General features: G+C 52.0%; 1 protein-coding gene across 1 annotated transcript; it reads left to right on the top strand.

The window, feature by feature from the left end:
• The first annotated feature begins 15,000 nt into the window (after positions 1-15,000).
• Positions 15,001-45,920, top strand: RSPO4 (R-spondin 4). Its single transcript, XM_059707561.1, has 5 exons — positions 15,001-15,174; positions 40,035-40,223; positions 40,903-41,043; positions 43,595-43,780; positions 45,817-45,920. Exons 1-5 carry the CDS (start codon positions 15,096-15,098, stop codon positions 45,918-45,920), a joined length of 699 nt encoding a protein of 232 aa, XP_059563544.1. The 5' UTR covers positions 15,001-15,095.
• The last annotated feature ends 23,429 nt before the right edge of the window (positions 45,921-69,349 follow it).

Here is a 69,349-nt window from a genome sequence, read left to right on the forward strand (position 1 = left end):
CTGCCTCCCACAACCAGAATGTGAGCTGTATGAGGCAGGACTGTGTCCAGCTTAACGTCGCATCTCAGTCTCCTGGAATAGTAATTGGTAGATGGTAGGCTCTCAGCTACTGAATATATGGGTAGGTGAGTGCTTGGGTGGACAGATGGGTGGGAGGATAGGAGCATAGATGGATCGGAATGGATGAACCGGAGTGTGGGAGGTTGGGTGATTATAGTTGGTGGATGGAATGATGGGTCATTGGGTCAACAGGTTGATGGGTGGATGGTGGATAGAAGGACGACGGAGGGAAGATGATGGGTGGGTTGATGGGACAATAGATGGATGGGAGGATGGGTCCATGGACTGATGAGCCAATGGGTTGATAGGTCAATGGGTAGAGTAGAAAGAGCACTGGATTTGGAATCAGACAGACCTAGGCTTTTGCCGGATGGACCTGAAGTCGAGCCCTAGTTCTGTCCCTGACTTGGGCAAGTTGCTTCCTTCTCTCTGAGATCTGGTTTCCTCAGTTGAGAAATGTAGATAATCATATCTGTCCCTTAAGGGTGTTGTAAGGATTACACAAAGCTTTATATAAAGGGATTATCATGGTACTGTCACTGAGATGCCATGTTGTAAGGAGACTCAAGCAGCCCAGGGAGAGGCACATGTGGAAAGGAACTGAGATCCCCAGCCAACAGCCAGCTTGAGCCTGCTGGCCATGTGAGTGGGGACATATCTTCCAGACCCATACAAATCTTCGGATGTATACAGTCCCTGACAGCTGACATCTGCATTGCCATGTTCAGAGAGACCCCAACCAGAGACATCCAGCTTCCTGGCCCTCAGAAACTGTGTGAACTAATAAATAATTAGTGGTGTTTTTAGCTTGAGGCCAGTGAACTTTTTCTGTAAAAGTTCAGAGAGTGAACACTGCTCTCTTTGCAAGTCATGTGGTCTCTCTCACAACTGCTCTGCCATTGTTGTGCAAACCAGCCAAAGACAGTGCATACGTAAAGGTGGCTGTGTTTCAGTAAAACTTTTTTTTTTAAAAAACAAGTGGCAGGCCTGACTTGGTCTCTGGTCCGAAGTTTGCCAACCCAGTTTTAAGCCACTAGAATAAACGATTCATGCATGTCTCCCAGTGTATAAAAATGGCCCCTTTCTCCATGGACTCGATGGTCTTGCCTGGAATGCTAACTCCATCTCCTGTGCATCTCCCCCATTGAACTGCTCAGACCTCAGGGCAGGGTGTGTGTTGAGGCACCTCCATGTTTTAGCTCTCCCAGCTCTCAGAGCCACGCACAGAGAGAACGCTCACCTGACTACATGCTGGAGGAACAAACCAAGGAAAGCTCAAGATATTATTTGTGCCCCAAGTGGGGAGCAGATCCTTAGGGCTGTGGGGAAAACTGCCAAGGGTTAATATGACCTGGAAGGCTTCCTGGAGGCAATGAACTTGAGCTGAGTCTTGAAAGGTAAGTGCACTCAGGTGAGCATTAAGCAAAGGGACAATCATTCCAGACCAGAGGCAGCAACATGAGCAAAAGGTGGAAGGGCAGATGCCTGGTGATGGAGTCAGCGTGCTGAGAGCCTCCATGTCAGCCGAGGGGCTTGGACAGCTGGGCTTCCCAAACAGAGGCCAAGGGCTTCACAGGTGAGCTCTTGGGAGAGCGGCTGTGACCGAGAGACAGGGAAGGCACTGGGGTAAGCAGGGCTGAATATCGAAGTCCATGGGCCTTCCAATGCCGCTCTCTGATGCCTCTAGTAACTGATGTTTGCTTTAGCCTCCGGCAGTGAGCCACTGATGCCACTCAAATTTGTGCTTTATTTTAAACAGAAGAAGAAAGTGTCTTGGTTCAGGTTCGCCACAAAGTAGACACTGAGATGAGGAATCAAGCAAATGGCTAATGTAGGAGGTGATTCCAGGAAAGGGGGGGAAGTGGGGCGTGGGAGGAAAGGCTGTCAGATGATGTGTAATCAAGCTCTGGCCGTATTGCTCAGCAGTTAGAGCGTGGGCTGAACACTGAAGGGTCGCAAGTTCCATGTCCAATCAAGGACATGCACCTGGGTTATAGGTTTGATCCCAGGCCCCAGTTGGGGTGGGGGGGGTGGTGCAGGAAGCAACCAATTGAGATGTGTCTCTCTCACATTGATGTCTCTCTCTCTCTTTTCTCCCTCCTCTCTCCCTCCCTCTGATCTCTCTAAGGATTAATGGAAAAAATATCCTCAGGTGAGGACTGAAAATAAAGGCGTGTAGTCAAGCGAACTGCTGAGGTGGAGAGAAGAGCTCCGTCCCAACTGGATCCCAACGGGCGACTTCTGGGCGACAGTGGAGACCACACCCCAGAGGCCTCCCAGCTGCGGGCAAGGAGCTGGGACTCATCCACCAACTCCCATCAGTCATTGCAAAGGGCTGTTTACTTTGCAGTTCTCCAGCTCCTCTGGCCTCAGGCAGAGAGTTGCAGGTGTTTGGGGGGAAGATGAGTGCCGAGGGGACTTAGTCAGGACAGTGACCATGTGTGCTACAGGTGGGGTGACACGTATAAGAGAGTACGCTAGGAAGAGTAATTGATCAGCTGTGGGGCAGGATGGGCATGGGCAGGAAGGTGAGAAGTCAGAGTCTAAGACCCAGGGAAGTGGCTGCTGCAGATTGAGGCCAGACCGGCTGGGGCCAGGGCATAAAGAAGGGGTCCTGAGGGACAGCCTGGCTCCACAGACCCAGGGAGTCGAGGGCTGGGTCTTTCCCAAGGTCGGAAGCCAGGAGGAGAAAAGTTCTAGTGAAGTTCTAGAAAAGTTCAGTTCTAGTCACCCTGGGTTTGAGATGCCCGGCGGACGCCAAGCGGAGCTGTGCAGCCCGGTAGATAGAGGATGAGTCAGGGCAGAGCTGGGAAATGGTCCGGAGAGCTGCGGAGATGGAGAGGGGAGAGCTGGGCTGAAACTGGCTCAGGAACGCAGCCAGGACTGAGACGGAGGAGCGAGAGGCGCTGGCGAAGGAGGAAAGAGGGCAGTGGAAGGGGCAGCATTTCTGAGCTGATGTGTGTGAAGAGCTTAGCACGCTTGGTGGCAGTATTATTGGCTTGGTTACCAGCCTTTCAAACGCATTTATACGGGTGTATTTAAATGTTGGATATATCGTGACCGCAAATAAAAATTTGTTTAATGAGTTCATGGATGCTCTTATGCCCATTTTATAGATGAGGCCACTGAGGCTCAGAGAGGTGAAGCAACCTTGCTCCTGGTCTGCCTGACTGCAAAGCCCATGCTCGTTGTTTCCAGTGGGTGGGGAAGGGTCACAGCGGGCGTCAGGAAGGGTGTCCAGCAGGACAGAGGGCCACTGGGAGGCGGCAGAGGAAAAGTAGATCTCATGACAAGGCCTGTGCGCCCCATCCACACAACCCTGTTACTGCTCTGCTCCCCTTCTCACAACTCTCCCCCGCTTCCTCCACTCTAGCCCCTCGACCTTGCCACAACCCCAAGTTCATTACTAGCTCCAGGCCTTTGCATTTGCTGTGCCCTCTGCCTGACATGCTCGCCCCTGATCTCCACTCCACTTGCTCCCTCGGGTCTCTGTTCAGCGTCACCTTTCATAGAAGCCTTCCCTGACCACCCTCTTCACTCTCTGTCCCCTCACCCAACTCTCGTTCTCCTCATAGAACTCCCCATCACCAGTGTCATCGTCTAAGGGCACGTGTCTCTTTGTTCCTTGTCTCCCCTGCGGGACCATACGCCCCAGGAGGACCAGACCGGAACCTGCTGTGTTGCTGGTTGAGTCCTCAGTGTGTAAACCAGAGCTTCATAAATATTTGTTGAATGAATGAATGAATGAATGTTTAGCTCCCATGAGCCCTTCAGGACTCAGCTCAGACATCAGCTCCTGTGGGCCTCTCTCCAGCAACTCCCCTGGGCTCCTACAAACCTCCCTAAAAGCCTGGATTTCATCATTTATCTGATTATGTTGTGATCTCCTGCTTTCCTTCTGTCTCCTCCAGGTCGTTAACTCTCACCACTCCCTGCCACACAGCTGGTGATTGGTAATGAATGAATCAATGGACCAAGCAGTTAGTCAACTGCTAGTAGCCAGAATTGGGGAGGCCGGGGGGGGGGGGCAAGAAAATTTGGGGGCCTAGGGATCCTTACTGCACCTCAGGTGAAGTACTTTTCCTCTCCTGCAACCTGCACATAGTAGAGATGCATGAAATATTTTTTTGAACAAGAATAGCTAACACTTATTAGGGCCTACTATGAGCCAGGCACAGTTCTAAGTGCTTTGCATGTATTAACTCATTCGATCTTCACAATAGCCTGATTCCCATTCCCATTTTACAGATGAGGAAATTGAGGCTCAGAGGGGTTCAGCAACTTGCCTGAGGTCACATAGTTAGTTAGTAAATGGAAAAACCAGGGTAGTAGGTGGTAGAACCAGGGCTTGTACCCAGGCAGTCTGGCTCTGGCCTCCAGGTACCAGCAAACTCTGCTGCCTCTCAGATGACAAACATGGATACAAAGAACAACAATGGCAGCAACTACTAGTACTTGCACCTGCTCAGTGTCAGGCCTTGTGCTGGGTGCTTCGCAGCCCCTTTGTCTTTTGATCCTCCTTAGGCAGGTGCTGTTGTCTCCATTTGACAGATGAGAAAAGTGAGGCTCCAAGTTAAAGGCACACAGCACGTAAGAGGCTCCAGGTCTCAGCTCCTTCCTGAGCAGAAACCTTTAGAGATCTTAACCTTGGCTTTTCTCCTCCACCTTCCGGCACTCAATTCTCCTCCATCTCCCCAATTCCATTGCCACCCAGAGCCCAGGCTGGTCCCCACCCCCACACCCCCAGCCACCTGGCGTCCTCTCACTATGGTAACCTCTTTTGGTCCTTCCCTTCTCTCCCGGCCAATTACCGAGAGATCAACGCGATGGTGAACATATTTTGGAAATATTTTTACTGCTGTTTTTAAAATTTTTCCTTTGTTTGAAAGAATGTTACAAGTTCAGTCACATAGGGGGAAAAACCCTACACCAGTCAGTCGGGGCTGCGAATGTAAAACCAGAAACGACTCTATTACATTATCAAGGTCACGTTTCAGTGTGACGAAGGAGCAGGGCTCCATCTATGATGAGTTAGGGTTCAGTGTGTTACCACGCTCAGGACTCATTCTGGATCTTCACAGGACTAAAAGGGAGTCTACCATTTCCTGAGAGAGACCCGGTCACCTTCGAGGCCTCAGTTTCTCTTCTGGGAGCTGGGGATGATCATAGTCCTTGTCCTGAGTCCTTCCATGGTTAAATATCAGGCCAGAGAAATAGCGATGTCAGCAAGCTTTGCAAACTGTAAAGTGTTAGACAGATGTTTATATAAACACTCCACGGAAACCCCAAAGAAGGCTCACTGTGGAGAAGTCCAAATGTCACCAAGCTCCTACTCCATCTTCTACCCTAGTTTCTCCTCCGCTGTAAAGCTAATAACAGCTGACAGTTACACAGCATGGCCTTGTGCCAGGCACTGTCTAAGAGCTTCATGTAAATTTAATTTCATCCCCAAACAACCTCATGAAGTAAGTGCTAATATTACCCCTGTTTTCAGAGGGGGAAACTGAGGCACAGGTTGGTTAGTAATTTGTTTACAGTCACACTCGATGAGTAGGAAATCTCTGATTCAAATCCAGGCAGTTTGGCTCCCAAGTCTATGCTGAGTGTAGGACCTGGGCTAGGGGATTCTTCATGGAGCAGACAAATGGGGTGAGAGGAGCAAGCCAGCGATGGGCCCAGCAGCCCACCTTGCCCAGGAGGCTGAGTCTCTCAGTGGACCCCACTCCCACCCGGGGATGGGCATAAAAGGCTGCGGGAGGAGTTGGCGGGTGGCATTAAGGCATCTCTTTAAACTTGTTTGTTTATGGAAAGAAATCTCAGGCCAGCTGCTGAAAACCTGTATTTTATGGGTAATTTTTCAATTTATTTCACACTGGTATTAAAAACAATAACCCAACCCACCATGGAGGCTGTGATTCCACTGTGGTTGGCAAGGGAGGGGTGGCTGGCTTGAGGCAGCTTCTTTGTTTGCCGGAGCACCCCAGGGACAAGGCTGCTGGTCTTCCCTTGGGAAAAACCAGACCAAGCAAAGAGCTGCGAGGGTGGCAGAGGCTGTGATTTAAGAGGAGAGTAAGATGAAGCCCAGTGGAGAACGGTGGGGAGTTCAATTCCTCCCTTTTATAGACGCTGAAAATGCAGCACAGATGATGAAAACTACTCGTGAGAACTTACTCTGGCTTAAGCATTGTTTTTACCTGCCCAACCTCATAGGGGGTTATGAGAACTAACAAAATACTCTCTTTGTTTGAGGCTGCCAAGAAGCAGACTCTGAGACAAAGATTTAATTTCAAGAAGGTTATCTGAGAATTGATCCTGGGGAACATGGGGCTGAGAATATGGAGTGAAACGGGATGCGAAGGCAGCCACCGAGGGTGGGTCTTTGGGACAGTTACCAATGGGGACACTGAAGCTCACCCCTGCCGGGGAGTCCTGGGAGACAGAGTAGAACCTGCCTCCGACTCGCCCACTGGTTGAAGGAGGGAGTCGGGGTATTTGTCCATCATTGAATATCTTCACTCTACTACTGAGTCCATCAGTAAGCTGTTTTCTTAATGATTGTATTATTCAGTTTTATAATTCTATTTGGGATTTTATAACTTGTATTTCCTTGCTGAGATGTTCTGTTTTCATTTGTTTTTAAGAGAATTTATAATTTCTGGTCAAGGCATTTTTATGATGGCTGCTTTAACAGCCTTGTCAGATCATTTCAACATCTGAATCACCTTGATATTAACAGCAGCATTGGTTGAGTGTCTCTTCCCATCAAAATTATGGTTTTATGGTTCTTGGTACAACAGGTGATTTTCTATATATTCTCTACATTTGGGCCATTTTATTAGGAAACTCCAGGTCCTATTTAAAGCTTTGTTTTAGCAGGTAGTATCACTGTTTAGGTGTAGCATGTAGGTTCTCACCTACTTTGGGTGGCTATAGTTGCAATGACAGTTTAGTTTTCAGAGCCCTTGCAATGCTAATTTGGTCTCCTTTGTTCTTCTAGTGCTATTAGGGGTCTTTTTTATCATTATACCTAAACCAGACAAAGGCAGTACAAAAAACATAGGGAGCCCAATATATTTCATGAATTTAGATGCAAAACACTTAACAGAATATTAGCAAGTAAAATTCAAAATATACAAAAAGAATTATACACCATGGCAAAATGGCCCTTATTCCATGGAGGGAACTCTAGCTCAATATTTGAAAATCAATCAATGGAATGCATTATATAAATAGGCTAAAGAAGAAAAATTGGCATGATTATATCAATAGATGTAGGTTGGGGGGGAGATATGACAAAACTCAACACTTGTTCATGATTTTAAAAAACCAACTCAGAAAAATCCAGTAGAGAGGAACTTCTTCCACTTGATCAAGGGCAAGACACCTTCAGCTAACATTCTTCTTAATGACAAAAGAATGGATGCTTTCCCACTAAAACTGAGAACAAGGTAAGGGTATCTGCTTTCATCATTCTTATCCAGCAAAGTGCTGGAAGTTCTAACCACTCTAAAAGGGCAGGAAAAGGAAACAAAACACATACAAATCAGGAGAAAGAAATAAAACTGTCCCTATCTTCAGACATATGATTGGCTATATTGAAAAACCTTCGAAATCTATAAAAATACTCCTTGAACAAATAAGTTGATTCAGCAAGATGGCAGGATATAAGATCAATATAGAAAGTTACTTATATCCCTACATATTAGGAATAAACATATGGACAGCAAAATTAAAAATACAATACAATTTACAATTGCTCAAGAAAATAATACTAGGTGTAAATATAATAAGACATACACAGAACTTACATGCTGAAAATAACAAAACACTGATTTTAAAAAAATCAAACAAGATCTAAATAAATAGAGAGGCATACCATGTTTATGGATTGGAAGCTCTCAATATAGAGGGTACCCCCCAAAAATGTATATACACTTTAACAGCTGATAGCTCAATTTTGAAAATGAAATGTATTTTAATATGCACTGACTTTATAATTATTCAAAGTATGTGTATACATTTTTTAGGACATCCTATAGTTAATATGTAATTTTTCCCCAAATTGATATACACATTTAATGTAATTCTGATCAAATTCCCAGCACGATTTGTTTAGATATAGACAAAATTATTATAAAATTTATATTAAAAGGCAAAGAAACTAGAATAGCTAAAACAATTTTGAAAAGAATAAATGAGTAGGATCACTCTTCCCAATTTCAAGATTGATTATAAAGCTACAGTAATTAAGACCATGTGGTATTAGCAGACAGAACAGCACATAGTCTATGGAGCAGAATAGATAACCCAGAAATAGATGCACACAAATATGACCAATTAATATTTGACAAAAGAGCAAAATCTATTTCACAGAGGTAGGACAGCTTTTTCAACAAATCATAGGACATCCATAAGCAAAAAACAAACCTTGACCTAAACCAGGGCCTTTATATAAAATTAATACAAAAATAGATTATGGACTTGAATATAAAGCTATATTACTTCCAGAAAAAAAAATAAAAGAAAATCTTTGATACTTAGGTCTAGGCAAATATTCTCAAACTTGACACCCAAAACATTATCCATAAAAGGAAAACTTATAAAGTGGACATCATGAAAATTAAAAACATTTGCTCTGTGAAAGATGCTGATAAGAGGCTGAAAGGACAAATTATGGACTAGGAGACAATATTAGAAAATAACATATGCAATAAAAGACTTCTGTATAGAATAAACAACTCCTAAAGTGCAACAATAGGACAAAAATATCCAATTAACAATGTGCAAAAGACATGGCAGACACTTTGCCAACCAAGATATATAGAATTTGTACACAAATGTCCATAGTAGTTTTATTCTTAATGGCTGAAAGCTAGAAGTTATCCAAATGTCTTTCAATGGATGAATGGCTAGACAAATTATTGTACATCCATACCATGGAATATTATTCAGCAGTGGAAAGCACCTGTTACTACATACAACAACTTGGACGAATCTTGAGGAAATTGTGCTGAGTAAAGAAAGATAATTTCAAAAGTATACATACTGCACGATTCCATTATATAATGTTTGTGTAACAACATAATTATGGAGATGGAGAACAGATTAGCGCTTGCAGGGGTTAGGGTGGAGGAGAAGGTGTGGGTGAAATCATAAAGGGGCAGTATGAGGGAGTCTTGCGATGGGTCCGTTAGGTGTTTTAATGTAGCGTTGGTTACACAAAATTATATATGAGATAAAAATTGCATCCCAGCCTAGCTGGTGTGGCTCAGTGGTTGAGCGTTGACCTACGCACCAGATGGTCACTGGTTCAATTCCTGGTCAGGGCCAGTTGGGGCTTGATTCCCAGTAGGGGGCGTACAGGAGGCAGCCGATCAATGATTCACTCTCATCACTGATGTTTCTATCTCCCCCTTCCTCTCTCAAATTAATAAAAATATATATTTAAAAAACACTGCATCCCAGAAAACTCTTTAATCCTTGGCAAATCAGGACAGTTGGTCACTCTAACAGGGACCACCTTGCAACACTTACAACTCTGAGGAGTTTGGGCTTCACCTAGAAAAGATGTAGGTCCTCAGCTGAGATTTTGTGTTCTCTCAGAGCCCTTAGGAAGAGCTGCTTAGAAAGAAGAGCTTGCAGGTGCCAGAGCCAACACAGGTAGGAGCTGCTGCCTCACTGGAGCTACTGCAAGAGCAACCCAATGTGGCAGGCTGGCCAGATGTCCACCAAACTCATTGGTTTTCCTCTGGAGCACATGGCTAGACGATATTACTCAGCAGCCCCTTTAGATGGGTGAGCCACGTGTCTGCGTTCTGACCAATGGGATGTGGGGGAACATGCTTCGCCCTTCTATTTGTAGGTGGTCCTCCATGCCCTGACCCATCCACAGTGAGCATTTTTTTTTAATTATATCTTTATTGTTCAGATTATTACATTTGTTCCTTTTTTTCCCCCCCCATAACTCCCCTCCTCCCAGTTCCCGCCCCACCCTCCGCCCTCACTCCCTACCCACTGTCCTCATCCATAGGTGCACGATTTTTGTCCAGTCTCTTCCCACATCTCCCACACCCCTTTCCCCCCCAAGAATAGTCAGTCCATTCCCTTTCTATGTCCCTGATTCTATTATAATCAACAGTTCATTCTGTTCATCAGATTATTTATTCACTTGATTCTTAGATTCACTTGTTGATAGATGCATATTTGTTGTTCATAATTTGTATCTTTACCTTTTTCTTCCTCTTCCTCTTCTTAAAGGATACCTTTCAGCATTTCATATAATCCTGGTTTGGTGGTGATGAACTCCTTTAGCTTTTCCTTATCTGTGAAGCTCTTTATCTGACCTTCAATTCTGAATGATAGCTTTGCTGGATAAAGTAATCTTGGTTGTAGGTTCTTGGTATTCATCACTTTGAATATTTCTTGCCACTCCCTTCTGGCCTGCAAAGTTTCGGTTGAGAAATCAGCTGACAGTCGTATGGGTATTCCCTTGTAGGTAACTGAGTTTCTTTCTCTTGCTGTTTTTAAGATTCTCTCTTTATCTTTTGCTCTTGGCATTTTAATGATGATGTGTCTTGGTGTGGTCCTCTTTGGATTCCTTTTGTTTGGGGTTCTCCGCACTTCTTGGACCTGTAAGTCCATTTCTTTCACCAGGTGGGGGAAGTTTTCTGTCATTATTTCTTCAAATAGGTTTTCAATATCTTGCTCTCTCTCATCTTCTGGCACCCCTATAATTCTGATGTTGGTACGCTTGAAGCTGTCCCAGAGGCTCCTTACACTATCCTCGCATTTTTGGATTCTTTTTTCATTTTGCTTTTCCGGTTGGATGTTTTTTGCTTCCTAGCATTTCAAATCATTGACTTGATTCTTGCGCTCCTCTGGTCTGCTGTCGGGCGTCTGTATAATATTCGTTATTTCAGTCCGTGTGTGCTTAATTTCTAGTTGGTTCCCCAATATAAGATCGAGGGTCTTATTAGTTTTCGTGTAGAGCTCATTAAGTTTATCGGCAGCTTCTAAACAGTTCTTGAGAGACCTTAAAAGTGTGGTTCTGAACTCTATTTCTTCCATTGACAATTTTGTCCTGTTTCTTTGTCTCCGCATTTTGTTATGCTTCCTTGGTGCACCCCCTAGTGATCTTTGTTCGCAGTCTTATAGATAAATCTTGATTGTTGTAGCTAATTCCAGGGAGGGTTTGACCTCCAGGCCAAGTGGCTATGAGAATCAGCTGTGTCAGCAGTGAGAGAACTTCTGTCCTCTAGGGAGGTGCTAATCTAGCCTTTGCCTGAGGCTATCCGGCAAATGCCTCTGTGCAGGGCTTGGGCGGGGCAGGTCGCACAGGATCAACAGGGTGGGCTGGAGAGAGCAGTTATGGCGGCTCTCAGTCCTGTCCCAAGGGGCTCTGCCTCTCTGAGTCCCAGCACCCGCTGCAAAGCTCGGAGAGAAAGCTGCACTCGCTCTGACCGAAGCCAGACAGTCCCGCTTCTCCCGTTTGAGTCTGGGTCCCTAAAGACTCGCCCGATCTGGTGCTCAGAGTCTGCGACTCCCTCCCGATTGAAAACAACAACCGCGCCCTCCGCCGCCAGCCCGCTCCACGCACTCCGCACCTCAGAATTTGACTTCAGCACTGAGCCTCCTCTGAGTGTCCGTATGCGTTTCTCTTTCCTCCTAGTTGTAGGACTTCCACTCAGCCAGCGTTCCTGTGGTTCTGGGTGATGTCCCTTCCGTTTTTTGGTTTCACTTTTGAAGTAGTTGTTCAAAGCAGCAAACTCCGGCGTTAACCTATGCCGCCATCTTGGTTCTCCTCCGCATTTTTTTTTTTTTAAGTTTAGAGAGGAAGGGAGAGGGAAAGGGAGATAGAAACATCAATGATGAGAGAGAATCATTAATCAGCTGCCTCCTGCATGCCCCCTACTGGGGATCGAGCCCACAACCTGGGCATGTATCCTTGACCAGGATTGAACCCAGGACCCTTCAGTCCACAGGCTGATGCTCTATCCACTGAGCCAAACTGGCTAGAGCCACAGTGAGCTTTAATCCATGTACTGAAGAACTCAGAGTATCCGCTGCAAGGGACCCAAGTCCCCGCTATCCCACTGAGAAGGATTTGCTGTCAGGAACACGAACTGTAACCATAATGTGTTTCAGCCATTATACCCATTTTCATCTATTTATAACCGTTTCCGATGGTTCCTTAACTGATGCCTCTGGTGTGTTCACACCCCCTGGGGATGTCAATAGCACCACTGGCCTCAATGTCTTTCCTTGGTGCCTATATTCAGGGAGGATGATCGGAACAAACTGGGATTCTCAGACAGTCCCCTAAAAGCTAGAGAACCCAAGATCCTCTGAGTAGCTCAGGGTGACGTGGGGCCCTGAGTTTTGGGTATTAGAATCCTAGAAATATTGAGTTCTGAAAAGTCTGGAAAAGCTTTGAGAGAACACAAAATCTCAGCTGAGCTATTGAACACGTGGAGAAATTGAGCCCACGAGAGCAGGAGGTAGTTGAAGTGCCACAAAGAATTGAGGAATGAGTGAATGCTCATTTATTCATTCTACAAATATTTAAGCGCTTTGTGTGTTGGCACAGGATAAAATAGAAGATTTCTGCAGTCGATCCCCAGTACGGGGTGTGCAGGAGGCAGCTGATCATTTTATTTTATTTGGAGTGGTTTATTCTATTTTATCTGGAGTGGTCAGAGAGCCCTCTGAGAAGGTAGCCTTGAGCGAAGACAGGCCCTGAGGGTATCTGACGAAGACTTTTCCAGATGGAGGGATAAGAGGCTACAGCCTGCAGTCATGCTGAAGGGTATGACTCCTGTGCACACTGACCTCTGCTTACCTGGGGGCTGTTCTGTTCTGGACTTTGGAGACTTCAGGACTGGGAGTGGTTGGGTAGAAACTGACTTTCCAACTTTCTAACGCTTGATCTTCTAGGGTCACTTCATTTCTCCAGGTACCTGAATTTCATATATAAGCATGGAGAATTCTGCATCTGAAGAACTCATCCATTCATTCATTCATTCTACAAACATGCCAAGCCCCTATGTCTGGCATGTGCTGGGCTCCAGGGACCCAGATATGACCTCATCTCTGATCTGAGGGAGTTGAGAATTTAGAGGATGGGATCCCACTTGGTGTGATCAAAGCTGTGATAAAGAGGCACTGAGCCTGAACTGAGAATCAGGGAAGGCTTCCTGGATTAGGGCATGTCCAGGGCTGGGTCCCGAACGAGTCAGTGGAGCAGGGGGAGGGGATGCAGGCTAGCATTCCATGGAGAGGCCACACATGAAAGGCTCAGAGGTATGAGAGGCCTGGAGACGTCTGTGAAAAACTAGAGTTGGGTTCTCTAGGATTAAAGGGGTGAGGGGTGGAGGTAGTGGGGGAAACTGAGATCAGAAACGTCAGAACATGAGGGCCTTGGCGGGCATGGTGGAGGGGGCCCTGCTGGGACACCTGGTTGCACGTCCCAGCTCTGTTCTAGTGTCACTGAGCTACTTAAGATAGGCTGCCCAGTCCAGAGGCCTCAGTGGCCCCATCTGTGAAATGGAGCCGTTTGGGTCGGATGACTTTGACAGTCCACCAAGATCCTTAGAATGTTGTCTGCCAGTGTTCATGGAATCCCACAGAAGGATGGTCAGGCCAGAGCTGCCTCACTCCCTGTGTGTTTCCCTCCCCCTGACATGTCTTCAAATGCCCTCACTGCCCTGGGGGGCCCCCTAAGGAGGGGGAAAAGGGGCTACAGAGGAGACATCAGCGTTTGCCTTCCTTTTCTTTCAGATCAAACCACATACATAAGAAAAAGAAAGGACAATTGTTCAGCAAGAACATGTCAAAGGTAAGTGTCCCAAGTAGTTGCTAAGAAGACAGGCGCTGAGCTGTGTGGCTTTAGGCAACTCACTAGGCCTCTCTGAACTTCCCTTTCCTCCCTGTAACATGTGCTAATCAGAATAGAGCCTTGCTGGTTTGTTTGGAAGATTATATTATGTGTAAAGTCCTTAGCACAACGACCTCAAAAATGACAGTTAGCATTATTATTGTTGTTATTGTTTTTAGTGGGTAAGGCAACAGGGGGCAAAAGTGTGCTGTTTGTTTGGGTAGGAGAAGGGATTTGGCCCTGAGAGGGTTAAAATTCAAACCAGCTGCTCCCAGTCCCACAGATAAGGGTGGAGAAACACAGTCCAGGTCCCCAGCCCCTTCACTGCAGAATTTATGAGGTGCTGGTTGCTTTGAGTCAAAGATTAGGGGCAGGAGAAATTCAGGGTCAGTGGCCAGAAAGGACTTAGGACTCTTGTAAGAAACAGAGCAGGGAGAAACAGAGGCAGGCGGCAGGGCGTAGGGCATGCACCCCACCTGCAGGCGGAGAGCAGAGAGGTGGGCGCCAAGAAAGAGAGAAAAGGCAGGGCCAGGGGCCAGCCAGGTGGGGGCACAGAGACAGGGACCCAGTGCGAAGGAGAAATTAAGAAGCTGCAGTGGGGGTCGGGGGAAGAGACAGCAGAGGAGGACCACAGACAGAAAGAGAAAATCAGAGGCAGGAGGCGGGTAGCGGGAGGTGCTGGGAACCGCGGGATGGGGTCACTGGCGTGTGTGTGTGTGTGTGTGTGTGTGTGTGTGTGTGTGTGTGTGTGTACCTGCGTCTGGCTGACAGTAGATATGCGAGTAGGACACAGTAGGGGGCGGAAACGACGCCAGACCCCGGGGAAGGCGGGACCGTCGGGCCACTTGGTCCCTGGCCGGGCGACCCCCTCGCCCCACCTCCGACCTCGCGCACCGCCCAGAGTGGGTAACGCGCCGCCCCGCCGGCCGGCCGGCTCCTCCCCGCCGCGGGCAGTGTCCCCGCTCCGCCGACGCCCTCACTCGACCCTGTGGCGGGTCCTCTGGCGGACGGACGGCGGGTCCGGAGAGCCCGGAGCAACCCCCGCGCCCGCTGCGCCGCCCCGCCGTCGGGTTGCCGCCCGGCTATTGGGCCTCCCCGGAGTCCCCGCTGGCGCCGCCTGGGTGCCAGGAGACCGCACACCCGCCCGGACCAGGCTGCCCAGATGCGGGTGCCACTCTGCCTGTTGCTGCTCGTTGCCCACGCCACAGACATGCTCCCCCTGAACCGAAGGAGAAAGCAAGGTACGAGGGGCAGCCGGGCAGGGTGGCCAGGCGGGCACAGCAGGGCCCACGGGGGTGGCCCTCGGGGGCATCTGCCCGGTGCCCTGGGCTATTGACTCCTCCAGGAAGGTGTCAGTCCCACTTTACAGATGGGGAGACTGAGGCCCATGGCACCCGCTTCACAAGCTGGACCCAGGAGGCTCTGGGAGGAGAGGAAGGGACGGGCAGGGCTCAGTGCCCCCGCTCCCTAGGGTGGCATCAGTGCCAGGAGGAAGGAAGGTGGCTCTGCCCAGACAGGAAGCCTCGGGTGCAAAGCTGCAGGGCCCTGGGACTAGGGCACGGAGTTGTGGCCTAGAAGGCATCCTAAACATCCATGATAGGCCAGGAGGTGACACAAGGAGCTGTGGGCTGCCCAATCCCGTCACCTACCTGACTCAAGGTGTCACTCCAAGAAGTCACCGATCTTCAGTGCCCGCCCCCCTTGGGGTGAGGGCATGAGCTGCAGGAGCTCAGGGAGACCTGAGACCTGCGTTTGGGTCTGTTTTTTCTGGGAATGACCTGGAATGTCCAGCCCCTCCAAGAGCCTCTGTTTTTTTCATCTTGACCTCCTGGGGCCACTAGGAAGATGACCCAGGGTTCAGACTATAACCCGGGGCACCAAACCAGGGGCCCTTGCACCCTCACCTCAGAGTCCTATGCCACTGCCCCTGGCTGGGGGAGTCAGCATCCTCAAGAAGGGCGCGTGAGGCGGTCCCCACAGAACTGGAGTTGGCAGAGCCCGTGGGCGCAGGAGGAACAAGTTTCCACCTACGCCAGGCAGCCCTTCAACCTCTGGGTGCCAAGCTGGGAATCGACAGTCGAATGCCCGCCGCTGTATCAAGGGGTTTTCACATACGAAGGGAATCCCCACTACATCCTCGCGACATAGCTGGATGCCAAGTCTCAGACAGGTTAAGTGACTTTGCAAGTGGTCCAGCAGGTGCATGGAAGACTGATTGGTGGCTTCTTTCTTCCCAGGTGTGGCGTTAGGGCTGAGCAAGGCTACACGGGAATGAGAACCAGAGTCTGCCTTCTGGGGACTTCTAGTCCATTTGAATGGACAGCCCTACATATGGGCACAGGAGTGGAGCAGGAAGCAGAAAGGGTGGGCTTTCAGTAAGCCTGGGGGGGGGGGGCACTCCTCGGTGAATGGCCCTGACATAGTGGTTAAGTGCGTAGGCTCTGGAATCAGCCTGCCTGGGCTCGAGCCCTCTCTTCCTCAGTTACTAGCTGAGTTCCCTTGGGGAAGTCACTTTGCCTCTACGAGCCTTAGATTACCCTTCTGGGGACCTTTTAGAGGATCTCTAAACTCTATCCGTTCTAGAAAAGACCAAAACAACTTTCTCCTCATTGACTCCTCTATAAAATAAGAATAATCGTCTTAAGTGTGAATAAGTCTGAATGAGTTCATGGGTATGTCAAGTGAGTAGCCGAGTGCACCCGCTCCTAGTGGGCACTTGTATTAGTCACTCTTGTTTCCTGTCCATGGTGTTCTTGGCTGCTCTCAACAGCCGAGCCGGGTTGCTCATTATCCGCATGAGGAACCGGAATCTCAGGGAGGGAACTGGTTGTCCAAGGTTGCACAGCCGGTAAGCAGCAAAGCAGGCTGGCATCCCCAGGCCTCCGACAGGACACAGGTGCCTCCCTCCATGCTGGGTTGGTCTTCCCTCTCAGAGCTTCCGTTTCCCCATCGGAAGAAGAGCTGTTTTAAAAGAGGTTTAAGATGTTTTTTCTAAGTTCTAAAAAGACACACACAGAGAGACACACACACAGACAGAAGAAAGGAGAAAAATCCCATTCCCAGCTGCTCAGTGAGGAGGCCAGGCATGGCTGCCCGGTTTGGTGGGGGCTCTCGGCACCCCTCGCCGTGGTAGTTGACCTGTTGCAGTTGGACGCATGCATGTCCACCCACCCAGCATCTTCAGAGAAAGGTGTGGCTCCACTCATCAGCCAGGTGCGATAGAGACAGCTTTGGGCTTCAGTCCCACTCCCGACACCTTTGTACGGGGTGATCTTGAGTAAGTGGATTGTCCCCTCTTCCCACCCACAGCCTTGGTTTCCCCATTGGTACTGGGGGGGGGGTGGTGTTGGAGGGGGTGTAGGAAAACTCTTCCTATAGCATCTTCTGCAACGTAGTCATAGGATCCCTGGCCACATAGGTTTGGGAAATGCTGGGTTTAGTAGGTTTATTGACTGCATGACTTACCAGAGCATTCATGGTGAAGAGGTGAGGATGGAGAGGGACCTTTCCCAAACTAATTACACCTCAGAGACCATTTTTTCATAAGACAGCTGTTTGGAAAATTCCATATGAGATTTCTGAGGGTCTTACTAGCGTTGACATTCTGGTCTTACTTTGGCAGGAGAATGTGTCCTGAAGGCACCTGGGTATTGGCAGTGCTTCATTCACTCATTCATTCATCCATCCATCCACCCATCCATTCATTCATTTGGGTGTTCATTCAGCAAATGTTACAGGGAAGTGCCTGTGCCAGGCTCTGTGTTTGGAACCTCGAGGATGCCAAGGTGAACAGACCTGGGGCCTGCCCTTGAGGAGCTGCCAGTATGGAGGCATGCCCCTCCTCTGACCTGCCCCAGCCTCCCCTCCATGCCCAGTCCTTGGCCCCAGCCTTCGGCCTACTCTGCGAGATCAGGAGGAATGACTCTGACCAGCAGCCGCCCCGTCTGACCCATCACCCCCGGGGCCTGGCTCCCACAGACCTGGGCTTCCTCGGGCTTCAGCGTCATTGCTTCTTGATTAAACTTAATTTTTCTGTTTCTAAGACAAGAAAGAACGAAAGAACAAGCTTGAGAAAGGTTTTTGGATCTCGTGTCTATTACAAAACAACATTTTGATTAATTAAATATAAATGAATCAGAACCAGATGGGGACATTTCTCTTAAAACACACTGGGGCGTCCTGGCAGTGGGACACTTGGACAAAGTGAGGGGGCTCTGGTCTGCACCCCCCCACCCTGACACAGAGGTTCATTAGGCAGTGAGGAGAAGACAGGCTGGGACCGACTCTCCCTGCTGTCCAAGGACGCTGGGGGGGTGGGTGGGGACTCGGTGGAGGCCAGAGTCCCCCACATTCTTATGGTGCTTTTCCATCCTTCTAGACCTGAGGCAGTAAGGGGCCGAGGGAGGAGCTCTGGAATTCTGACAGCCCTGGGTTCAAACCCTAAGGCTTCTCCTGCCCTAATGTGACATCTTGGACAGGCCACGTGCCTTCTCTGATGTAGGGCTTCACATCTGTGAAATGGGAACAATTGTACCCACCACCGTCCCAGAGGGAAGGTGCCCAAAGGCATACAGCAGGGTGAATTCAACCACTTCCTCCTCCCACTTGACAGCAGAGTGGAATACTCTGGGATTGGGGGAGGTGAGACTCACGTGGGTTGAATCTCACCTTTGCCTCTTTTCCTTTGTTTGTAAAAGGACTGTGCCAGCGCACCCTCCAAAGGCTTGTTAGGTGGACTGAATATAATAATAATTCTCTGTAAACAGGAAAGCCCTGTGGGCAGCCGGCAGGCAGCACTGCCCTGTGCACAGACAGAGAAGCTGAGACCCGCAAGCAGGTGCCCAAGGCCTGATGGGGGAGGACCCGGATTTCTCTTCTCCAGTTCAGGGCCTCGATTAGGCACAGAACAAGGTGCAGCCCCCTAAACGCTAGCGTCCAGGTGAAAGCAGGTGAAGATGCATGTCAGGGGCGGAGCTGGAGGGGAAACAGGACTCCTGAAGGGCAGGGGGGGGGGGCAGGGTGATACCTACATGGGGAGCCTTCGGGGAGTGGCCCTGTGGGTCAGTAGAATGCTATCTTGGGCAAGTCCTTCTGCCCCTCCAGATCATGGTTTTCCTCATAACACAGGGGCTGGTTGGGAAAAGGGAAGCAGGATACTCAGCGTGGAGTAGGTGCTCAATAAAACAGGCCCTGCTCACCCGCCCTCCTCCTCTGAAACCAGTTTTGAAGCCAACTTGGGGCTCAAATGAGATGCTGTTTTCACCTCACATGGCTCTCATTCCCCAGGGAACCCACTTCCTCTTCAGTGGATGGGAGCCACCCAACCTCCACCCAGACTCAGAAGGAGGCCCTTGAGACTTAGTGAGGGCTGGCCACGTGCAGGAGCTGTGCATACGGGCCGTGAGTCCTCACTATGGCTCTGCCATCTCTCAGACAAGGGAGCTGAGGCTCAGAAAGGGACAGTGACCTGTCTAGGACCTTCCAACAGCTGAGCTGGGATGCGGAGCTTCGGAGGCTCCAAAGCCTGTGCATAGAAATAGAAGTGAATCCTGTTCGTGACTTGCCAAGGACTGCCTGGCAGAGGCATCTGAGAGGAGCCTCGTCAGGGGGGTAGGTTTAGGATTTTGTCAGGCAGGCATGGCAGCGGGGTAGGGGCTGGGGACTTTGGCAAGAGGAGAGAAGGTTGTATCTAGGTGGAAAGGGTCCGAGGAAGTGAAGGTCAGATTGCAGACAGGGCCAGACTCAGTCATGGATGGCCTCGGATGCCACTCGCCTGTCACCATAGTCACAAAGAAATGTTGATTGAGCCCTTCCTCGGGGCCAGGCCCTGGACTAGGTGTTGACAAGGACAGCAGAGATGCGCTCGACTGTCTCTGCTGTCAGAGGCCCAGCATCTCCTTGAGATGCTAGGAACAGGTCCCTCGGAAGGATGACATAGACAGGATCCCGCTGCTCCTCAGCCCGCCTGGGGAGGGGAGGCAGGTCGGTGGTGGTCCCACGCTCAGCTGAGGGGTCTGAGACTCTAAGATGGGACTTTGCTTGCTTTAGACGTCACATGGATTAGGTGACCCTGTTCATTGTATTCCCCTCCCTGTTCTTGTCTCTCAGTCCACTGTTTGTTCATCCACCTTTTTGTCCTTCCATCTAGTGAAAAAAAAAACCGAAGCTCACATTAATTAAAAGTTTTTCACACTGAGGTTTGCAACTCAACAGCAGGTCAGGCAAATGCATTTAGTAAAGCACAGCCAGCATTTTTAATGAAATGGAGTGGAACGGAATAGAATAAAATAAAATATGTGGGGTCGGCAAGTATGTTTGTAGAGGGCCAGATACTTAATATTGTCAGCTTTGCAGCCATATGTGATCTGCCGCATTCTCTCCTTTGTTGTTGCCGTGGGGTTTCCTTACATTGCTTTAAAAATATGAAACCATTCTTAGCTTACAGGCCATACAGAAAACAAGCTGTAGGCCAGATTTGGCCCATGGGCTAGAGTTTGCCAACCTCCTTTTTAGAAAATATTGGAGTGCATTGCACGTGTTAACATGAATTATTATTTTGGAAATGTGTTAGAGTTCTCATATACATGTGAATGTGTGTGCAAGTGGTGAGTGTGCATGCACATGTGTGGCAAGTGTGGGTGTGTGTGCACATGGGTGTTGGCATGTGTGAATGAGTGTGTGTGTGTATTCTGTGCACTGTGTGAATTTACATAAAAGTGCAATTTCACCATTGTCAAAAAGCATGGGTCAGCCCGGCTGGTGTGGCTTAGTGGTTGCGCGTCGACCCATGAACCAGGAGGTCACTGGTTTGATTCCTGGTCAGGGCACATGCCTGGGCTTGATCCCCAGTAGGGGGCCTGCGGGAGGCAGCTGATCAATGATTCTCTCTCATCATTGAGGTTTCTATCCCTCTCTCCTTCTCCCTTCCTCTCTGAAATCAATAAAAACATATTTATTAAACACACACACACACACACAACACACACACATACACACACACACACACAGGGTAACTGGCTTGTCCACGGTCATCTAGCACATGTGAGTGTGACCTGGGCTTTCCTGATTCCAGATCCATAGGAACCAAGCCTGACTTTTCCAGAAAACCCATTCAAGGCTGCTGTTCACCACCTTCTCATTTAGACAGCACTTTACAGTTAGCAGAATGGTTCAACCTTCATTTCCTCTCCGGAGTTCGGAGGAGGGTTATGAATAACGGAATGTTAGGGCTGAGAAGGCCAATTGAGACCTTTGAGACCAACACTTGGAAAAATGGAACCTCCAGCCAAGGTCCCCAAGACGGGGGTGAAAGTGGGGGTTCAGGAGAGATCGGGTGAGGGTGGCTTTGGTTAGGTAGAGGAAGGCAGCTTGTCCCAGAGTTGGAAAGTCTGACTTAGAGCTTCTCAGAGCCTCAGCTTCCCTCCATGTGACTTGGATGCGCCCTCTCTACTCTGCCTTTCTCCCTGGTCTAAGGATAAAGGTCAGAGAAGCAGATGGACCCACGAGGCCGTTCACAGCTTGAGGGCTGCCTGCAGAGGTTTCTTAATAACCAGAGGCCAGCCTGGGGTCAGGAGCCACATAAGGGCCTCTAGAGTTACCGAGTGCCGCATCGGGTCTGTGGCCGGAAAGGGACCTGGCGGAGGCCTGGGCCAGACGCAGAGCCACCGTGGCCTCAGAGCCTCAGGCTGTGGACATGGTCAGGGCACAGAGCGGCCCGGACTTGTTGGGCACCCAGAAGCATGCTCCTCACCTGTAGATCTACACCCATATGTGTTCCTTGAAACATATATTTTTTCTTTGAGAATACTTAATTTCCAGTGGCATGGAAGGTTTAGAAAAGTCTCTTTTGGATCTGGTTTTCTGGTTGAGCATTTACTCTGTGCCAGATGTTACTCGTATGGTTTTATTCAACAACGTCAGGCACTGTTCTAAGTCCTTTATACATATGAACCGATTACATTCTCCTAATAAACCTTTGAGGTGGGTACTGTTATCCTTATTTTACTGATGACACTCAGAGGTTAAGTAACTTGCCCAACATCACACAGTCAAGTCCTGCCTGGTCCCAGACCCCAAGCTCCAACTCCTGAGCTCAGTAGCCTCCTAGCCTTAATTCATCCTCACAGCAACCTGTAAGAGGACTGTTATCCACATCTTACAGAGAAGGAAACTGCCTTAAGAGAGAGGAGCATTACTTGGAGTCTAGGAAATGGCCATTTTTTGTTGGTAGAATACAGCCACATATTAGCAATTTCATATGGTTGAGTCCAGCAGCTTGGCAAGTACATTTGGCAAAGCCAGAATGTAAACCTAGATAATTGATTCCAAAGCTTGGGTGCCTAGCCACCCTGCCAGGCCTTCTCCCAGTTCATCCACATCATAGCCCATGAGTTCGTTTGATCTTGTTCTTCTACAGACGGGGCCCTCCACGCTCAGAGAGGGCAATCAACTGGCCAAGGGCACACCGCCAGGGTGGGGAGAGGTTGGGATGTGCCCTCAGCTCTCCATGGCCAGAGCCTCCTTTCTTAACCCCGTGCAACAGTCAGCACCACCTAGGACACACATGCCCTGGGCCCCATCCTGGGAGACTCCTCCAGATCCCACAGGGAAGGGTCCGATTGCCATGGATGGGCGAAGCTAACTCCTCTTGGGCACTGCTGCCTCAGGCCGGGCCAACGCCGCCGCCTGCGATGGAATGATTTCTTGCAGCAATGCCCCATGATTCATAGGGCCCGCTCTGTGGCCCGTGGTGGGGGGCTCCATTGTGCCCTTGTGGGTGGGGGGTTCTGTTTCACCAGCTCAAAAGAAAGGCATTCCCCAGCCTGGGGGACCCGACCGCATGGAGAAACCACTCCCTTTCGCCAGAAACCTCCACTTTCCCTGAGTCCTGACAGCCGTGCCCACATCCGCAGGGTGGAGACCACGGAGGAGGAATGTCACAACTGCCCTTCCGGAGCCCGCGCTGGGTTTGGCACATGGGCACAGCTGTCTCCAGCAAGTCGCAGAGCGGAGGCTGGCAGGCTGGCAGGCTGGCACAAAGGCCATGGGCTCTGCCGCTCACGACTGAGTGGCCTCGGGCAGGTCATCTCTCTCCTCTGTTCCTCTGTTGGCTAACGTGACCATGGGGCATGAAGTGCATTCCTTGCACGTAAGGAGTGCTCAGTTAGTGACCACGACGAGTGTCCAGAGCAGTCTCGGGGGGTGGGATGTGGGCGTGGCAGGCCTGGGCTCCGCTCCCAGCTCTGTTACTGCCACGCTTGGGTGAAATACTTCCCTCCTGAGTCTCAGGGTCTCTACCAGTATAATGGAAGCAATCTACATCACATGGTGGTCTCAAAGACGACGATTCCGCATGTAACCCCCCTGGGAGCCAGCAGGTGCGCAATAGATGGTGGAAACAGTCATGATTCCGGGGAGCTTGGCTCTTTCCAGCGTTCAGAATGCTCCAGCCTGAGGTCAGATATGCCTCTGCCTCTATTTGAAAGTTCTCGGCAGACCCATTCCTTGCAGGAAGGTTACTTTGAGGAGCCCCGATCCAGAGGATGGGGTGGTCCTCAGTGCTGTGTGTCTGCGGCATAATGACTCACCCTCTCTGAGTTTCTGTTCACTCCACTATGAAATCTACCTCAGAGGACAAGCAAGGATGGAGGCGTGTGTGCGTGCGTGTGCGCGTGCGCGTGTGTGTGTGTGCATTTGCGTGTGTGTGTGGTGCTGGCACATTACGAATGTCTGAATAATGTGATGGCTATTTGTGGAGGAAGCATGGTGGGGCCTGTCAGCCTACCCCCTGCCCACGGCGGGCTGGAAAAACCCAGTCAGATGCTGCCTTGCAGACATGTTTTCTTCCTCCCCCTTCTTGCCCCGCTCTGGCAGGCATTGGAGTCCATCAGACTCCTTAATTCACAGCACATTATCAGCACCAGTCATCCAAGACCCTGCTTGCTTGCGTTTTCCTTTTTCTTTTGCAATTGTTACAAATTGCTGATTTTCTATTTTACATTTGACATTTGTTTCATTTTTTAAAATGTTTTATTTTTATTTTAACATTCTAATTTTATTTTGAACGTTTTTAATTTTAATGTAATTTATTTAAATTACCACTTTTAACTTTTTCTCAGTTTATTTGTTTTTCATTTTCTATTTTATCATTTATTTTGTTTTAAAATGCCATTTTATTTTAAAATTTTTAATAATTTTATTCCGTTTTATTCCCCTTGTATTACGTGTTTTTTTAATTTTACTTTTTAGTGTTTTTCATTTTAAAATTATTTTTGTATTTTTATTTTTCCCACTTTTTTATTGGGTTTCCTGGATTTTTTAAAATGTTTCTTATTGTTGATAGCATTACAGATATCTCCCATTTTCCTCCCCTTTACCCCCCTCCTCCCAGCCCCTACCTAATTTATAGGAGTTCCTTTTATTACCTACATTAATGTCCGCAGTCGATTTGAACATGGGAGATATCTTTCTTCAGTCTGACACTGACCTCTTAACTGTGCGTGTCCTCTGGAGAATAGAAGTCACGTGTGATGATACTGTTTATGTGGTCACATCTCTTGAAGGAGGAGGGGTTTCTTCCGCCTCATGGCCTGGCCGTTTGAGTTTACAAAACGTCCTGTAGTATAGGACCTATGCGAAGGGCTCACAAGAGGGGCATGAGCCCTCAAGTGCTCTGTCCCGGAGCAGACACCTGACCCCACGTTCAGGGACCACCTTCCCGGGAGCGAGTCTTCGGTGACACGTGCGGCTGGTCCTGATACAGTAGCGCTCGGCCTTCCCGAGGACACTGCTGGAAGTCCCAAGTGCAGGTGACACTTCCCTGTTCACCGTCGCCCGGGATGTCCTGAGCCTCTGCATTGCGGTCAGCACACACCTGTCGAGCACTTGCTGTCAGCCGGACCCTGTCCTCGGGGCCCAGACTGGTGAGGAGGCAGTCCCAACCGGGCGAGTCTCAATGTAGAGTAGGAGAGCGGTCAGCGGGAGCCCTGCCCCCGGACAGGGGTGGTTGGCTTGAAGTCCTCCCCAGAGCTGGGCACCCCTGGCCAACGGCAGACATTTCCCTGGGCTGCTTTGGCTCAATGGCTTCACTTTGTGGATCATCTTATTCTCCTGCATCAACAACACCCAAGAAAAAGAAAGAGGACGCCCAGGACGTTTGTGCGTAAAGCAGACTTGGCTGCAGGTCTGGGGAGAGCTGCTAAGGGCTCATCCCACAGGGCGGACGGTTCCAGATGGACAGTGACTGTGCTGGTCCTACAGCCTCCTCTCTCCTCCTGTCTGGGGTAACTCCTCTGCTTCTGTCTGTCCCCACAAACGGCTTGGGGCTCCGCTCTGACAGGCCTTGGGCCCTGAGAGATGTATGGCTTTCAATGGCATTTCCCTGCTTCTGGAGGGACACTGGGCAGGAGTCAGCAGGGAGGGCCTGACAGGGCACAAGGGGGCAGCTAGGAGCTTGGGCTCAAGTTTGCCTCCACCCTGACTCCTCGCTGTGAGTTCTTAGGTCAACGCTTCACCTTTCAGCCTCAGTTTTCTCACCCATGAAATTGGGGGTCGGTGTACCCCAGCTTCGTAGGGTTGTGCTGGGTATGAGATGATTCCACACAAGGACCTGAGTAGCATGGAGTCCTGCAGGTGGCAGCTGCTCAGCCAGCGTCCGCCTGGTGCTGCCCATTTGCAGTCCTGGTCCCTTTGAGGATCTGCCAGAACTCAGAGACCCGCATGTCCAGCCGCAGTGGCCCATCTCGGCTCCAGCTCTCAGTCTTGGTTTTAACTGGGCCAGAAGGACATGGCTCCCATTTTGCAGATGAGACCCACTGACGCCTCTACGCTCTACATCTCGCTGCTGAGCAGGGCTGATTGGGAGCCTCGTCTGTGGTGGGGAAGGGATGACAACAGGAGAGCGTCACCTAGAACAGCAAGGCCCCAGCCACCCTGAGCCCCAGAGCAGGTGCAGCAACAGTATCACGGGCCTGGGCTCCCCAGTCAGGGGCCAAGGGCCAGGCTGTGCACAAGGCCAGGTGGGAAGGACCAAAGGCACCCATTCCGAGACCAGGGTTCCAGCCTGCCCTCCAGCGGCCCGCTGTGTGGCTCTAAACAAGTGCTGGCCCCTCTCTGAGCCTCAGGCAGGGCACCATCTCTCAAGTGGTATTACTGCCGATTTTAAACTTTAATAGACACTGCCCAAATTCCTTTCTCAACAGGTGCACTAGATGCTGTCTGTCTTTTATATTTGCCTGTCTTGTAGGTCATAAGTAATAATTCATCTTTGTTTTAATCATCATTTTGAAAATTATTAGTGAGGTGGGACAGCTCTTCATGTGGTTACTGGTCCATTTGTCTTTTTTTCTTTGAATTAATATCTTTGCCCATTTTCCCACCTTGGATTGTTCTTATTATTATTCTTGATTTCTGGGAGCTCTTTGTATATGGAGGATGGTAATCCTTGGCCTAGTTTGTGTGTTATTGGCTTAATGATTAGATTGAGCACATAATAGAAGATTATAAACATGACATGTGTACTTTTTTTTCTCAAATTCTCTATTACGTCTCTAAAACTCAATCCTTAATAAGTTTGGGCAGATCTCAGAGCTTCCTGGTACTAAAAAGCCCAGTCAAGTGCTACATTTTAAAATCATGTGTCTCATTCAAATCCCTCTCCTCCCCCCTCCCCCCACTGACTCCAGGTATCTGCTCTGTGGGGAGATGTGTCCTGCTCCCTCTCTCTCTCCCTCCCTTGTGTGTTGGGAGCAGAAGAAAGGATGGGACAGGGACTGCTGTTTCTCACTTCTCCAATACTCCTGTGACCTCACAGCTCTGAGCACAGAGAAAACTCAGGGCCCCACTATCAGCGAGCAGCAGGGGCAGGTCTAACTGTCCCTCTGCCTCCCCCATGCCCTCCACGTGTGGCAGGTGCCCTACTGTGGCATGGGGGTGACATGGGCAGGAGCATGGGCTTGACCTCTTCTGACCTTCCTAGCTCCCTCACTGTGGTCTCCCCCCGCCTCTTTTGGGTTGGGGATCTGCAGTTTGGTTCAAGCTCAACTGCCTCTTTCAGTGTCCACTTGACCCGGACAGAGAATTGACCAAATGGTGGCTGTGCAGGGTTCCCAGGACTGCCCCTGCTCCTCTGCATCTCTCATTATATTCTCCCCTCTCCCCCCATAGCCATGGGGAGGGTCAGCAGGTGTGTGTCCAGTCAGAGGATGAAATGCTCATCTCCATGGCCATCAGGTCCCCCCCAAACTATGAGGATTCTCTTGCCACCGCATCAGGGTTTAGGGAAGCAGGGAAGTACGCCGTCTGCCCCAGCCCCTGGGGGTGGGGGCAGTCCTTGGATTTTCGTCAGACATCTGCTTACGTGGGCTGGGAGGCAGCGGTGGGCAGTGGAGGGCGCATAGACAGTTGGCCCCACTCACTAAGTCCCAGCGGGGGTGTCTGGCCCCAGTTCCACCCTCATGAGTCAGCTCTCTTAGAACATGGTGACTGGGGGTGGGGAGGACACAGGCTTTGTTCCACCCTTACTCACAAGTTTTGGAGCAGTAAGAGAAGTCCTGTCCATTCAGTCAGTCAACAAACGTCTGCAGAGCACCCAGTGCACCTGGCGCTGGGCATGGCGCAAAGGCCTGGGGAGCTGACCTTCACAATCCACTATCATTTTGCACGTATTTCTGAAATGTTTTCACCCTTATATTCCTGGAGTTTAGAAAAGGGCCTGGTACGTTGTAGGCATTCAAGAAATACCTGCCAGATGGATGGATGGGTGGATGGATGGATGGGTGGATGGGTGGATGGGTGGATGGGTGGATGGATGGATGGGTGGATGGATGGATGAGACCCTTATAAACACTGTCTTCAACCATCCATTTGACAGACAGGGAAACTGAGGCCCAGAGACAGGGAGAGACTTGCTGAGGATTCACAGAGCAGGAAAGAGTTCACCTCAGGGCTCTCTTCCTTCCACTAGGATGTGAGAGGGGGGTGCGCCTGTCTGGAGAGGCCAGGCCCAGAAAAGGGTCCCTGAAGATGCCTGCTCACTCTGTGCCTGGTGTGGCTGGAGGCCCAAACTGGATTCCTGACTCTCTGTCACCCCTTAGGACCTCCAGGTCCCTTGGGTGCTGACTGAGGGGTATAGACTGTCCCTGGAAGCCAACAGGGTGTGGTCTGAGGGCCAGATTCAGGCCCGTCTCAGCCAGCCCTGACTTTTAGACCCTGAGGCTAACTGGCAGTATGACCCCAGGTACCCTTTGCACTGGGAGCTGATGGTGTGCCTAAATCTTCCTTAGGGCTTAATTTTATGAGGTGAGGGGAGTGTTTGTGTTGGGCCTGTTTTGAGAGGTAGGCTTCCTCCAATACATAATAGTAACTGCTCTTAGTAAGACTGCCTGCCTTTAAATCCCTCCTTGCCACGTACCAGCTGTGGGATCCTGGGCAGCTTGCGTGCCTTTGTGCTTTAGCTTCCTTGTCTGTAAGAGGAGATCATGATACCTTATAGGGTTTTCACAACAGTCTAGCCGTGTAAGAGCTCCACACGGCTCGCGGCTATCCCATCATCTGCCAAACCGTGTTCTACGCATGTCACACCCACCAGTTTACTGCGCCTTCACAGCAATGTATGAGGACAGTTAGTGCCTTTTACAGGTGGGGAAACTGGCCCCGAGAGCTTAGGTTGGGGTTTGAACCCAGGCTGTCTGTTTCCAGAGCCAGCGCTCCCCCACCTCTCCTCCTGCCGTGAGCACTGGGGGCCTGTGGGCTCGAGGGGCTTAGAGATGACCCAGGCCCGGGCAAAGGGAACCCAAAGGCTAGGCTTGCGAGCCTCACCTCACCCCCATCTGGCTCCAGCTCTTACCGGCCCTATTCACTGAGCTCCCATATCACATCTCGTCTCAGGAAGAACCAGGCTTCCTTGGCTGAAGAGAGCTGGAAAGCTCTCTATCAAGACCAAGCCTTGTCTTTCTGTTGGGGACACCGAGGCATGCGGCCATGAGGGACTCTGCCAAGGGCAAGGGCACACAATGAGTCTAAGTCCAAGCCAAGGCAGGAACCATGGTCCTTCCTAGTTCTTAGCCCCAAGGACTTCAACATGACAGAGTAAAGGAGGTCATTTGTGGAGCAGACGGCAAAACGTGGCATCTTCCTCAGTGAGATTAATCTCCGGGGTCACAGGCTTTCCGGTCCTTCTTAAAAAGCCCCCTCCGGCCCCCACCACCTTCCTAAAATCCTAGCACTCACATCTGCCCCAGGGCTCGTGGGGGGCCTCCTGGTTTGGACTGCAGGCACCGCCCCTGCCCCCGGGTGTGGCAGTGGGTCTCCAGATCGGCTGGATGTGTCCCTCCCTGGTCCTAACTGCGGCAGATGCCCTCCCACTCAGCCAAAGCTGAGGCATGTACAGCCTCCCAGAGAGCCACGAGAGGCAACGCAACCCTGATGAGGAATAATAACCTCCCTCCCCAGGGGAGGGGGGGGCTCGCAGCCAGCGTTCATTGCCCCCCGGCCTTGCCAGGCACTTTACACACAGCTCTCAGGGCACCTTACAGCAACTACGGAGGCTCTGATCAGAGATGACTGCCCGAGGTCACACAGTCAGACCATCCCACTGCGGAAAGAGCCAGAACTGGAAGGGTCAAGAACCTGAGTCCCTTCCCCAGCCCACAGGGTCTCCCTGAGAACCTCTTACTGTGTACCAGACACTCACTTAACTCTACCAGGTACTGGGGGCGTAGCCAGAGCAAACAGAAACAGGCTGCCTCAGGGAGATTCCATTTTGGGGGGACATAGGTAGCGAGTTCTCTTGAGCACCTACTATGCTCCCGGCACTGTTTTGAGCATGCTGCATTTGATCCTCAAAATAGCCCTCTGAGCCAGGTACAGAAGAAGAAACTGAGGCACAGAGTATTTTAAGGCCACACACACACAGCAAACATATCCCTATAACATGAAAAGAAAAAACTGTCCTCTCAATATTTTTTCAAAAGAATGGCAACCTCACATACCCCACAGTTTCATGACAGTTTCACGTACAGGGCAGCTTTAAGGCAATTTCTTACACAATTTTACACACTTGACAACCTTCTGACACTTGCACATACAAGACAGCTTTGTGACAATTTCCAAGACAGACTGACTTTTTGACAGCTTCACACTCAGGGCAGCTTCATGACAATTCTGTGTTCACGGATAACAGGCGCTGAGCTCTGGGGAGATGGGTCCGGGGAGGAAGTCCGCTGTGGGTATGACTGCCTGCCCTGGTCCTGGCCTCGGCCAGCTGCCCTGCCCCCAGCATTAGCCTGCCCAAGGGCGGGGGATCCAGCAGCAATCCTTTCTTAAAAAATTACGATTTTCTGAAGGTCAGTGGTGGCTGTTCTGGGCTGCTCAGGGCCCCAGAGCTCCCACCAGGAACCCAAATGTGACTGCTCTTTAATGAGTGACAAATGGGGGCGGGGGGGGGGCAGAATGCATCTTGTGGGTCCAGGGTGGGGCGTTAAGAGACAACGGGGGAGCAAAGTGAAGTGGTCAGACCCTGGACGTATTTCGGTGGTGGAACTGACTGATTTCTGATAGATTGCATGTAGGATATGAGGACGAGAAGAGGTGCGATGACACCAAGGTTTTTGGCTGCGTAGAGTAGCCACTGACTAGGACAGATGGGAGATACAAGTGTGGAGGGCATTGTTGTTATATTCTGAGGGCCTTGGACTTTCACCCCTTGGGGTCATGTATTGACGCCTTAGCAGGCATTTGCTGTCTGCTCCTTGGCCAAGCTCTTTCCCTGCCACCAACTCACATACCATCCTGGGCTCACCTCTCTTAAAATCCGTTCCTCCTCCTACACAAACTAGTCCTGCTTCTGTCTCCACACCTGCCCCTCCAGAAACCATCCCCCCGGGCTGCAGTCTCTGAGCCCAGCCCTCACTCGGCTCTGAGCTCCTGGCGGACAGCATCAGCTTTCTTTGCACTCTCTGATCCTGGTCCTCCCAACCAGACTGCAGGCTCCCTGAGAACAGTTTTTGAGAACATTTATTACGCCATCATTCATTCTTTCATTTAAGCAATAGTTAGTAGGTACTTACAATGTGCAAGGCTATGGATATTGGAAGGACAGCACGGCAAGCTGGGCCCCAGCCCTCAAGGGAGCACCCATTTACCCCCATGAGTCAAAGTAATGAAACAGTGCTTATGCATCTGCCATGAGCTGCGCAGAGCACTCCGCATGGATGAGTTCACATCATCTTCACAAGAGCCTGGGAGGTGATTGCTACTACTGTTCCCATTTTGCAGAAGACTGAGGTTCAGAGTAGTGAAGGCACTTGCCTTAGGTCTCCCAGCCTGGAAGTGGTGGTCTTCAGGCCCCAAAGTCAAGACCACCTAAACATGCTGCTGAACACGAGACCCTCTAGGTTCCCTCCTGAGGACTCAGAAGTGTCCGGGGCTGGACACCTCTGGCCCCAGATGCCCTGGGAGTCTCAAAGCCAGGAGTAACTCCAGGACCATCCCTTACTGGGGATGATGCAATCTGCCCCCCAGGCAGGAAAGCCCCATTCTCCAGTGGTAGTGACTGCCTCCCATATGTGGCGGCTGAGGAGGCAGGAGGGAGCCCAGATGTTACTTATTTCCTCTGGTCATTGATGACAGCATCCCCCAATGCCAGGCAGGGGTTAGGGAGCGCCCAGCACTCCCTGCATGTGGCCCCCCTACATGGTTCTGGACCCTTCCCAAGGACAGAACAGGACCTGTCCCTCTGCAGGTTGCACAGCCTCGGAGCCTGGGGGCAGTGGTCTCTCTTTTCTCATCCTTCTCACTCCCAGGGGGTCCTTCAGGACAGCTGTGTTAAATCCTCAGTCCTCCATGACACATGATGTTCTCATGCAAGACACACTTCTCTGGGCACACCCCAATTATGAAGAAACTCTATCCCCCAAAATGTTGACATCAAAATGAATGTTCTGCCCTGACTGCCAAAGCAAGTCCAGGATTGCAAACACCCACGGAGGCATGGCAGGTGGGGATGGTCACATCACGGAGACCTCGTGAGGGTCAGGCTCGCTCAGGTCCCCACAGCATTATCTGTTAGGTCAGCCAATGCGGTTCCTGTTTTACAAATGAGAAAACTGAAGCACAAAGAGGTTAAGTTCAAGGTTACATGGGCAAGGAGAAGGGGCAGAGCTGGGATGTAAACCCAAGCAGTCTGGCTCTTAACCCGGCTCCGCTCTGAAAGTGTGGTCCCAGGACCAGCAGCAGCATCAGCAGCTGGGAACCTGCTGGCAATAGACATCCTCACACGCTGCCCAGACTTACTGAGCCAGCAGCTCTCAGGGGAGGCCCCGCCTCTGTGCAAACAAGCCCTCCAGGTGAGTCTGCTGTGTGCCCTGGTGTGAGAGCCCCTGCTCTTCAGGGCCTTCTACTGTGAGGGAGTGACGTGGGTGTAAGAGAAGCAGCAGCTCCAGGATGATAAACATAGCAGCTGACCTTTGCCCTCAGTGCCAGGTATAGTAGGGAGTGGTGGGGACTGCAGCAAACTGCAGTGCATACACCCCATCTGTGTAACTCCCACCAGTTATTGCCTTGCAGCACTGCAGGCCCAGCATGGGCAGATATTCTGACTTTTTATAGAGAAGCCCAAATTCCAGGTGTTTTTTTTTTTTTATGTGAAATTTGATTTTTCAAGTGTTGGTAATCTATTCAAATTACTGGGCGGGGGTTGTTTTCTGTTTTGTTTTGTTTTTAAGCGTGGGGCTGAAGGTCTTCACGTGGGTACTGAAGCTTTTTCGGGGACACATTCGCTGCGGGCTGCTGAGGAGGTGAACCTGTCTGGGGGAACATGTACTTTTCAGAGCCTCGGGTGTCACCCTGTGCCGTTTGAACCATCCCCACGGGAAGCTCTCCGAGTAAAGGCGGGTGCACGATCCTGCAGAGGTGACCCCGAACCCACTCCAGATCCCTAAATGGAAAAAATATGGAGATCACTTGCAACCGCTGAGCCATTGATTCCAATCGCTCAGGATGCGGGCCACCCTGAGGTTTGAAGAGTGCAGGTCATTCCAAGATCCCAGCAGAAAGAATAAACTACCTTTTATCCAAGAGCAAAGTTACCGCCTCATGCCCCTGCCCTGAGCTCTTCACTAGCCCAAGGATGAGAGACCATCTCCCGGGAGATGGTAGTTGGTAGTTGCTGTCCTCTGTTTGCTCACCTATGAAAGGGGAAGAGGGTCTGGGGGTCCAAATGTGGGTGTACAATCCCACCGTGTGTGGTGGCAGCGTGGGGACAGGGAGGGAACTCACGTTTATGGAGAAACGCCAACTATGTGCCAGGCACCTGCCGGGTGATTTGCGCACACCTTTCACCAAGGCCCATGAAGGCAGCAGAGGGTACCTGTCCACGGTCACTCAGCGAGTGGAGCCTGGATTGGAATCTAGGCACCTGAACCAGAACACATGGCCTTAGATTTTTGAGGCCAGAAAGCACATCATCTGCTTCCATATAATAACAGCAGCTCCGTTTATCAGGGGCCTGCTGAGTGCAGGGCTGTCAGCTAAAAGTTTTCCATGCATTATCTCCTTGAATCACAGCAACCTGGAAGATATGCATTATTGCCCCGTTAACGGCTAAAATAATTGAATCTCGGAAAGTGAAGGTACTTTGCCCATGATCGCACAGCTGGCCCCTGGACCTGACACAGAATGGAGGCTACTTGTTGGATGGATGGATAGACGGATGGGTGGGTGGATGGGTGGACGGACGGATCAATCCTGGGCTAATGCATGCATTCAGAGCTGTCTTAAGCCTGCATCCCTTTGTAAACTGCCAAGCCTGACGTGCTGAGTGCCACTGCCATTGCCCACAGCACGGACATCCAAGTCTCAACTGACCCAAGTAGCCGAAAAGGCAAAGTGACTCAGATGTCATCCCAAGACCCTGCCACCACCCGTTCTCCCGCCAGCTGCTAAAATAACACAAGGCCATACATTTTGGTCCATCTGGCATTTTGACTGGGGAAGGGTGGTCTTGATTATGGGAGACAGGTGCTAAGGGAAATCACAGCGGGGCCATCCCCCCTGGTGCCCCAAGAAAACTCGGGGAGGTTGCCATTAGAACTACAATGCCTTCACTTAGAAACCTGCATCTGAGCTGGGAGAGGGCAGTGAAGAGGCCAGGATCCAGGTGACATGTAGAAGGACCCAGGTATTTTCAAAGTGTGGCCCTGGGACCCCAGAGCCCCTTGGGAGGCCATGGTGGTGGTGCTCCAGACCCCTTTATCCTGTGAAACCGTGATCTGTGTCCTGTCTGGCAAACTACACCATTTGATTGTAAGTTGACAGGAGGAGAGCTGGCTCAAGTGAAAAAGTGACTTTTTGGGGGATTTATGTGGTGAACCAACCCTGGGGGGACTGGAACCTGGGCGTGGAAAATGGGCAGAAACTCGATCTTTTGGACCCCAGTAGGTTTCTAGTTGCTGCTCTCTCTGCATCTGATTATTTTTCTCTCTCTGCTTCTGTCTTGGTCAGGAGTCTTTTGGTTGGAAGTGAAAGAAAATCTAACTCAAAGTGGCTTGAGAAAAGAAGACCCCCATCCTCACCCCCATGGGTGGATCCAGGTGCATAGCCGATCCGTGGCTCGGCTGCTGCTCTGTGGCCTCCGTTCTTGGGACACTCTCCCCTCATGTGGTGCCCACCATCTCTGGTCTACATCTTTCCAAATCCAAATAGAGTGGAAAAGAACACACACACACACACACACACACACAGTCATTGACTAGCTCTTGTTCAGCCTATGTCTGAACCCACCATTTAGTCAAAGGGACCTGAGCCCTGATTGGCCGCTCCCAGGTTGAGTGCTTCTGGGTGGAGATGGCTCTGCATGAACCTGAGGCTCGGAGGGTGCAGAGGCATGGGGCCTCTGTTAGCAGAGGGGGGTCACAGATGCGATTGCCCACCAGAGCTTGTCACACGTGCGCACCAGAATAGGGCACTCTGCCCTCCTACAAATATTCTTAGGTCAACAGGCCAGCCCAGATCATTGTCTATCAACCCAAAGTCAAAATTCTCAAGAGATGCAGCCCAGCCTGCATGAGCTGTTTGTCCCTTGTTCAGCATCCACCAGGGAACAGGCTCATGCAGTACAAGTGTGGCTGCCAGGGTCAGTTCTGAGGGGTAGGAGGTTGTGAGCAAGGAGGACACTTCCAAAATGCCTAGCACTCTTATTCTTGACTTGTTAAAATGTACATTCCCAGGCTTACAAGCCTCCCTGGGGATTCTTATGCACGGTCAAATTTAAGAACCATCAAGTTTGGATCTTTCTAAAGCAGCATTATACAAACTCTAGTTGTCATCACCTATCTACACTAATAAAAGAGAAACATGGTAATTGGCGTACGACCGCTACCCTTTTCATTGGCTAATCAGCGAGATATGCAAATTAACTGTAAGCCAAGATGGCGGCCGGCAGCCAGGCAGCTTGAAACTAACATGAGGCTTGCTTGCCTCAGTGATGGAGGATCGTTGGAGGAAACCAACGTTCCCCGCCTGCGGCTGCAGGCCTCTGAGCGGGCAGTTTAAGAAACATTGTAACAAATACCGCTGGACTTCAGCCAGCAGGATCGCAACATTGTAAGCAAAGGCCAGAATCTACTTTCAGCCGCAGAGGCCTAAGAGCTTGAGCCAAGCCTCAAGCTAAAGCTGGCCCAGAATAAAATTTAAAAAAAGGAAAAAAGGAGCGTTTGGGAGTTCAGTCACCCCCAGCCTGAAAACAGCCCTCAGCCCCTCACCCAGACTGGCCAGGCACCCCAGTGGGGACCCCCACCCTGAAGGGTGTGTGACCAGCTGCAAACAGCCATCATCCCCTCACCCAGGCTGGCCAGGCACCCCAGTGGAGACCCCCACCCTGATTCAGGACACCCTTCAGGGCAAACGAGCCGGCCCCACCCATGCACCAGGCCTCTACCCTATATAGTAAAAGGGTAATATGCCTCCCAGCACCGGGATCAGCGGAGCCGAGAGGCCCTCGGGGCACCAGGATCAGCATGACAGGGGGCAGCGCCCCAACCCCCTGATTGGCCCTGCTCTGTGTGTGATGGGGTAGAGTCATAACCTCCCCATCAGCCCTGCCCTGAGTGTGACAGTGGCGGCGCCCCAACCCCCTGATCGGCCCTTCTCTGTGGGTGCTAGAGGGCGGTGCCCCAACGCCCCCCCCCCATGGGCCCTGCTCTGTGTGTGATGGGGTAGAGCCATAACCTCCCCATCAGCCCTGCCCTGAGTGTGACAGTGGCGGCGCCCCAACCCCCTGATTGGCCCTGCTCTGTGTGTGACAGGGGACGGTGCCCCAACTCCCCTATTGGCCCTACTCTGTGAGTGACAGGGGGGAGCTCCTCAACCCCCTGATGGGCCCTGCTCTGTGCATGACAGGGTACGGAGCCCCAACCCCCCTGATGGGCCCTGCTCTGTGTGTGACAGGGGGCAGTGCCCCAACCCCCGGATTGGCCCTGCTCTGTGCGTGACAGGGGGTCACGCCACAACCTCCCCATCGACCCTGCCTTGAGTGTGACAGGGGGTGGTGCCCCAACCCCCCAATCGGCCCTGCTCTGAGCCTGACCAGGGGCTGCACCTAGGGATTGGGCCTGCCTTCTGCCACCCGGGAGCAGGCCTAAGCCAGCAGGTTGTTATCTCCCGAGGGGTCCCAGACTGCTAGAGGGCACAGGCCGGGCTGAGGGACCCCCCCCCCAAGTGCACAAATTTTTGTGCACCGGGCCTCTAGTCCTATATAATAAAAGGGTTGTATGCAAATTGACCCTAATAGCAGAATGACCAGAACAACTGCTGGACCAGTCACTATGAGGCGCACTGACCACTTCTTGGTCTGATTGCCTAATGGCCACCTGCGGCGGGGGCGGGGCAGGCAAGCAGGCAGGAACAGCTGACCTCTTGGTCCCTTCCCCTGGCCGTCAGGCACGACCCGATGGTGAACAGGGAACCGGGGGTGGGTGGCAACGAGGGATGGGGCCGGCTGCAGGCAACTGGGGAAGGTGGCCCTGATCGCAGGCCAGACCTAAGGGCCGTACCCGTGCACGAATTTCATGCGCCGGGCCTCTAGTTAGTCATAAAATTGGCATTCGACTCTCTGCAACTGTGACCTTGGGGATGGAGGAAAAGAGCATTGCTGTACTTAACTAGTTACACAGATGTGATGAAAACCCTGAGTAAGACAATCAGAATTCACAGTCAGAGGTGCTATTACAACATGGAGGCCCTAGAGGGCACGCTAGCCAAACGCCAGGACCAAGGCAGAGCCACCTCTCTTCAAAGACCTGGGGTTGAAAGATGCTAGTTGAGATCCATAGTGCATTCTTGTACACACACACACACACACACACACACACATACACACACACTCACAGAGACTGGCACTATCTGAGGTCAAGGGGAGGGTCCTTGTGGGGTTCTTTTGTCTTCAGAAAGTTGAAATATCACCCTACACATGTTAGTGCTGTCGCTCTAATCGGGGCGTCTTTGCTGTTGGCTGCCTGACTTTGGGGAAGGTTCCACTCCCCTGGCCTCAGGGTCCTCGGTGAACCGGCAGCAGCCGGGATGAGTCACCCTAAGCCCTGCCGAGAGACAGTGGTTATTTAGAGGGTTGCTTTGTCCCCATCTATGTTGCTATCTGTCACCTCTGCAGGCTTCAGTTCTGCCATGAGGCCCTGTGATGGCAAGGCCAGGTGTGGGTCACCATTGAGGCCCCAGGCCCTGAACGAATGCTCCACGAGGGCAGTGGACGGCCTACTGACATGGTCCCTGCCCCAAGCGGTTCTATGAGACCCTGAGCAAGTCATGGCACCTCTTTGCACCTCTGTTTTCTCAGCTGCAAAATGGGCAACAACACCCCTGTCAGAGCATGAGTCTCAGTTCACAAACTCAGTTTGCAGAAATGCCATTTTGTTTTTCTGCAATTGGACATAATTTCTAATTTAAACTCCTTTCCTGCCAAATGGCAGAGACCATCTCAAGCCAATTGAGGGTCCCTTTGCCCTTTGTGGGTGGGGCGGCATCTCAGGTCCAGGGGGCTTGTACAATGCCAAGGCACTGAGGAGGGGCACCCTGGTGTCCCCTGGCATCACTCTGTGCCCACCAGTGTGGCTAAGACCTGACATCATCAGTCATTATCACGTAGTTCTCGGCATCTGACAGAACCGGAGGCCTCAACCGGAGGGACAGCACTTTCCTCCCTCTCCTACAAAAGAACCTGAGGTAGACAGTCCCGGGGCTGGTCTGGCTTGGCCACAGTGTCTCCCTGTCAGGTCCCTCTGTCACCTGCCTTTGCTGTGGTTCCAGCGACCTCGTTCTCAGCCTCGAGGGAGGAAGGAAGAAAGGAAGAATAGCCCTGCCCGTCCTTTAAAGGGCATTTCCTGGGTGTGGCACAGGACATTCCCACTTAAAGTCCATCGGCCAGAATGTAGACACATGACCACACGCAGCTGCAAAGAAGCCTGGGAAATGTAGTCTTTATTCTTGGAAGACATAAATTCTGCTAAAAATCAGGGTTCCGTTACTGAGGAGGAGGGGGAGAATGGACATGGGGAGACAGGTAGCCTAGTGCTCAGAGGCGCAGGTCTCCACTGCTCTCAGAATTTCTGTCACCTCCCCCTGCTCAGGATCTCAGCTTGAGGATGGGCCTGTGCTTGGGGGGAGGGGGATGGGAGGAGGAGGAATAGAAAGAATATAGTTCTCTGCCCCTCCCCGCACCCCCAGGACAAAATAGAGGCTAAACTCTTCTTTTAAAAAAATATACTTTATGATGAAATATTTCCAACCTACAGTTGAGAATAAAACACAGTATGGTGAAGATTTGTGCACTGGGCAGCCACTTTTATCAAATCTTGCCATTTTCATAGTTACTTTAGATTTTAGGATATTAAATATTACAGGTACGAGTAGAAGTCCCCCGCTTTCTTGCCAATGTCTTTTCCCACTTGTCACCTCAGAGGTGTTACATCCTGAACTCAGTGTTTATCAGCCCCTTCTGTCTTTTACTCTTAATACAAATTTATGTATAATAAATGTTACAAAATATTGTTTTGCAGGTTTTGAACTTGATGTAAATAGCTTCTTACTGTATGATTCATTATGCAACTTGCTTTTTTGCTCTCAGCACTGTCTTTGAGAAGTAGCCACGAAAAGACTGTAACTCTACCTCTGTCATTCATCATGGCTGGGCCAGATGTGTGGTTTATGGCTGTGGCATATGTCTATACCACAGTGTGCTTCTATATTTTGATAAGTGGTTAGGTTTTTGCAATTTTCGCTATTAAATAATGTTGCAATAAACGTCTTTGTGCATGTCTCTTTGTGCACACACACGAGTGTCTCTAAGTCCGTGGGTCTGAGAATGTGGTCCCTGGACCAGCAGTGTTAGCATCACCTGGGTGCCTGTTGGAAATGCAGACTCTCAGGCACCACCTCAGACCTACAGAGTCAGACCCTCCAGGGTGGAACCCCATGCTCTGTGTTACAACAAGCCCTCTAAGAGGTGCTGAAGCCTGCTCGAGCCTGAGAACCACTGCTCTGGGTTTTATAGCAGAAATTTACTAGATGCTGCTAGACTTTTCTCCAGAGGATGGAAGTTTCCTCTCATCCTTGCTAGCCCTTGCTGTCATCAGAACTTACGGTCTTTGCCAATTGGGTGGGAGGTCTGGGCACTGTTCACTTCTCAGTTGTCCCTTTCTGGCCCTGGAAGTTCCTCTTACAACATCACACCTTCTCTCTGCCCTCGGGTCCTGCCAGGTCTATCGTTTTGGAAACACACAAACCTTAACTCGGCTCCTTGTGGCAGTTTCTCTTCTCAGGAGCATCAGTACTGTGTACCTCCATATGAGCCCGCTGGGTCAGTCAGGGGTCTCAGATGTAAGCAACAGCAATGGAGTTATCAGCAGGATGTGTGGGCTCCCAGAGTTCAAAGAGCTGCTTTTGGTCACATGACCATATCTAGTTGCAAGGGAAGCTGGGAAATGTAGTCATTTGACTGGTAGCTATGTGCTTAGTTCATATCCCAATGAGACAACATATATGGTTTGACCATCTCTCTCCCTTTCCCTCACCCTCCACCTGGTCTGCATGGCAGTGGGCACTGGTCTGGGGGGCAACTGCACAGGCTGCGTCATCTGCTCAGAGGAGAACGGCTGCTCCACCTGCCAGCAGAGGCTCTTCCTGTTCATCCGCCGAGAAGGTATCCGCCAGTACGGCAAGTGTGTGCATGACTGTCCCCACGGCTATTTCGGCGTCCGTGGCCAGGAGGTGAACAGGTGCAGAAGTACGTGGCTCCTCCCTTGTCCTGTGCTAGTGTTGGGCTCCTGGGCACCTCTGGCTCCTGTCCTATCTGGTACCCCGACAGCCACAGGGGAAGTGGCTGTATGCCTGAACCCAGACCCAGATGCTTGCTTGGTTTCAGGTGGCTCGAAAGCCCTCAGCAAGTCAGTGCCTTCTCTGGTATAAGCAGGGGGCCTTCATCTCTACCCTAGTTTGCTGTGTGGCCTTGGGCATGTTACTCACCCTCTGAGCCTAGCTCACATGAGAAAAGGAGTCCTAGCTCCTAACTCTCTTTTTGCTGTGACCTGGGACAATCACGACCACCTCTGAGCCTTGACGGAAATGGAGCAGGGGGTCCTCACTCCTGGCCCAGATTTGCTGTGTCACTTGCCTTTTCTTTGCTCCAATGAGAAAGGGAAGCTTGAGCTTTAAACACAAATAACCATGCTACCTTGGACATGTTACCTGCCCCTGCTGAGCCTCAGTTCAAATGAGAGAGGGAGTTCCCCTTGAATGCAACCCAGTTTGACCTTGGACAAGTCTCGGCTTCAAAGGAGACACTGAATCCTGGCCCAGGGCTGCAGGGCCTGGGGCTGCTCAGAGGCCCTCCCACCTCAGGCAGTCCCAGAATGCCCTCCTCCTGGGCAGCTGCCCTCACCAGGGTGGCCCTGGCTCTATTACAGAATGTGGGACCACGTGCGAGAGCTGCTTCAGCCAGGACTTCTGCATCCAGTGCAAGCGGCGGTTTTACCTGTACAAGGGAAAGTGTCTGCCCACCTGCCCACTGGGCACCGCAGCCCAGCAGAGCACGCGGGAGTGCCAGGGTGAGTGGGGGCCTCCTCATCCTGCCCATTGCCCTTCCGCCCCGCAGCAGAAGCTGGTGAGGGTGTCAGGAGACCTGGAAGAAGTGTCCCGTGGAGGGCAGGCCCCGCACACCATGTCAGGTATACACAGGAGTCATTCAACATGCTAAAGCCACCGTTGTGATTATTATTGCGGCCATCATTATTATTACCAAGGGAGGCAGCTGAGTACATAAGAGCACTGATTTTGGAATAAGACAGACCTGGGTTCAAATCCCAACTCTAAAACTTACCCATTTGTGACCTTGAGCAAGTTACTTAAGCTCCCTATCCCTCAATTTCTTCAAACATTAAAAAAAAAAAAATTACCATAGGACATAGAGCCTACTTTGTGGGAGAGGATTGTTATAAGGATTAAATTAATGAATAAAATTGGAAGCACTTAATAAAGTGGCTAGTATACAGTAAGTGCTCAATACATGTCACTATTATTACTGCTGTTTTCCCCGCTGCTCCTTTTCAGACGCCTTTGTGAGCTCTTCTTCTGTGATCTGTCCTCACTTGAGACTGGTTGTTCCCAGTGTTCTCACCTGAATCGCATATCTCTGCCCACTCATTCCCTTTGGGCTTGTGTTCACGGTCGTTCCGAAAGCTGGTGGCGCCTGACTCACTGTCCCTGGCCACATCCCTCCCTGGGCATCAGACCAGAGCCGCTCCTGCCCTCTATGTGTTTCCGTCCCTCCGTCCCCATCCCCAGCCTGGCGCTTTCTCTGTCCTTAACCAGCTCCACGGCCCATGCTGGCCACGCTGGAGGTATGGGCATCACTGGTGACTCTCCTCTCTCAGCCTACATCCAATCCGATCTGCTGATTCATTTGCCAAGAAATATTTACTAGGGTATCTGCTATGTGCCAGGCACTTCCGAGGTGCTGGGGCCATATTAGTGAGCAAAATAGATAATGCCTCCGCCCTTGTGGATGTAACATTGTGCTGGGAGACAGAAGAGTCACACAAGAATAAATACAGATGTCAGGTGGCAAAAATGAAGCAGAATAAAGGTCCCCAACCGCCCTACCCCCCCGCCAACCCTCTTCTCCCCACACTCTGCCCATCACTGGGATCATGGCCACCGCCTCCTGGCTGTCTGCCTGCCTCAGGTCTCCCTGCCTCCGGCCCCCATGCTGGCTCTCGTCCGGGCAGCCAGAGAGATTATTTCAAAATGGCAATTTGATCAGGTTTCCCTCCTGCTCAAGGCCCGTCAGTGGCTCCCACTGTCCTCAGGGAGAGCCCTCCCAGGCCCTGTGCAATCTGGCTCCCGTCTGCCAGCCTCTCCACCCATCACTGTTTCCTCTCCACTTGAGTTTATACTCCAGCTTCCCCAGTTCCCGGCTGGTGTCAAGCTGAGTCCTGCAGCAGATCTGCGGGGGTGATTCCTTCCACCTGGAGCACTTCTTTTTCCTGTCCCCCCCTGAGCCTGGCTCACCTCCCCCTCCACTGTAAGGCCACGGGAGTCTCCTGCTTCAGGAAGCCTTCCCAGTCCCCAGGCCCGCTCCCCCCGCCCCCCGTGCTCCCACAGCTTCCTGGGCTCCTCCCTTTACTGCGCGAGCACCCTGTCCTTCCAGCCCGACTTCTCCAGAGGCAGACCCAGGGGTGCCTTGTCCCTGCCGCACCTCAGCACCGGCACCCCCTGGCATGCAGTAGGTGCTCAGTCTTTGCCAGTCCGTGAATGCATCCAGCAGGACATTGTTCTAAGGTCTGGAGACCTGGCTCTGGGCCCAACAGGATCTTAAACCTCCTGTGTTCTCTTCTGTGAGACTCTTCTCTCTTCCCTTAGCCAGTCCCTTCCCTGCTCTGAGCCTCAGTGCCCTAAGCTGCCAAATGGGGGTGTTAATAGCCCGCCCCCCATTCTCTGCCACCTCTCAAGGACTCTGAAAAGCATCAACTGTGAAAGAATAGATATATTGAAATGACTCCCTACTAAGACCTTTTATGTCCATGACTTCATTTTCCCTCCAACAGCTCTGCGTAGCTTCCACCTTCTACAGCTGATCAAAGCCATGTGATCAAGTTCAAAACCATGTCCTGGCCCTGAGGGCCATTCAGCCAACCTTCTGGCCTCTCCTTCTGCCCCTCCCCTCCCAGACCCTCACTCCGCCCCCACCCCCCCTAGCTGCTCTGTCCCTCAAACATGGTTTTCCAGGCCCTGGGGCTGTGTGGGAGTCAGGCATGTGCTCGCTGCCATCGTCACCCAATGCACCACTGTCTCCCCTTAGCTTCTGTGTCACCTCTCGGGGAAGCCTTCCCCTTTAAAGCCAGACAGCTGGCCCCTCTGGCGTCTGGCCCACGATGGCCTGTGCATGCTCCAGAAGAGCCCTCGTCCCAGGCTCTCGTCCCAGGCTCTCAGAAGTGCGATTTAGATGTCTCCCTCTACTCCTGTCCGGCCTGAGTCCCCGCATGGTGAGATGGGGCTGCAGGCAATTGACCCGCCCTCACCCTGCCCTTGGATCTGAGGGACACTCCCTGCCAACTGACTCCATCGGTCTGTCTGTCTGTCTTTCCCTCCACCCCACAGAGGAGTGTGAGCTGGGCCCCTGGGGCAGCTGGAGCCCCTGCATGCATCACGGGAAGACCTGCGGCTCGGCCTGGGGCCTGGAAACCCGGGTACGAGAAGCTGGCCACGCGGAACAGGAGGAAGCAGCAACCTGCCAGGTGCTGTCTGAGTCGAGGAAATGTGCCATCTGGAGGCCCTGCCCAGGAGGTGAGCTCCAGACCAGGCCCACAGGGCTGCAGCGGGAAGGGCCCAGGGGCACCCTGAGCAGCCTTGGGACACTGGTCTCCCAGAGAGTACATGTCAGGACCTGAGCGCCCACCATTAGCCGTGGCTTCATGCGAGTGAGCATTGCCCTCCCGGTGTCCCTTCAAAGGGGGGGGGTCTGCCGTCTGCCCTCCTGGGGGTCAGGCCCAGATCGTTAGGAAGATCGAGCTTGTCCTTTACATCAAGGTTCTCAGCACTTTCAGACTGACCCCTCCCTTTCATCACAAGGGGTTTGGAACAGCCTCTTTAATATTCTGAAATGAAACTCATGGATAATGTAACCCACTTGCATATGTCATTTTCAAAAGATCAGCATAGTGTCATTTTCAAAAGACCACAACATAAAAGAGAAACAACAGAAACCTCATCATGGCAATGCTCGGGCCCAACTCGCCCGAGAACGCTCGGCGAAGTAGAATCATGGCCAAGTGATGGCCAAGCTCAGGGCTCAAGTGCACGTTTGTGTTGCCATCAGAGATGCGACTTCCCTAATGGTGACCAGCTCTTAATAAAGTCAACAAAACTGTCTGGCCACTTGATGAACACCACCCTGGCCACCCGAGACCAGGCAGTGAATGGGGAAAGGTTCACACACCCTTCGCATTCACACCAAGATGGAATTTGGCTGAGCAAGCAGATTGTTCAGCTATGTGAGAGCTGGGTGGGATGGGGACAACTCTTTTTTGTGAGGGACTGTCCCACCTCTGATCCCTGTCCACTGAATGCCTCTGGGACCCCCTTCTCTGTGACAACCAAGATCACCACACAGATATCCAAAATATTCCCTGCGGGCACTTAAGAACCGTTGATGTGGAAAAGAGGGACTGCAGAGTGTGGTCGGTAAGATGTGAATGGTGAATAGTAATAATATGGAATTGGCTAATGTTAACTGTGCTCTTACTATGTGCTGGGCACTATGTTAATTCTCTATACTCATAAGTCATTTAATCTGCACAATGACACTATGAGGTAGGTATTAGTATTATACCCATTTTACAGATGAGAAGATTGAGGTCCAGAGAGGTTAACTCATTTGCCTAAGGCTCACACAGCTAGGGAAGTATGGGCCTGGAATTCAAATGTAGGTCTGTGTGCAAAGAGGGATCCAAAGTTGTGTTTAAGGATGAGCGACCTGGAGCTAGGGCACCTGGGACATGGTGGAGCCAGGACTTGAACCCAGGGACACCCCTGGCCAAGTGAGCTGGGAGCCAGTTGAAAGTGACACCAGGAACTGCAGCCCAGGCTGTGCCACTGAGCAAGCAAGGCCTCTCACTGGGCCTCAGTCATCTCATCTGAGATGTGGGACTAATCAGATATTTGTGTCAGAAACTCACCCCAGCTCCACAGGGGTGGGGGCACAATGGGGTCAAGATTCTGAGTTAGACTGGGTTTGCGTCCCAGCCCAGCCCGCCCCCAGTGGGCACTGGGTGAGGCACAGACCCGGAGCTGCCTGCCAGCGCCTCCCCCACAGCTCCCTGAGTCTAACAGAGCACCTGGAGCGCGGCTGCCCTGCGGGGCCCCTCGCTGAACGCTCCTGTGTAGTTGCTGTTCTTTTGATTGTCGTTGTTTCAAGTGGCATCACTGGGGCCCCGAGGTGAGTGGGAAGCTGCTGCGGGGACCTGGGTAAACTGTGTGCCCGCCAGCAAAGATCCCTGTGAGCCATGGAGTGCGTGTCCCTGGAAGGCTCACGGGCACCCCACAAGGCCACCCTTAGTCCTGGAGGCCCTGAATGAATCTCCAGGCCTGGGGAGGGCCCGGCAAGTGAGCGCCCCTCCCGGCCCCCTAGGAACTGAGAGAAGTGTTCGGTCTGGGGTAAGTTTTCCCACAGTCCAGACTCCAACAGGAGTGGTTGCCAGGTCAGCGCCCAAATGTTACTCTGGGCCCTGCTGGGAGGTGGGGGGGCACCCTCGTCTTTCAGATTGCGGGGTCTTCCCGGACCCAGCTGGCCTCAGAAACAGCAGCCTGTGCTCCCGCTGCAGAGAGAAACCCCAGCCCGAAGAAGGGCCGGAGAGAGCGGCGCCCGCGCAAGGACAGGAAGACGGACCGCCAGCTGGACGTGAGGCCCCGCCGGCCGCAGGCCTGAGAGTCCAGGCGGCTGCTGCCCGACCCCCCTCCTCCAGGCCACGTGTTTTCTCCGCACCCTCTTGCTTTCTTGCTGCTGCTGCTGCTGCTGCTTTTTTTCTTTTCCCTTTTATCTTTCTTCCCTGTTTTCTGTTTTCCATGTCAAGCTGCCTTTCTGCTTTTCTTCCCTTTATTTCCGGTATTTCTTCCATATCTACTTTCCTCTCCATCTTTTCTTCCTGTCCTCCCTCCCTCTTCCCCCTTTTCTTCTCTTTCCTTTTATCTGTCTGCCTTTCTTTTCCTTTCCTCCCATTTTTCTTCCTGTTTATCATTTCTCCATTGTGTCTTCTCTCTCTCTCTCTCTCTCTCTCACACACACACACTTTGAGAGACCAAGTGCCTGTGCCTTGCCTCTGCCCCGCCCCCTCTCCCCCTCTTTCTATCTACTCCTTAAAGAAAGTAAATATCATTTTCTAGGCCTTTCCCTGACCCTGTCCTGACCCCGCCTTTTCAGAGAAGGGGTGGGCAGGGACACAGCACAGACCTGCTCCTGAGTCCTGGGAGCCCTGCTTCTGCTCCAGTGGGGACCCCAGACCCCAGCTGCCCGTGCCTCCTGCTCTGGCCAACCTCTGGAGGCCTCTTCCACAGCCCTGGGCCACGGCTCCCCCAGGAAGCCTCCGGAAGAGGCTCCTATGCAGGAGCCACAGTGCAGCCGCTGGCGGACAAGCAGCCCTGTGCCGCCTGTGGCAACCTGGCAGCTCCTTCAGCGCCCGCCCTCTTCCCGTGGGACTGTGGTCCCCTGTCCTTCAGGGACCCAAGCACTCCATCAGGGGAGCTGGGAGCCGGCTCAGCCCACACGAGGCCGTCGAAGCTGAAAGGAACTTGGAGCAAATCCGGTTACTCTGGTCCCCAACCTGGAGCTTTCTGCCCATTGTACCGCTGGGGAAACCGAGGCCTGAGAAGAAAGGGACTTGCCTAAGGCCTCAGGGAACCCAGGGGCTGTGCCTCCCACCCGTTGGCTGCCCTGCTCAGCCCGCCCACGGCTGAGAGGACCTCGGGCCTTCGAGGGGCGAGGAAGAGCACTGTGGTGGGGAGCAGAAGACGCCCCGTCACCCACACCACCATGAGCGCTGTGTCGCTGTGACCCCCACACGCCAGGCAGGAAGACCGGGGGAGTCTCAGGCTAGGCCCAGCTTAGAAGTAGCTTTGCTCGCACTGCTCGTCACTCCACCATCATGGCACCCCTTCCTGCTTTGTTCCCCGAAACCCCAGCAAGGGGCACTCCCGATGTGCAATGGCATTACTGGCTGGTCTGAACTCAGCGGGCTCAGCAGCTAAGAGAGGAAGACTCTGGCCCGAGGGGCCTGGGGTGGGATGGGCACCTGGGGAAGGGGGTGCCAGCAGGCGGGGGCAGGCTAAAGGGGATGAAATACCAGCACTCCCCCACTCCGAGAGAGTGCCCAGCCTCGGGCCTTCCTCCCCGTCCTCCGCTTGGCACAGGGGAACCCCTGACCCCTAAGGCCCACCCTCCCTCTCACCGCCCTAGGGACAGCTAGAGCCCCCACCACCACCCCCCCACTCCTCACCTGGCCAAACCACCAGCTTCTATTCTGCAAAAGTTTGTGCTTCTGAAATGCTCTTTGTTGTTTCAAGACCCCAACATTTTTTTTAATAAAGGGAAAAGAAAAAAGGAACTTGCGAATGCTTCTTGGGCTTGGGTAGCCGAAATGAAGCCATATGGGTTGTCTGCACTGGAATGCTCAGGGCTGAGGGAGCAGGCTGTGTCCGTGGCGCCTGGGGGCTGGGCTTTGGCCCTCAGACCCCCCAGGCCCCTCTGGAGAAGGGGGTCAGCCAGAAACAGGGGAGAGCGCTGTGCTCCCTCCTCCGCCCACCCCCCTGCCTTGTAGCCCCAGGAACCCCTCTGTGCTCTGAATGACATGTGCCAGGGGTCAGGAAGGGCTGACAGTCCCACAGGGCCATCTAACGCCTGCACTGTCGGTGAGGTGGCCTCAGCACTGGGAGGCATGGGTTCGAGTCCCAGCCTGTCTGCCGTCTGTGGGGCCAAGGCGAAATCATTTCCCTTTTCTGGGCCTGCTTCCCCATTGGAGAGACGAGAAGGTATGACTGGACTTAATCCAGTGCCCAAATCTGGTGGCCCGACAGCATCCTCTGTGCGCTTTGTAAAAATTCCGGTTTCAGGGTCCCACCCAGACTTACTAAATGTGGACAGACAGCGAGAGCAAGCTCCGCAATGGGTATTCCAGGACACGCTCACCGCGAGGGCAGCTCTCCGGACGCCAGCTGGGGTCTAAATACTGAGTTTTCTGATAAGATTCAAATGCGAGGATGCTGGTGTTTCTAAAATCCACGATTCTAAGAGACCCAGCTAGGAGTAGAAGTTTCCCTTCTGGCAATCCCCTGGTCGAGTTCTCTCCCTCCTGGGAACTGGTTTTCTGTCCCCAACTGGGGTCTCTGGTCAAGGTTGTTTCTTACGTTTCAAATTAGAAGATGGATTTTTCAGTGCCTGAGCCTCTCCTGTGCCCCTCGGAGCCCAGACATGGCCTCCCCTCCAGCTCCTAATCCTTTACAATCCCAGCCTCTCCCACATTCTTCTGAGGAGCGAAGCGTTTTGCTGGGAAGGAGCGCTCCCCACGTAACTGCCTCTCACAGGTGAGGCTCAGAGATAAACTCAGAAACTGGCCAGGCCGTGGGCGCAGCCCAGCGGATGGTGAGGCCCCTCCAATGGGAGAGAACAAAGATTTGGCCGGAGCTGGTGGTTTCCTGCCCTTCCCCTCCCTCCCGGATCCAGAGGGGCTACACCTGGGCCCTCCCGCAGCCAGCCGACTCCCCCAACCCGATGCCTCCCTCGGTCCCCATCCCTGCCTCATGCGGCACCGAGGCCCGGCCTCTCATTCCCACCTCCTGTCACTAGAGGGCGCAGCCCAACCAGAAATAGAGCAACAGCCCTCATTACATTTTTCTGAAACAGGAAGCATGTGCTGCTTTTCTCTCCTAGCCAGACCTGGGAAGGGGCCGGGAGGCTGCCTCCTGCCCCAGGCCGGAGGACCAGAGTTGCCGCGGTGACCTGAGTGACATTCAGAGGAAGACCCAGCCCCGTATCCCGCAGCCAGTCATCATGACTGGCAGTTCCTGGCCTCCTGCTAAGACATCCAGGGACGGGGAGCAGTGTTGTATGTCCTCATTTTCACCAATGGGAAAACTTCTAACTATCCTATGTGGTCCTGTTGACTCGGGAAATATGCATTCTTATAATAACAAATAACAGTAATCACGACGCCCTGGCCAGTGTAGCTCAGTTGGTTGGGTGTCGTCCCATGCACCCAAAGGTTGCTGGTTCGATTCCTGGTCAGGACATATGCCTGGGTTGTAGGCTTGGTCCCCAGAGGCAGCTGATCGATGTTTCTCTTTCTCTCTTGCCCTCTCCCTCACTTTCTCTCTAAAAATCAATAAAAAATATTTGGGGAAAAATAGTAATCATGATAATAATGATTAACAATAGCAATGTCTTATAGGTACTGAGCAATGTCTTCTATGTATGTGTCAGACAGTGAAGTGCTTTGGGAGCAGTATTTCATTTCCTTTGCTTTCCTCTCCTCAGTAAAGGTCACAGTAACTCCCATTCGACTCATTTGCTTTAATGTGCAGACATTTTCACACCCTCATCTCCTGCCACCCTCACAGAAACCCTGCAAGCTAACTTATCGAAGAGGAAACTGAGGCTCAAGTGAAAGTCATTCAAAATTCATCGATCTCCATTATCCATCCATTCAATAAATATACCAAAGCGCCTGCCCAGCACTGTGTGACCCAGGCGGGGTCGCTGTAGCTTTCAGTCTGTGGACAAGACAGTTACAAAGGCCTACCTCGGAGGACAGGTTCTAGGAGGAGGAACAGCACACCCATCCGCAGCTTACAGGCTCAGGGGGCTCCTCCTCTAAGACCAGATAACCAGGCTGAGAGCTGAAGAATGAGGAGGCGTTGATGGGATTGGGGGAGGGGCCCCAGCTCAGGACACAGCACATGCCAAGGCCTGGAGAAGAAACTCCTGATGGGGTGCCAACCCCAGGATCCTCCTGGGCTGTCAGACTCTGGAACACAGGGGCTCAGCCCTGGGGACTGCTGGCTCCTCCTACCCCACACCCGCACCCCCTCCATGGCTCCTAGACTCACTTATAGTCTTTCATGAAACCTGCCAGCCACCAGGCAGACCTGCAGCTGAAGAAGCCATCTCAGAAGGGAGCCTCTGTTCCCAGTGGCTCCAGTCCCAGGCATACTCTTCCCAGCTGGGCCCCAGCAGAGAGACCCTGGCCCCTCTCTGTCCTGTCTGAACCCCTGATCCTCAGGACCCAGGAGCACAATAAAATGGTTGTTGCTTCATGCCTCTAAGGTTGAGGAGGTTTGTTTCCAACAATGGACAACTGGAACAGGGGCTTATAGGGGTCAATAGCAGCACTGCTCTCCTAGGGTAGTGGGCCCGGAAAGCGCTAGACAGCAAGGCCACAAATCCCATCTCCACCTCTGGCCAGCTATGAGCCCTTAGGCAAGATCCTGTACTTATTTCTGCCTCAGTTTCCTCATCTGTGAAAGGGGATAGTGACTATGGTGTCACTGTGAGGTTTAAATAATAAAAGTTTTTATTACTACACATATTTCATTTATTCATTCAACAACCATTTCTTAAGCACTAAGTCTGACCAGTAACTGTACCAGGCACTTAACATTGAAAACTTAAATCCATCCTCCCCAGAGCCCTCTGAAGTGGATTTTATTATTATTCCTACTTTTTACAGAAGAATCTGAGGCTCAGAAATTAAGTAATGAATGAGAACTCAAAACCTTGTCCTCCACCAGGGGGCGCTCCATGCACAGGCGCCCAAGGGGCACATCCCACTAAGCCCAGGGAGGTGCGCAGCCCGTGGAGCAGCGGTTCTCAACCTGTGGGTCGCGACGCCTTTGAGGGTCGAACGACCCTTTCACAGGGGTCGCCTAAGACCATCGGAAAACACACATATAATTACATATTGTTTTGTGATTAATCACTATGCTTTAATTATGTTCAATTTGTAACAATGAAAATACATCCTGCATATCAGATACTTACATGACAATTCATAACAGTAGCAAAATTACAGTTATGAAGTAGCCACGAAAATAATTTTATGGTTGGGGGTCACCACAACATGAGGCCCTGTATTAAAGGGTCGCGGCATCAGGAAGGTTGAGAACCGCTGCCGTGGAGGAAACGCGTGCAGAGCTCCACGGTCACCTTCCACTCAGCGTCTGGAAAAGGAACCCTAAATGGCTCTTGCACACACACCGGAAAAGATCGCCAACCTCACTCCAATTAAACAACAATAAAGTCACACAGAAGTACCATTTTTCACCTATCTGATTGGCAAGGAGCCCAAATTTGAAACCACGGGGCCTTGGGTGGGTTGTAGGTGAGCTGGTGTTTTCTCCTACCTTCCTAGGGGAAGGGACATGGCCCAGCCTCTATGGACAGGAAATTGACAACATCTATCAACATAATAATGCACATGTCCCCCGACCCAGCAATCCGTTCTAGGGAATTTATCCTCTAATTCGCCTCGCCCACATGCAAAATGACAGGTGTACTTTGTACAGGGCTGCTCTCTGCAGCCTACATGTGATCACAAAAGCCTGAAAACATCCTAAATGTCCAGAGGAGATGAGGTCACCGTGGTCATTTTATCGGTTTCAGCTCTGACTCTATTTCCTCCTGGAAGCCTTCCCAGACACCCCCTAAGATAGGTTGGGTGCCTCTCTCATTAGCGCTGCGCTGATACGCCTGTGTTGTCCCTGACTCGGTGTGTCTGTCTTGCCCCTAGGCTGGGAGCCCCATGAGGGTAAGGCCTGGGTCTGACTCATCTCTGGGTCCCTGTGCCCAGTCCCAATCTGGCACAAGGCTGGGACACAGTTGAAGGGACGCATGTATGAATGACCCCAAAGTGGCTCTAGGCAGGAACGAGATATCCTGTTACCTGTCAAGCAGCAGCCACTGCCATGACATCCAAAGGCTGCAGCGGATCAGAATTGAGCCCTCACCCCAAGGTCTCAGCAAACAGCCTCCAATCTGGTCATCAAACCCGCACTCTTCACTTCCTACTCATCCTTTGCAGCCTTGCCCTCACTCTCACACTATGAGCATGAACAATAAATCGGTGCAACCTCTATCCCTGTGGGCATCTGAAAGTAGTTATCAAATTTATCAACATAGGTATGGCTTAAAGATCAGGTTTATCCTATATAATAAAGAGGTGATATGCAAATTAACCCTCATGCCCTCACAAGATGGCTGCCTACAACCAGGCCAGCAGGGGGGTTAGTGAGAGACAACCAAATGACTGAACAGCAGGCTGCATGGGGTGACCAGGCTGGCAGAAGGGGGCATTTGGGGGCGACCAGGCTGGCAGGGGAGGTGCAGTTGGGGGCAACCAGGTCAGCAGGGGGGGCAGTAAGGGGTGACCAGGCTGACAGGGGGGCAGGGAGTTAGAGGCAACCAGGCAGGCAGGCAGGTGAGCGATTAGGAGCCAGTTGTCCAGGATTGTGAGAGGGATGTCTGAGGAGTCCCGGATTGGAGAGGGTGCAGGCTGGGATAAGGGGACCCCACTCCCCCTCCTGCACGAATTTTGTGCACCTCTAGCTGAAATATAATTTACTACAGTAAATAACATTCATCCCTTGGAAATGTGAAGTTCATTGCATTTTGACAAATAGGTATGGTCGTGTAACTACGGCCACAATTATGATCTGGAACAGTTCCATCGCTCAAAACGTGTTCAGGCCCCTTAGCAGCTGATCTCCTCCCCCTTCCCCGTCCACCCTGACAAACGCTGATCAGGTTGCTCTCTGACATGTGGCTCTGCCTCTTCTAGAAGGTCATGGAAGGCACATGTCCCCGGGGATCATACAGTAGGTAGCCTCTTGTGTCTGGTCATCATGCCTTCGAGTTTCCTCTGTATTTTTGTGTGTATAAATCAATAGTTCGTCCCTTTTAATTGCTGAATAGTGGTCCATTGTTTATCCATTCACCTGTTGGAGGATGATTGTGTTTGCTGATTGCAATAAAAGCTGCCATAAACACTTTGTGTACAGTTTTTTTTCCCACCATTTCACTTCTCTTGGGCAAATACCTAGGCTCAGGATTGCCAGCTGGATCATATGGAAATCATATATTTAATTTTATAAAAATTGCCAAGCTGTTTGTTTGTTTTCAGTTCCAGTTGCTATGTCCCCTTGCCAGCTCTTGGTATTATCAGTTATTTAAGTTCAGCCGTTCTAATAAGCATAGTGGTATCTCACTGTGGCTTTAACTTGCATTTGCACATAATATTGAGCATGTTTTTGTGTGCTTATTTGCCATCAATAGCTGTATTTTAGCAAAGTATCTTTTTCAATATTTTGCCCATTTTTATTGCATTATTTGTTTTCTTATTATTGAATTGTGAAAGTTCTTTAAATATATTCTGGGTACAAATTTTTTTAAATCAGATATTACTTTTGAAAATATTTTCTTCCAATCTGTAGTTTTCATTTTCTTAACAGTGACATTAGAAGAGAAATTTTAAATTTTGATTAAGTCAAATTTAGTTTTTTTTCTCTTATGGCTCATTCGTTTTGTGTCTTATCTAACACGTCTTTGCCTAACCCAAGACCACAGAGACTTTCCCCCTGTGTTTCTGTCTGCATGTTTTACAGGGTGAGGCTTGGCATTTAGATCTGTGGTCCATTTCAAGTTAATTTTTGTATGTGGTATGAGGTATGGGCTGAAATAATTTCTTTACATATTAACGTAGAACGTAATTTTACCTCTAGAAAATAACCCTCCTTCCTTCCTCCCTCCCACAGAGGTACGAACCGGGTCTTCACTGCAACCTGGACTGAAAAAGGGAGGCCTGGGAGCCTGCCTCATGCCCTCACCTGAAGACAGTCCTGTTGGCCCATCACCCAGTGAAAGCACAGCTCAGACCAGAGCTGGCCCGGCCCCAGCACCGAACAGCTTCCGGGTCACGCACTGCTGGGACCCATTCTGGCTGGTCAGTGTCCCTGCTGAACACTTCCGTGACGTTTTGAATGTCATCTTACTCAGGCGTCAAAAAGACTCAGGAGCTCTCAATGGAGTGATGCAGAAAGGCCTCTAGTGTCTTGTTAAATAACAAAAGGACAGAGCCAAATAGTGGATGAAGTTGGACATTCCTGGGTAAAAAAAAAACTATGTGGCTTTCCTTGGATGCTCACAAAATATCTCTGGGGAGATTTATGAGAAATGGGTGATGGGTTCCCTGCGGGAAGGGGCGTCTGAGTGACGGGAGGCGGAAGTGGGAGACTCCCTCTCACTATGTGCCCATTCGTACCTTTGAGATTTTGTGCTATGGACGTGTATGATACATTCAGAAAATAAATGCAAATAGAAAATGAAAACCAAACAAAAAGGCTCTACTTCTGCAGGGCGCCTACTCTGGGAGAATCTGTCTGGTGTGCACAGTCCTCCACAGTTTGGGAGATTCCCTCATGTTCCTCAGTTTCCCCACACAACCTCTCTGCCAGGCCAGCTCGGTGGGGAATGCCCATCTCTCAGATGGAGAAACTGAGGCTGCGAGAAAGGCTGACATTCCGGAGGTCTCCTGGCAGCTTCCTCGGGCATCTACCAGGCCAGAGGGGTTGAGAGCATGGAGGAGGCCTGCCGTCCCACCCTGGGGGGACCCAGACAGTCACTTAAGGTACAGCTCAGAGCCGAGCCCATCTGGAAGCTATCGCCACCCCCACCCCAGGCTGCGGAGGAGAGATGGGTGGGAGCCCCGACTCTGTACATCTGTTCCTCATCAACACTCCTGCTCTGGACCAGGCTCCAGCCCTGGAAATCCCATTTCCCGGCCAGGCCAGGCCACCCTCACACCGTCACCTTCCCACTGGGGCCTGAACCACGGCGCATGTGGGGGAGCAGCCCTGAGATCCAGGCTGGCACGTCCCTTTACCTCTCCGAGCTTCGGGGTCCCGTGATTGTAAGGATTAAATAAGCCAGTTCGTGCAAAGCACTCAGCACAGTCAGCATTCAGTGTCAACAACGGCTGCTACTGCGGCTCCCCTGACCCCCCTCCCACATAACGCCATGGGGGCGGGGGGGTAGGTGCCAGCACTGTTTGAAGCGCTGAGTGTGTCCTAACTCTTTCAAACTTCACAACGGCTGTCTGAGCTAGATGCTCCTACTAGATCGGCTCTTCTGGTGACCCAGCGGAGGCTCAGAGATGTTGAGTAACTTGCCCAAAGTCACACAGCCAGCAAGGGCACGGCCAGGATTCAAACCCGGGCCACCTGGCTCCAGAACCCCGAGTCCAAAGCTCTCCCGCACTGCCTTCATGGATCGGAACCTCCTCCCACGGATCCCTGCCTCCTGCAGGTGCCTGTGACAGTGTCCCCTGAGGCAGACGAACACTGCTCTCCACCAGTGCTGTGTGACTGAGAGACACCAACAGCTCGGCCATGAGACGATGCTCAACCTCCAGCCACGATAGAGGCAGGGGACTGCCAGGATGGAAGCGCGGGGGTGAAAGGCGCCCTCACACATGGCCTGGGGGCAGCAAGTATGCGGGTCTAGGGCAGCCTTCCGGGGAGGTGGGGTTTGACGGTGCCCCCCACACAGAAGGAGCGTGTGCTGTCCATCAGCCTCATGTCCAGGGACCTGCTGAGAGAAACCGTGCCCTGTGGGCCAAGAGGCATGAATGAGGGCTCTCCCTGGGGCCCTGTTAGGAACAGAAGGAACCACAGCCCGGAGGTCCATCAAGCCTCTGGCTCCACTGACAGGGTGGCCCAGCCGCCTGGTGGCAAACTATGCAGCGATGAAAAAGCCTGACGCAGGCCCCGAGCTGACGCCCGCCAGGCCCCATTGTGCAGAGGACAAAGGGAGCTGCGAGGCCGCCGGTGCGGGTGCGTCCCCCTAGAGCTTTCTGTGCGTAAAGAGCCAGGGAGGAGAGTGAAGGCGACCCAGACACAACTCGTCGCTTTACAGCCTTCTAGACCTTCTTTCACTGCCCTGATCATTGATTTATTAGAACAGGGAGAGAGAGAGCACAGAGCGCAGTGTCTAGCACATGGAGGGGGCGCACCCGCATTGACGAAGGCGTTTAGAGCCCCTGGGGCTGTTTGGTGCCAGGGTAGAGCTCTGAAGGGGCAGCCAGGGGACCTTTCCTGGACTGTGGCAAAGTGCCCAAGTGAGAGCAGCTCATGGAGGTGGCAGGGGAGGGGCAGGAAAGCCGAGATGAGGGGACAGTGGGAATCTGAGGGTTAAAGTCTGCAGGGGGATTTATCTGGTGTGTACAATGGGCCGCGCACCAGTCTAAGCATGAAATCTTCCGCTATCGTCCCCAACGTGCAGATGAAGAAACTGAAGCCTGGGGAGTGAGCGCTGAGCTGCCCATCCCCCCTCCGCTCACAGCGTCTCCTGCCCGGCCTGAGCCCTGCACCAGGGGTCTGAAGCTGGCTTGTGATCCACTCTGGCCTCTGCTCCCGCATCCCTGACTCCCTTCCAGGGTCGGGTGAGGGCAGCCAGCAACCCTGGCCGCTCAGCCAAGAAGGCTGGGAGCGATTAGGGCCTCGCCACATTTTTTGGACAGAGGCGCCTCCTGCATTTTAATCACGCAGGGCAAGGACAGAGCAGCCCACGTTGCTGGTCTCCAGCGGAGCTGGGGCAGGATGGAGGAGAGGGGGCACACCCTCAGGACCGGGGAGGCGAGTGCTGCATGGACGGGCCGGGAGCCAGGGTGGCAGGGAAGCATGAAGAATGTGGGGAACCCTGTCCCTGGGACCGGATGGAGAACCCCCTTTTAAAGGTAGCAAATGCTTGAGACTCCACTTCCTCCCTCATTCCTTCCCGCTCGCTTCCTGCTCCCCCAGACTCTCAAAAGCACAACAGCGATCTTCCTGGGTAGCCATTTAGGCCTCAGGGACGATTTCCGGTCCTGACTTCTCCTCCTGGTGGAGAGGACCTTTTTCAGGGGAGGAAAGCCTGGGTCCCCTCAGAAGGGTGTCGGACAGGGGAGCTGCAAGGCTGGAGCAGGAAGGAGGGGTGGGGTCCATCTCCTGGAAGGGAGAGCAAGCCCCCCCCCCCCCCCCGCTCCCCTGGCCCAGGCAGAGCATCGGGTAGGTTAGGGGAACATGACCTCTCCACTCTGGCTGAGCGGTGGAGGTAAAGGCAACAACCAGGCCAATCTGAAAACTGGAAAGGGGCCTCAGAAAGGATCCCCATTAGAATGGAAAAATAATAGTAACAACAGTAATTCCAGCAGGTACTGAGCACTGAGCACCGTGCCTTTAATTCTCACCACAACCCTGGGGACTGGGCCACCCCCATGGAAACTGAGGCGTGGGGAGGGTCCACGGCTTGCCCACAGAGAGCAGCTGGAAAACAGTGCAGCCAGCCAGCCCACTCCTCAGGTGGCGGAGGAAAGGGAGGCCCAGAGGTGGGCAGTGATGAGCACTGGGTCACACAGCAAGTTAGAGGCAGGGCAGGGCTGTGAGGCCTTGACTCTGGGGCCGTCTGTCCCTCTCCTTTGTTCTGCGCAGGCTCTCCCACACCCAGGAATGTGCCCAAGTCATTCCAAGGGCCTGTGGACTCAAGCTTGGCCTCATTTTCCCCAGGGATCTGGCCTCCACTTGTAGGAAGAGAGTGAGAGTGAGAGGAGGAGAGTGAGAGTGAGAGAGCGACTCAGGTGGAGCGGGGAGGTCAATTTGGGCTGAGACCCCTGTCTTCTCTTCTCCTTTGGGTACCCCTGCCTGGACCCCCAGAGCGGGCACCCAGATGAGTCAACAGTGCTCTCTACCCTTCCCTCCATTGCCCACCCACACTTGCCCCTTGTCCCATCCCTGCAGCCTCTGCAGCTCATCACCCTCTCTCCGCTGCTCACTGCGCTCCAGCCACTGTGTCCTCCCTCCTGTTCCCTGATGCGCGGAACTCATTCAGCCTCAGGCCTTGCACCTGCCCTCTGACGCGCTGTTTCCTCTGCCAGGGACCCTTCCCCAGAACATCATGCGGCTCATCCCTGCTCTCAGCTTAATGTGAGGGAGGCCTCCCCTGACGTGGAGATTCAGGACGCCGCCTCCTCCCATCACAGACCGGCAGCTTCCTGACTTAGTGTGTTCATGTTACTCATCCTTATCTGACCCCTTCTTGTTGACGTGCCTATGTATTTATTGCCTGAATATGAGCTCCACGAGGTCCAGGATTGCCTTCTACTAGTATTTTGTTCACGCCTGTGTCCTCAGCCCCATACACCCTGCCTGGCACCTGATGAAGTGAAGGCACGAGCCCCAGGGAAGGGCTGCACATTGGGAAGGTAGCTGATCTCAGGGACATGCTGCTCATCTAAAGGTCCTGCCTTTTGGAAAGTATCCTCAGACGCCCTCCGTGTTCCCATCTGCAAAATGGGGCTGACACCAGCTGTGCCTTCCTCGCTGGGTCACCATGAGGATCAGACGAGATCAGGCCTATGAAGCAATCAGCTCAGTGCCCAGCGACTGGTGAGTGCTCTTGACTATTGGCAGTGGCTTCCATTATTATCATTATCACTAGAGGCCTAGTGCACAAAATTTGGGCACTGATAGGGTCCCTAGCGGCTGCCGGCTGCCGGATGCCAGCTGCCAGCTGGGGCCTCCTTCCCTTCCCCCAGCCAGCCCTGCCCCCTGGTCGAACTCCCGGATAAACTCCCGGTTGAGAGGATAATTTGCATACTACCCTTTTATTATATAGGACTAGGGGCCCGGTGCACGAAATTCATGCACTGGGTGTGTGTGGGGGGCGGGGGGGGGGAGTGTCCCTCAGCCCAGCCTGCCCCCTCTCACATACTGGGAGCCCTCAGGCGTTGACCCCCATCACCCTCCAATCGCAGGATCGGCCCCTTGCCCAGGCCTGACGCCTCTGACAGAGGCATCAGGCCTGGGCAGGGGACCCTCATTTCCCCCCCATCACTGGTTCTGCCCCCAGCCCAGGCCTGATACCTCTGGCCCAGGCATCAGGCCTGGGCAGGGGACCCCCAGACCCCTCCGATTGCTGGCTCTGCCCCTTGCCCAGGCCTGATGCCTCAGCCAGGGCATAGACCCCCATCACCCTCCGATCGCCTGATCGGCTCCTTGCCCAGGCCTGACGCCTCCGGCAGAGGTGTCAGGCTTGGACAGGGGACCCCCATCTCCCCCCGATCACTGGCTCTGCCCCCCGCCCAGGCCTGAGGCCGCTGGCCCAGGAATCATGCCTGGGCAGGGGACCCCCATCTCCCTCTGATCGCTTGCTCCACCCCCCGCCCAAGCCTGACGCCTCTGACCCAGGCTTCAGGCCTGGGCAAGGGGACCATTATATCCCCCCAATCCCCGCCTCCACTCCCCACCCAGGCCTGATGCCTCGGCCAGAGGAGTTGACCCTCATCACCCTCCGATCACCAATCACCGGATCGGCCCCTTGACCAGGCCTAAGGCCTCCGGCAGAGGTGTCAGGCCTGGGCAGGGGACCCCCAGCTCCCCGCGGTTGCAGGCTCCACCCTGCCCAGGCCTAATGCCTCTGGCCTAGGCGTCCGGCCCGGGCAGCGGGGACCCGCAGTGGCAGCGGCCCCGCGATCGTGGGCTTTGCTTTAGGCCCAGGCAAGGGACCCCTAGCTCCTGGGACTGCCAGCTTCGACCGTGCCCAGCTCCCATCGCTGGCTCCACCCCTACTTCCTGCTATCACTGGCCAGGGCGGCAAAGGAGCCTGATTCTCCGATCATGGCTGGGGGGCAGGGCAAAGGCGGCCCCAGGGCCGCCTTTGCTCTGCCCCCCAGCTCTTAGCTCCCCCCTGGGTTTCCGATCACTGTCAGTGGCAGGGGGCTTCTTCCTGCTTTCCCTTTCGCCTCCCTGCATTGTGCCTACATATGCAAATTAACCGCCATCTTGTTGGCAGTTAACTGCCAATCTTAGTTAGCAGTTAACTGCCAATCTTAGTTGGCAGTTAATTTGCATATAGCCCTGATTAGCCAATGAAAAGGGTATCGCCGTACGCCAGTTACCATTTTTCTCTTTTATTAGTGTTGATTATTGTTATTGTTAGTCTCTTACCCTGGCTCCAGGCTTGACATCATGAGCTGCCGTCTGGGGGGCCAAGGAAGGAGGGCTCAAGCGGAGTCTGGCCTCAGCACCAAACAGTGTGGTCACTGCTGGCTCTCCAGTCCTCCTGGCTCCCACCTCTGTCTTTGCTGACATGCACAGGGGTGTCCTCTCTGCCTGGCCATCCATCGTTTACCCTACAAGTCTTTTCAGGCCACCCTGTTCTCTCTGTGGGTATCCTCTTATCATTCTAGCGAGGCTTGAGGATCTGCGCTCAAAGAGGTCTTCCCTGGGCACCCTACAAAACACACTTTATCCCTTTCCCCACCGCGGTTTCTTCATGGCGTTTTTATTATCTGACATTGTGTTTTAAATTTATTTGCCTATTTTCTGTCCATCTCTCCCATTCGATTGTGAGCTCCTAAGGGCATGGACTGTATCTAAGGCATCGCTTCTGAATCCCCACTGTGTACAATGTACCTGGCATACAGCAGGCGCTCAATAAATATTTGTTAAATGGATGAAGTATTGTGCCATCTAATCGAATTCAAGCATTTCTTGAGCACCTGTGGTCTATGGGTTGTGGATGTGGAAATAAATCACATTGCACTTGGTCTACAGGGAAAAGAGACATTTGGACAAATGCCACAGAAAAACGGAGCTGGGAAATTCGCCTCCAGCTCCGCAAACTTCAAGTAAGTGAGTGCAAGGAAGGAGGAGGGCAATGACTGTGTGTGAGGGCCTACTCTGTGATAGAACCTTGGGCATATCATATCTGGCTCAATCCACACAGTAATTTTACAGATTAAGCAGCAGGAATTCAGAGAGGTGAATAGGTTCCACCAAACTCAAACTCACGGCAGAATCAGGACTGGAACCCAAGTGGCCTGATTCCAAACTCTGAGTTAGAATCTACCGCGAGGCCTCTCTTGTCCAAGAGAAAGAAGTTAATTAAGTCCAGCTTAAGGGGGCAAGCAACAAACAATGTGTGTATTGTTTTATATAAAATAAATTATATGTTTTTATATAGAAATACCTTAAAAGTATTTTATAAGATATATTTTTCTATCTTAAATATTATATGAAATAAAGAAATTAAATGTAATATATTATCATTTGCTCGTGTAATGACCATTCTCTCCCCACCTCCTCAAAGAACCAAATCCTGAAGCAAAAAGAATGCCCCACCACAGGCCTTGGGGTTGGCCAATCCAGTGCCCACTCCCATCAGCTCCTCCCACTGTGGAGGCTGTACGGCCAGGCTCCACCTTCCCGGCCTCCCCTGCAGCTGCGGGGCTCATGGCACAGCGATGGCCAGTGAGATGTCAGCCGCCATCGGCGGGCAGGAGGAGGACCTGCTCTGGTAATAGGGGCAGCAGCGGCCGGGACACAAGCACGACCAGGGAGCATGGACCATCGCAGCCCGAGGGAAAGGCCCAGTATCACCACCACGTCAGCCCTGACACTGCCACGCCACTGAACACCACCCTTCAGACTGTCCCTAAGAGAGAAAAGTAAGACTGTTGTTGGAACCACAGCACTCGTTTCCTTGTTGCGTGTAGCTGAGGACATCCCTGATGGCTACACCTCTCTGTCGAGTCCGCATGTAGTCCTTGGGAAGGCCTCATCTGATGGGGCCCTGTTCCCCCTGCTGAAACCAAGACTACACTCTCCAGCAAGGCTATCCTTCAAAGATGGTGACATGAAGAGCCTCCCGAACAAAGCCACGGTGGCCAGCAGAGGTGGGACGTGCCAACTGACCACTCCAGCTGCCACCCTCGCCTCATAGACTTGGAGTGGACAGGGCTGGTTCTCCGGGGGAAAAGCAGGGGAGGGCAGCGGTGGTGGCTCAACTCCCTACGCCCCAGGATCCGTGGAGATGAGACAACTTGTTCTTGGCCTAAGCTTTCTCCCATCAGTTCCTGGACCGCGGAGATATTGGCTCCGTTATCCTCCAGGCTTTTTATTGGAGAGGTGAAGAGGGGACAGCTCAGTGGAACTGTCCAGAGAGGGGTAAAGGACAAGCCATAAAGCCCGCATTAAATGCAGTGTGCACAGGGTCCTGTGCCCGGGCCATCCCTCGCCTGAATCCGTCCTACACATCTCATTCCTCGCTACCCTAAAAGAAGAAGACAAACCTCTCCCTCCTCAGATGCCCCCACCTTCCTTGTAAGACTTCTGAGCCAATCCAGTTTGAGTTGAAACCCGCCTCCATCGCCCTGGTAGGTGGGTGGCCTCGGGCTGTTATCTTTCCTCTCTGCACCTGTGTCTCTCGCCCTGGAGACAGAAGGACCCTCCATGGGGAGGATGGCATGAGAAAAAGTACACCGAGCGTGTGGCCCAAGGTGGCCCTGTGGCCGGCAGCAACACCGAGGGCCCTTTCTCTGCAAACCCTTCTCATCACTGATGTTTTTCTATCTCTCTCTCCCTCTCCCTTCCTCTCTGAAATCAATCAATCAATATATATATTAAAAATAATAATAATAATTTTTCTTGTTTTCTGAGGTAAGCCTGTAATGCTATGAACTTCCCTCTCAGAACTACTTGGCTGTATCTCATAGATTTTGGGGTTGTTGTGTGTTTACTTTCATTTGTTTCCAGGAAGTGTTTTATTTCTTTCTTGATCTCATCGGTAACCCATTCATTGTTTAATCCATTCAGCTACCCTATGTCTTTTGATTGGAGCATTTAAGCCATTTACATTTAAGGGTATTAATGATAGGTACTTATTTATTGTCATTTTAATTCTTTATACCTATGTTTCTCTCTCTATTTCTTCTGATTATTACAGCAGTCCCTTTAACATTTCTTGTAATGCTGGTTTCATGGTGATAAACCCCTTTAGCTTGATTTTTTTGTTTGTTTGTTTGGGAAGCTCTTTATTTCACCAACTTTGAATGATAACCTTGCCGGATAGAGTAGTTTTGGTTTCAGATCCTTGCTTTTCGTTACCTTGACTACTTCATGCCATTCCCTTCTGGCCTGTAGAGTTTCTGATGAAAAATCAGCTGACAGCGTATGGGAACTCCTTTGTAGGTAACAAACTGCTTTTCTCCTGCTGCCTTTAAGATCCTCTCTTTGTCTTTAATTTTTGGCATTTTGATTCTGATGTGCCTGGATGTGGGCCTGTTTGGTTCTTCTTGCTTCGGACTCTCTGTGCCTCCTGAACTTGTGCTCTCAGTTCTGGTGCTCTGGGCTGGGGAGCCCAGCTTGGGGTTTAGACCCCAGAGTTCTCAGTGGGAACCCCAGGCCCCCAGCTGAGATATCTCTTCAGAACTTCAGCTGCTGTCTGTAGGAGCCCAGCCAGCCCTCTTGCACCTCCACACTTCCTACCTACCAGGCTCTATGTGGTCTCCACTTTCCATCCTTGGTTATAGGATTCTCTCCAGCTGGTCTTCAGTAAGTAAGTATTCGAGATGGTTTTTCTATATTTTAGTGGCAATCCCAGTTTGGTCCTGGGATAGTGTCAGTGTAGCTTCTATTTGAGGAGGGGAATACACCATTTTATGCACCAGTTCACAGCCATCAGATTGCCACAAATGTAAAGCCTGATAATACGAAGGGGTGGCAGGAATGCAGAGCAACGAAAATGCTCATGCGCAACCTGGCAGTGTCCTGAGGCTGGCACTGAATAGACCCCACGTCCCAGGAGAAGCGCTCCTCCACAAGCACCCTAGAGAAACCTCAGATCATGGGCACAGGGTGCAGGTATAAGACAGCCACAGCCGCCTCGTTAGGAATAACAGAACAACTGTCCAGCCTCCCTGGGCTGAATAAGGAGTGGTACTGAGGCAACGCTCAGCAGTGACAAGAGCATGACCCTGGTCACAGGATCTATATGTGGAATTTGGGTAGATTGGAGAACATACTGCACAAGTGGGACATTGCTTACAGCTTAATAGCATACATAGGGTATCCCCGAAAAATGTATGTAAACTTTAACAGCTGGTAGCTCAAGTTTAAAAATGAAATGTATTTTAATACACACTGCCTTTATAATTATTCAAAGTGTGTGTATGCATTTTTTGGGACACCCTATATTTAAGTTTTGAATATATTTAATGTACATTATTTATGGATACATGTAAAAATATACGTTATTTATGGATACATATATACGGGCCAGTGGGCAAGGAGCGGGGGAAAATGAGACTGGGAAGGATGATGTGAGGGATACCAACCTTACCTGTAATAATATTTAATTTCTTTTTTTCATTTTATTTTAATATTTAATTTCTTTAAAAAATCTGGGAGAACTTTGCAAAATGTTAACATGCAAAATGCCATGTGCTCATGTGAAGTGATGGGTATAATGGGATTATATTATCCTATACAATTTTCTAATTCTTTTTTTTTTAAAGGGTAAATCCAAAATAAGTAAAATTTTAAAAAGTTTAGAGAATGTTTCTTTGTGTTTTGTTTTTTGTTTTTGCTTTTTGTGGGGTTTTTTTGCTAGAAAATCCATCCAAAAATATATGCATCTTTATGCAGACGGACGTGATTAGGAGGAAAATGCTCCAAACCGTTAGCTGTAGTTTTGCCTCAGGCTGGTGAGAGCACAGGCAACATCTATTTTTTCCCTCTTGCTAATATATTTTTTTCTGACTTTTCTATGAGGGACATGCTGTGCTTGTTTAATAAAAACAAACAAAATCCAGAGGGCCATGTTGGTTCTCTGGGTCACAGGCTCCTCTGAGCCTCCACGGGGTCCCAGGTTCCAAAATAGATCTGTGCTCTGACCTGGCAGGCTCATGCCTCACGTCCTGGAATGGGTGCCAGGCTCCGGCTCAGAGGCAGCCGAGCTCCCCAGGCCTGGGATAGAACTGGCGCGGCTGGTGGCCCAGGCCAAGCAACACTAGTGGGTACATGCCCTCCACCCAGATCCCCTCAGCTTCTAGGGTGGCAGAGCTTCTCGGGCGGATAGGCCCATTATTCAGAGGGGAAACCGAGGCTAAGGTAGGTCCCCCCAGGAAAGAGCATCAAGTGTTGGCAACAGCAGGGGCAGCTGTGTCCGAGGCCGGCTTGGCTGATAATGGACTGGCTGCTGGTCTGCTGGGTGACGTTGGACAAGCCCCAGAGGATCTCTGGGCCAATTGCTATGGCAGCATCAATGGAAACAACTCCACTTTCTGCTTCACCTTTAGCTATCAGGGGGCCTGAAGGGCATCTTTTACGTAAAGAGATGCTTGCTCTTTCCAATAACACAGGTGACATAATGATAGCTACCCACTATTGAGCACGTACTTACATGCTAAATACTTATATAGCATTTTCTCATTCTCCCCTCCTTTGGCGATTGTATTTTCCAACAATATCTCCCATCTCACATGGTCTTCCAAGACCTCACCAGTCTCCAACGACAAGAGGTCTATTCCTCCTCTCCCTGAACTTGGGTGGGACTCTGTGACCGCATCTGTGAGTAGAATGTAAGAGTTGACTCTGCATGATTTGCGAGGTGAGGTCACAAAAGGTCATATGCCTTCTCCCCGACTCGGCAGATGCCTGCCCTGGGAATGTTGCCACTGTCCTAGGAGATGCTCTGTATGCTCTTACCCTGGCAATGCAGCCACCGTGCGGTGAGGAAGCCTGGCCACGCGAAGAGGCTGTATGTGGTCATTCTGGCTGACAGCCCGAGCCCAGGTCTCGGATATGTGAACGGATGAGCTTTTGGATGGTTCTGGGCACTAGCCTTCAAGCTATACCAGCTGATGCCAAATGGAGCAGAGTCAAGCTGTCCCCACTGAACCTGGCCAAAACAGGTGTCGCCATTGTTTTAAACCACGAAGTGTTGGGGTACTTTTGTTAAAAAGCTCTGGTAACTGAAAAAGCCTCGCCCACACCTTGCTAGTGAGAGACAGTTCTCTCCATTTTATAGATAAGAAAACCGAGTCTAACCTACTAGAGTGGAATCAAGATTCAGTGCCAGAAGTCTGGGGCCCTTAATCATTAGGCCCGGGTCACAGGGGTGACCTCAAAACTCACCCTTGTGTCCCTTCTGACCTATCAGTTGTGCCGTGGCTTGGGGTTGGGGCAGTGGAAATTAGAGGTGGGGACAGCTGACAGACTGTTGTGGGGGTAGGGGGGGTTGGGGGGGGGACACAATGATTCTTGCTCCATAGATTCATCTCTTGACTCTTGGGGACACTGACAGATCATCCCCAGGGTTGTCAGCTGCCCCAGGGCTTCCTGCCAGGACCTCACCATCAGTGGCCCTAAGAGGTGCCCAGGTCATGTCCGCAGGGACGTGAACAGCACCGTACAAGAGGCTTTGGGTGCGCTTTAAGCTGCCAGGCTTGCAACCCTTGCGTATCACCCTGGGTGCTGAAATGCAGGGAGCTGGAAAGGGAGGTGGGTCGGGACGTGCTGGGTTCTGGAGATGCAGCCAGGAGTGGGGGTGACTTCAAACTCTTCTTTGGACCCCAATACTTGAGGGGCCCCCAATTAACAAGCGACTCTCCAGGAATGATCCGTGTTCCCTGCCCTTGTTCCCAGGAGCAGAAAGATCCGTTCTTCCAGGAAATAGATTCCAGTGTGTGGCCTCCTTCCCTGGGTGTGCTTTCTCATGAGCTAAATGTGAGGTGAGGACTCTAGGCTCCAGTGGGTCGGGGTGGGAAGCCAGCTCACCAGGTGAGGGGCCGGGATGGGGAAGCAGGTGGGCCGGTGTTTTATGCCCATCAATACCCATCTCCCTTCGGGTCACTCTCCCCCAGGTTCCCATGACTCCCCTCCCCGCAATCCCTTGGGGTCCCACGGGGCTGACCTCCTCCTGTCCCCCGGTGCCTGCCTCAGGCGCCTGGCGAAGGCTGTGCAATGAGCAGAGCTGGAAGAACCCAGGAGCGGCTTGTTTGGGGCATAGCAGGGGAGCAGGCCATGGGGGCTGTCTGAGGCCTTGAGGGCTATGTCCAGGAAGCAGAGATGGCTCTGGGTGTGGGGCTCAGAATGAGGTGGGGATGATAAGTTCACCCACAGAGCACGCTGACTACCAAAGGCCCTTCCAGGCCCACCGTTGAATGTTGCCTTTGGGCACCGGCACAGGGGCTCCCTGAACTTGCCACCTGACCCCAGATGGCGTCTTTCCGGTCCCTTCTCTGGGCCCTGCCACCAACTCCTCGTACCTGCTACCACCTTGACACATGCTGCTTCTCGTGGTGCTGGCTGGTCCCCATTTCCCTGAGCGCTGGAGGTCCCTCCCCATAGCTCCTCTCCAGGCTGGACTTATGCCCAAACCCCCTGGGACACTAGCCGAGAGGCCTGTGTTTAAAGGTCCTCAGCAGCTGGACAATTTATGAACTTTCTCTAGAGCTCACCTCTGTGTGATCTCGGTGGGGACGGGGATAGAGCCTAGTCATGCTCCCCAATCGAGGAGGACGAAACTGGGCCCAAAGCGGCCGCAGCCTGCCCAGGGCCACTCAGGTCTGTGTCAGCCAGGCTTTCCCTGTTAGTGTAGCCCATAGTGACTGCACAGCACCCCTCCTGGTGCCCATCTCCAGGCAGGGAGAGCCTGGCTCAAGCATTGCATTCATTCATTCATTCATTCATTCATTCATTCACACTTTTATTCATTCGTTCATCTGGCAGGTATTTACTGAGAACAAACTGCATATCACATGCAGGGGACAAACAGAGAGAGATGAGTCACTACACAAGTCGTTAACCTTGCACCTTAAGAAGGGTTCACATAAAGGGAAAAGGCTTGGGCGGGCGGGGGGGGGGGGGTCTGTTTTAGAACTTGGACAGGGCTAAGCGGCCTGTGTGAGCAAGTGTCAGCAATATTCACACGGAAACAATGAAAGATGGAAGAGCTTCTCCTGCCGGCACCACTTCCCAGAGGGGGTCACAGCGGCACGCGCCCCTCCAGCACCTCTTCTTGCGACAATGATGCCCTTCCACGGAGAGGTGGGTCTACGGCCCTGCCTTGGACCTGGGGAGACCCGGCCCAATGGAATGTGGTAGAAGCTCCCTGAATGGCTTGTGAGGCCAGGTCCTAAAAGGTGATATCGTGTCCACCTGGCGCTCTGGGGACGGCACCTTTGTAGCCTGAGCGGCCATGGAAGCAGCCTGGCTGCCGGAAGCCGCCTGAAGAACCCTGGGGGGAGGGGGAGAGGGGGTGATGGGGGATGCCCAGGAGCTGGCAGGCGAGATGAAGAAGCTTCCAGATGACCCCAGCTCAGCCTGCGATCTCATGAGAGACCCGAGCAGACTGTCCAGCTGAGCTGCTCACAAATTCCTGATCTACAGAAACCCAGAGAAATAATAAATGGTGATTTTGGTTTCCAGTCACTAAGTTTTGGAGTCATTTGTTGGCAGCCACAGTAACGGGAAGCTGGTGAAAGGGCGGGGGGGGGGGCAGTGAGGGGGGGCAGGCAATAGTGCTCTGAACAAGAGAACGCAGCATATGCAAAGGCCCTGGGGTCAGAAGGGGTGCTGAAATGAAGGTGCAGAGGTCGGCAGGCCATCTCCCAGGCTTTCTAGAATTCTTCTGTTCATCCAATCTATATTTCTTCTGTGGATGGGTCATTCTGTTTCTTCGTTTGTACAGAGAGAGCCTAGAGTAATTTTAGGACCGGTGTCTATTTAAGTCTATGCAGGGAAGGAACTTATATTATATTCATTCATTCCATCAAGAAGAGTAAATGCATCACCTGTGCTTCCCATCATCCTCTTGACGTCCCACGAGGAGGTTTAATGCTCTCACTAGTGCACAGTGAGGAGACAGAGAATGAGGGGGGCTGCTGTTCCTGCACTGCACACTGCACACTGCACACTGCACACGCCCTGGGAGTGTGGGTGGGAGGGAATGGGTTAGGCTCTGGGACAAGCCTGGTGGCTACGCCTGTCCTTCTTCAGTCCAGGCCAAGCACTCCAGCCTGTGTAACCTTAGGCAAATCCCTCCTCTACTCTAGGGTTCCATTTTCTCTTCTGTAAAATGGGTAGATGATAACGCTGGCCTCCCTGGGATTATTGCACACTCAACCCACTCAGTCCTAACGATAGGCTCTTGCTCTGACTCCTGTGTGCCAGGCACCGTAATAAACCCCCAACCTGTGTGAGCACGCCTCTGCCTTGCAAGGCCGGAGGTGGTGTGACTCTGCCGGTTGAGGGGGAGTGAGAACAGAGCTCTCAGCACGCGGGAAGCTCGCGAATGCAGGTGCCAGATCACCAGCTGCCTTTCCTCTTCCTGCCACGGCCCAGCACACCTGGCTGAATGTTCTCCGTCCCCCGGATGAGCCCCCGGTTCGCCGCTGACCCAAGCAGCTGCCCTGTTCAAAATTCCAACAGGATTTGGGAAAACAAAGGGGAAAAAACAATACCAAAGAGCGGACCTGCCCCCGCTCTGGGAAAAGGAGC

This window comes from Myotis daubentonii, chromosome 8 (genome assembly GCF_963259705.1).
Source record: "Myotis daubentonii chromosome 8, mMyoDau2.1, whole genome shotgun sequence".
NCBI lineage: Eukaryota > Metazoa > Chordata > Mammalia > Chiroptera > Vespertilionidae > Myotis > Myotis daubentonii.

Bases quoted from the DNA above. Each gene is read 5' to 3' on its own strand.
- RSPO4 (XM_059707561.1), top strand. From the start codon at position 15,096: ATGCGGGTGCCACTCTGCCTGTTGCTGCTCGTTGCCCACGCCACAGAC. The intron at 41,044-43,594 runs GTGAGTGGGGGC...TCCACCCCACAG, and splicing joins GAGCACGCGGGAGTGCCAGG to AGGAGTGTGAGCTGGGCCCC. The intron at 43,781-45,816 runs GTGAGCTCCAGA...CTCCCGCTGCAG, and splicing joins CTGGAGGCCCTGCCCAGGAG to AGAGAAACCCCAGCCCGAAG.